The sequence below is a fragment of the Rosa rugosa genome, chromosome 2 (genome assembly GCF_958449725.1).
Source record: "Rosa rugosa chromosome 2, drRosRugo1.1, whole genome shotgun sequence".
Classification (NCBI taxonomy): domain Eukaryota; kingdom Viridiplantae; phylum Streptophyta; class Magnoliopsida; order Rosales; family Rosaceae; genus Rosa; species Rosa rugosa.
In genome coordinates, this window is record NC_084821.1 from 45,007,429 (window position 1) to 45,079,517 (window position 72,089).

General features: G+C 39.2%; 4 protein-coding genes, 1 long non-coding RNA gene and 1 pseudogene across 8 annotated transcripts; 3 read left to right on the top strand and 3 right to left on the bottom strand.

Moving 5' to 3' along the window:
• Window positions 1-17,882: 17,882 nt before the first annotated feature.
• Window positions 17,883-21,242, bottom strand: LOC133734466 (uncharacterized). Its single transcript, XM_062162115.1, has 5 exons — window positions 20,718-21,242; window positions 20,523-20,641; window positions 19,727-19,826; window positions 19,138-19,200; window positions 17,883-18,792 (listed from the first exon to the last, which is right to left on the bottom strand). The coding sequence occupies exons 3-5, from the start codon at window positions 19,811-19,813 to the stop codon at window positions 18,481-18,483; spliced, it is 462 nt and encodes a 153-aa protein (XP_062018099.1). The 5' UTR covers window positions 19,814-19,826; window positions 20,523-20,641; window positions 20,718-21,242; the 3' UTR covers window positions 17,883-18,480.
• Window positions 21,243-21,501: 259 nt separating this feature from the next.
• Window positions 21,502-23,195, top strand: LOC133734465 (7-deoxyloganetin glucosyltransferase-like; annotated as a pseudogene).
• Window positions 23,196-25,050: 1,855 nt separating this feature from the next.
• On the top strand, window positions 25,051-25,929 carry LOC133734468 (receptor-like serine/threonine-protein kinase At1g78530). Its single transcript, XM_062162117.1, has 2 exons — window positions 25,051-25,426; window positions 25,547-25,929. Exons 1-2 carry the CDS (start codon window positions 25,324-25,326, stop codon window positions 25,927-25,929), a joined length of 486 nt encoding a protein of 161 aa, XP_062018101.1. The 5' UTR covers window positions 25,051-25,323.
• Window positions 25,553-33,342, bottom strand: LOC133734467 (uncharacterized). 2 transcript variants are annotated; one of them, XR_009858315.1, is made up of 4 exons: window positions 29,435-33,342; window positions 28,513-28,614; window positions 26,947-27,038; window positions 25,553-26,081 (listed from the first exon to the last, which is right to left on the bottom strand). XR_009858315.1 is itself a non-coding variant. In XM_062162116.1 (2 exons), the coding sequence occupies exon 1, from the start codon at window positions 33,214-33,216 to the stop codon at window positions 29,470-29,472; it is 3,747 nt and encodes a 1,248-aa protein (XP_062018100.1). In that variant the 5' UTR covers window positions 33,217-33,342; the 3' UTR covers window positions 28,014-28,614; window positions 29,435-29,469. The 2 variants fall into 2 exon arrangements, 1 of the variants encoding a protein (XP_062018100.1); XM_062162116.1 differs by lacking the exons at window positions 25,553-26,081; window positions 26,947-27,038 and having other exon boundaries at window positions 28,014-28,614.
• Window positions 33,343-49,975: 16,633 nt separating this feature from the next.
• Window positions 49,976-54,941, bottom strand: LOC133733013 (uncharacterized). 2 transcript variants are annotated; one of them, XM_062160619.1, is made up of 5 exons: window positions 52,415-54,941; window positions 51,501-51,610; window positions 50,799-50,858; window positions 50,650-50,721; window positions 49,976-50,197 (listed from the first exon to the last, which is right to left on the bottom strand). In XM_062160619.1, exon 1 carries the CDS (start codon window positions 54,700-54,702, stop codon window positions 52,450-52,452), a length of 2,253 nt encoding a protein of 750 aa, XP_062016603.1. In that variant the 5' UTR covers window positions 54,703-54,941; the 3' UTR covers window positions 49,976-50,197; window positions 50,650-50,721; window positions 50,799-50,858; window positions 51,501-51,610; window positions 52,415-52,449. The 2 variants fall into 2 exon arrangements, with proteins under 2 accessions (XP_062016603.1, XP_062016604.1); XM_062160620.1 differs by lacking the exons at window positions 50,650-50,721; window positions 50,799-50,858.
• An 817-nt stretch (window positions 54,942-55,758) lies between these two features.
• LOC133734322 (uncharacterized) lies at window positions 55,759-59,493 on the top strand. Of its 2 annotated transcripts, XR_009858233.1 has the most exons (5): window positions 55,759-55,929; window positions 56,021-57,293; window positions 57,464-57,589; window positions 58,612-58,719; window positions 59,358-59,493. It is a non-coding gene; the product is annotated as an uncharacterized LOC133734322 (long non-coding RNA). The 2 variants fall into 2 exon arrangements; XR_009858232.1 differs by having other exon boundaries at window positions 58,612-59,463.
• Window positions 59,494-72,089: the final 12,596 nt, after the last annotated feature.

Sequence of the window (72,089 nt, forward strand, 5' to 3'; positions counted from 1 at the left end):
CAAGCGGAGAGCAACCCGCTACAACATCCAGAATGGTAAACTTTACCGCCAAGGATTCACTCATCCCAACCTCCGCTGCCTAACCCCAGAGGAGGGAAAGGCCGTCCTAGCGGAAATCCATGGCGGAGAATGCGGAAACCACTCAGGCGCCAGATCCTTGGCCAACCGCACAATGCGACAGGGCTACTTCTGGCCCACACTTGGTGATGACGCCAGGCGGATTTCGAGATCTTGCCACAAATGCCAACAATTTGCAGATCTCCCACATGCACCGGCAGAGCCGCTGTCAATTATCATCGGCCCATGGATTCACTCCACGTGGGGCCTCGATTTGATGGGAAAGTTCCAAACCGCCAAGGGCCAGTTCAAATACATCATCGTCGCCATCGACTACAACAGCAAGTGGATAGAGGCGGAGCCACTGACGGCAATAACTACCGCCAAGGTAATTCACTTCCTCTGGAAGAACATCTATTGCCGCTATGGTGTCCCACATACAATCATTACAGACAACGGCACACAGTTCAACAACAAGGAACTCATCTCCTTTACCGCCAACCTTGGCACCAAGTTGAGCTTTGCATCTGTCGCCCATCCTCAAACCAACGGCCAGGTCGAAGCAGCAAACAAGATAATCAAGAAGCTGCTAAAAAAGAAGCTCGACGACGCCAAGGGTTTATGGGCGGAGAAGCTGCCAGAAGTTCTATGGGCTATCCGGACAACTTCAACTTCCGCCACCGGCGAAACACCCTTTTGTATGATGTTCGGAACAGAGGCTGTCCTACCTGTTGAAGTAACTCAGCCTACCGCTAGGGTCGAAGGCTACTGCCCAGAGACCAACAGCGACGGCGTCAACCTGGACAGGACCTCCTAGAAGAAAAAAAGACACAAGGCCCATTTGCGCAACTTGCAAAACAAACAACGGGTATCGCGTTTCTACAACACCAGAGTCAAGGCCCGGAACCTCCAATTGGGGGACTGGGTAATGAAGGAAGTAATTCCACCGCCAACAAAACTCCGCCCAACTTGGGAAGGTCCATACAAAATTGTGGAAGTCGTTATCCCAGGCACCTTCTACTTAATGGACAAGGATGACGTCACGTCGACCCACCCTTGGAATACCGAACACCTTCGGTATTATTACAAATAGTCATCCGCTACCCAGGAGCATCTTGACTTAGCTAAATTTTTGTTCAATATTTAGCTAAGGGAAGCTACCCAACGGGTAGTACCCCACTTTTGTACACGCTGATCAATCAGCTATCAATGAAACGAGGAATTATTCAAACCATTGTTACCAAGTCTAGCACTGAGGGCAACTGGCAACGCCAGCAATCGTCAGCGGACCTCGTCCGCTACGTGGTGCACTTGGACCAATCTTAATTCCTTTAATGTTTCATTGATTGACGAAAGAAAAATATAAGTCAAGGTACTAGCGGTGCAAACACATCATAGCAAACACAACGTCGAAAACTTCATTCCATTTCAAAATTTTTGTTACAAGTTATTATGCCTCAGCGGCTACACAAAAAAAAAAAAAAAATCTATGGCGGTCCCAGCTGGCTTCAGGGGTTGCCCTCAGCATCTTCTGCTTCAGCAGGCGGCGGCACTATCGCTCGACTCGTTTGATCGGACCCTCGAGCTGTCGGACTGGGGGTCTCTATGGTGCCGTCCGCCCGGGTGTGCTCCGCCAGGAATCCAGCACGCGACACCTCCGACGGTGTGTGATTGGGAGTCTGCTGGGACCCTTCCGTCGGATGTGCACCGCTTTCCCCACTGCCTGAGCGGGCACCTCCCGCTGGGGCAGGCACGACCTCTTTCTCCGGCGGGGCACTCTTGGCCGGCGGCGCATCGGGCTGTGACGCTTTGATGAAGTCGATGGCGCCCTTCCGCTTCAGCATTTCTATGTTTGCCAAGGCCTCGGCCTTCGCGGACTCGGTCATCGCCTTCGCGTACTCCGCCGACTGCTTGAATGCTTCAACAGCGGCGACCGCGGCAGTTTCCCCTTCAGCCCTCAGGCGGACAACCTGGCCTTCCAGCCGCTTCAGCTCCGTCGCCCTGGCGATGGACTCCCGCTGCACAATGATAAGCTTCTTGTCCTTAGCGGTTATCCGCTCCTCCAGCAGGGCGATGTCCTCCTCCAACTTGGAGATGCGGTCATTCCTCTCCAGGTCCCGCTCGATGGCCACATTGAGCTTACCACGGACGTCGGCAAAGTCACATTCCGCCTTGACCAGCCGCCTTTCTGTATCCGCCAGCTTCTCCCTCGCCTCCGCCAGCTCCCTCTGGAGGCTTTGAATCTCCTCCCTCAGCTCCCCTTCGACCAGAGGCTGCTTAATTGCCGCCTCAAACATGTCGTGGAGGCCAGCTGAAATCTGACCAAACGCCGAGCTGTAGGGCGATTGGTCAATCGCGGTTGGGCGTGAGATCCCCGCTAGGCCGCCAAACCCTAGCCTTTCGCACAGATGGAAGAGGAACTCCCTCTCGCCATCTATCATAAACTCCGCGTAGGCGGCGAAGGAGTCCAGGTCACTGGCGGCGGGCGCCTCCCCTTCCACCACAGCAGCTTTGAGCGGGGCTTGACGGGCCTTCTTCTGCTGCCGGCCCCCGACAATCTCCACGTCCTCCCCCTCTTCCTCGTTGGGGGAGTCTATCTGCCGACGCTTCCTCTCAAGCACCCTCGTGTTCCCGCCAGCAACCCTCGTCACCCTCGGCGGCGGTTCCTCCCTTGGGGCGGTGACAGTCCCTGCCGGCTGCACCGGCTTTTCTTTCTGGGAACCACGCCTGTTGGCGGGTACCCTCTCCTTCGTAGCAGCCGCTGTTGCGGCCCCTTTTTTTCCGCCTTCTACGGGGACCCTCGCCTGAACGACGGGCAGGCCATCATCGCCGAGGTGAGAGTGGAGCGGCATCTGCAACACCACTGGAACCTCCGACTGGCTCAGCGCCAGTGTCTCGGGGTTCACCACGGTCTTCTGGGCCGCCAACCCCTCGGCGTACGTTGTCTCTAGGAAGTTATCAATCTCCGCGCAGTCCATTGCTTTTTCGAAAGCGTCGCGGCTCGATTTGTTACCTGGCGGCGTTTCTAAAAAAAAAAAAAACTAAACCAGTCATTCTGGGCTACTTATTGCAAAAAAGGAGCAGTATGGCGGAAATTTCTTACCAATGGAGCGAGTTAATTTCTGCTCGACTAGCAACTCCCAACCAATCAGAAGTCGGAAGTCCAGCAGGTTGCGGTTCCGCCAACAACCTCTGATCCGTGCCACGCGACACTCCTCCTCGCGCGTTAAGTTGTACCGCAATCCCGCTGCACAAACACATCGATTAGTAAAGGTACATTTGCAAAATACAAGCACCCGCCAGCTACATTCAGCGGAAACTGGTTACCAACCTCGAATAGGTTGGAACTCCGACTTAATCCTAAACGTCGGCCCTTCCTTGTTCGCCCCAGCCTGATACTCCCACCCATCCGTGGCGACGCAGAAGGTCCCCCGCCAGTAGGACATTGAATCCCTTAGATTCTCGATCAGCTTGGGCGCTCCCTGGCGGCGGCTCAAGTTCACTTGCCCTCTGCAACCCTGGCGCTTCACGTAGACCAACTCGTAGAAGTGAAGCACTTCCGCCACAGTAGGCCCCTCACACCCGGACAACAGCCACAGTGAGTTCATCGCCAGCATCAACCGCCACATGTTGGGGCAAATCTGACCGAAGGCAAGGCCAAACTCGCACACCAAGATTCGAAGATTGGGCACCAGCGGGAGTGTCACTCCTTGGCGGAATATCGCCTCATGCACCGCCGCAAACCCCTCTGGGAGAATCGACGCCTTTTCATCTACCGTCGGCGGGCGTAGTTTCACCGACCCCGGCAACCGGAACGTCCTCTTCATTCGAGTGACGGCGGCGGCATTCATCCGCCCTCCTGCCTCGTCAACGGCGGTGCCATCCTCGAGGAACCACGCCGACTCAGCATCCTCCCCCGCTGTTTCTTCTTCCCCAGCGGAGCCGCTGGCAGCGCTATTTCTCGCCAAACGCTCGTCGCGCCTAGCTTTGGCAGCAGCGCCCTCACCCGCCCTAGAGCTCTTTGGACGTGGACCACGACCCATAGCTACTTCCCAAGGTATGGTCTGTAGCGGCTCTACCTCTAGCGGTTCCGGCAGTGAGGTTCCTGCATGGGCAGACGGACGCAACGAGTCAATAAATATCCTATTCGCCGCGCTGAACGACACGTCAGACCCGGAATCCTCACTGCTCGAAATCTCTATGACGTTAGCCATCCCAAACCCTAAAACCCACACCAGTTAGCACAAACACAGATCTAGCCTATTCTTATATCAGTTATAGCCAAGAACATCAAGAACAATTTACCCAGAAAATGCCAAAATATGAACAAACACACTCAACCCAGATTCGACCATCTACCTCATCCCTAAACGCCAACTCCCTACCAACCACCATAACCCAACCCCCCCCCCCCCCCCCCCCAAATCTCACTTCACACCTCAGAACACGCCAAATAACAGAAACCATCCCAAACCCAAAAACAACAAAGACCCAGAAAACGGCAGATTCAATGAAACAGGGAAAAGGGAATCCAGATACCAACCTCGGTGTTGAAGCCTACGGTGTGATGGTGCGCAGCAATCGTGCGGGGGGTGAGATCGTCGTTTCTCCGGGAACGGAATCTCAAGGCTCCGGCAACCTCTTTCTTCGGTCTCAGACGAACAGAGCGAGAAGACGACGACTGAGTTTGAAGCTTTTACCAAAGTGTCAAATCTCGCTGAGTTTCCCCCCCTTTTATGTCAACATCAGCGCGTTCTCAGCCGTCCGCTCAAAAACGACATCTTACAGCAGCCGTACACGTGTCGCAGACCCCCACTTACTCTCCGGATTAACCGAGGCGTCGCCTCAGTTACGAAATCCATAATTACTATCATTTCTGGCGAGAAGACGGCTAGCCTTAGGAGACAAACCTCCGCACGCTAACCCTCTACGGGTTGAACACGTGTCAACCACCACCAGACGAAGCGTCTGATGGAAGTAACCACTGCGGATGACTTCCCCACCCGCCCGAAGTCTCCGCTGAGCGAAACCCCGCCAGCGGAACTTCTCCCTTGTCATCTTCTAGGAGACGAAGTCTCCGCTGAGCGAAACCCCGCCAGCGGAACTTCTCCCTTGTCATCTTTCAAGAGACGAAGTCTCCGCTGAGCGAAACCCCACCAGCGGAACTTCTCCCTTGTCATCTTCCAGGAGACTTCGTCTAGCGGAACTTCTCCCTCGTCATCTTCCAAGAGACGAAGTCTCCGCTGAGCGAAACACCGCCAGCGGAACTTCTCCCTTGTCATCTTCCAAGATACGAAGTCTCCGCTGAGCGAAACACCGCCAGCGAAACTTCTGCCTTGCCACCCTACAAGCGGGGCGTCTTCCGCCACACACATCTGGCGGACCCCCTTTTTCATCTTGCAAATTGCGTGCTTTGTTCAGCGCAATATCGCTCAATAAAGTACCGCCAGGCACGTCTACTGGACGCTGCTTCCTGCTGCAGTCAGTGGGGGGATATCCGCCCGCGGCGGATCCCGAGGCCACGCCTCACTCTGACAACGACCGCCACGCGGCGTTACGGTCAGACCGTCCCTACGGGACACGGGGACTTGTCAACAGTCTACGACGGCCCTGATCAGGCACGTTGACCCCCGTCACTCGGGTGCTAAGATTGGGTTCGCTACCCAACACCCTCTGCTCCGTGCAGCTCCCCCTCAACAAACAATTTGCCGACCATCCGGAGGTCTATCTTAGCCGGGGAGTGGGGGACTCCCTGGGGGGCCTAGCAGGGGCCCACCCGAAAGGGTATAAAGCGTTTGCTCACAAAATCCATGGTTGACAACGCACTGACGCTAATTATGCTCTTGCAAGTCTAGCGGAACAAAACGCTTCAAACCGCCGAGCAACTCCCCAACCAAGATTGCCCTCCTTGACTGGGGACATGGGGGACTTGTACATACATGTACATTTGCAAGCATAATTAGCTATAATGGGCCACGCTTATTGTACCGCCAAAGGTACTAATTCCAACCAAAGGAATGACATGCAGACACACCGCCAGGCGGGCTACAACCCTAGCGGCAGAGCACCTCCAGATCGCCTCCGACGAGCCGCCACGCGCCGTGCCAAGATAGCATCAGAAGCTTCTGAAACTGGGAACTGAAGCACATCAGTCCCACATCGAAAACAAGGAGGAGGTCAGCCTCTTCCTCACCTATAAAAGGTTCTCTCCTCTCTCCTCATTAATTACGCATTCAATACTTACCTACTGTTACTTTGTCAACATAAATACATTGACTAACTTAGGCATCGGAGAGTTGAAGACCGCCCAACGCGGTCTCCCTCTGACGCCCTTTGTATTTTACTTGACAGGTAGCGGAGGCTTTGAGAACATCACAAGTATCGATCCGCCCATCGGATCAGCGTTAACAAAGGTTCAGCTACCGCCGGACTTTTAGACATTAACAGTCAGTGAGTTAAGTGTCCAACAGGTCATAACTTAGTGACCATTTGTGATTTTTTACCTAAAGACATATCTATCACTTCGTGACATTGCATTTGCTTACTCTTTTTTTTTTTTTTTTAATCAAGATCACACGGTTCCTCAAAGGCTTCCTAGGCCCAGAGACTAATCCATGTCGGAGGATCATGTTAGAAAGCTTCCTCCCCCCTGACCACCAAGAATATATTGGGATTTAACTCCAATAAGCGTTGGTGAGATTCAAACTCGGGTACGGGGGTTCCACACCTAGAGGCTTTTACCAACTCGACCACCTGGAGCCTTTGCTTACTTTTACTCTCTTGTTTTGTTTGACATATCTATCACTACTGATGCATCAAGAGTTAGTGGTTTGATTAAAAATTAGGGTCCTTGACTCAAACCACCAAAATAAGCAAAAATTATCTCACTTACCCCAACAACAGATTTTTGTTCCCATATAGACAATTTCATAGCAAATGACCATTTTACCCTAAACCAAATTAAAGAATTACAACCTTACAACCACTACACTCAACATCTCTCTCTCTCTCTCTCTCTCTCTCACTGAGTTCTGATATTCAAACACCGCCGGAGTAAACACGCGTTGTTTTCTCAATGATCCACAAACCTTTCACTATCCGATTGATGACCTTGAACAGGTGTTTCAGGAACAAGTCGTCACTGTTGATGAACCAGTAGAGGAGTGACCTGGATGGAATAGGATCCTCTGCGGCGAAGTAGAAGTTTTGGAGTAGGTCAGAAATGATGTCGTCGTCCTCGTCGATGGAGAACGTCAATAGGCTGCCATATATACTCGTCCAGTTTCCGCTTCGACGACACACCGCCTGGCTCGCGTTGTGGCTGCTACTGCTGCGCGCAATCGACGATGGGGCTGTTGCCAGACATTTACAGGTGGGCCCTTGAATCTCTGACCGGGTCGAGGAGCCGCCCCAACTCGACTCGCTGGCGAGATAGGTCCAGCTCTTCATGTCTCACAGTTGGATAAGATATGTAGGTGCCCAGAGCATTTTCTGGGTGCCCAAATCAATTTTTTTTTCTTTTGTAAACTGTGGACAAAAGGAAATTAAAAAAGACAAAAAAAAAAAAAACGTTTTATTATCTCGTAATACTAGGCTATTAGGGGGCAATAAATGTCTGTTAAAGGTCTATTGGGGGCCAATAGATTTTTTTAATTGATGTAATTTTCTCGTTTTTTTCCTTAATTAAAGTTTTATTTCTCTAATTTTACGGAGATTAGTTTCCATTCCGGTGTCTAAAAGTTATGTTATGTTGGGAGGCAATAAACATCTATTGAGAGGCAATATAGGTTTATTAGCAGGGGCAATAAGCCTCTCCGGCCTCATATGAGATCTCCGACAACTTTTTTGGAGACTTCTGGCGAGATTTCATAAACCTCTATTGCCCCTCAATAAATGTCTATTGGGGGGCAATAGAGGTTTATTACCCCTCTATTTGGGGCCAATAGAGATCTATTGGGGTCAATAGAGGTCTTTTAGGAGGCGGGGGGTAATAAACCTTTCTCGTGACCTATGAGATCTCCAACAACCTCTTTGGGACCCTCCTGCGAGGTTTTCAGAAAAGTCCGGTGGGTGGCGGCCGGTGACCTGATTCTGGCGACCGGTGACCGAATCCCGGAGGTCGGTGAGGGGACTCCGGCGAAGTCTCCTATGGCTTCTCTCTCTTCCATACCCACTCTATGTAACAAAGGGGTGAGGGTAAAATAGTCTAAAAAAAAAACATAATTGGGTATTAGGGAATGTCTTATTAAAGTCTCAATGGGTAAGGGGGAATTAAAAAAACTTAATGGGGTAAGTGGGAAAAAAATCCCTATAATTAGGATAAATGGACAAAATCCTTACAAATTAGCAGTTTAATTCATCGATTATTATTTGCAGTTCCTTAATCAATATTTGATACTTGTATTTTGTTGTGTTGTCATAAAAATTAATGTATTCATTTATTCATGTTTTGTAAGGCCATCTCCAATAAGAGGGCTATATGGTAATCTATAGCCCTTTTTGTTATAATATGGGCTCCAACAAGAGAAGGGCCAAAGGGCCAAAGGTGAAGAGGGGGGTAGAGAGAGCTACATTTAGCCCTATGGGTGGCCCTTTAGCCCTTGGTGGGACCCACGGAAATCAGCCCAATTAAGGGGTGTGGTGCAATGCATGGTTTGATCCAATGACCAATAATTAATAACATTTGCAATCCAACGGTATGTAATTAAGCATAACTTAATAATATATATATATATATATATATATATATATCTATATTTTATATTTTATAAAGATGACTTTTAGTTATATAAATTAGTTTCTTTTAAGTGCATGTATTTTTTAATTTATTTATTTTGTATCATGTTAATGAAGTTTATGTAATATTTATTTATGTAATATTTTGTATCATTCAATCGGGAATCTACATATTTGCTTCCGAAATGGCACGTGGCACTTAAAACATCTATTCAAAAATGTTATCAATAATACAACATAAGGGCCTGTCCGGTAACGTTTTTAAAAATGATTTTTCAAAAACCGATTTTGAAAATGAAAACGAGAAAACAAGATTGGATTTTTGAGATCCGAAAATGTGTCCGGTAGTTTATTCCGAAAACAATTTTCAAAAACAAGAACAGCAAAAACAATGAAAATACAAAAAACAATGAAAATGTATACATATATCTCCGTGTTTTCTAAAATATGAGAATGAAAAGGTGAAAACGTCTATTTGTCGTTTTCCTGTTTTATGAGTAAAATAAAAAATCATTTTCAATTTTTATTTTCTGTATTTTTGAAAACAGACCAACGAACGCATTTTCAAGCCATTTTCATTTTATAAAATGAAAAAAATGACTTGAAAACGTTACCGAACGCCACCTAAATACCTCATCCAAATATCATCTTAAAAATTAATTTTTTCCTCAACAATTAATTTTAGTCTAAATTATAATATTATTAAAATAAAATAAAATCATACAGATTAGAAAACATAATGTAAAATCATAAAATACTTGAAAGGGCTAAAATTTAGCCCTCCCTTACTGGAGATGATTCACTTGTTCATGAATAAACAATAATATTTCTAGGGGCTAAATTATAGCCATGGACCCAATATAGCCCCTCCTTACTGGAGATGGCCTAACGTACTTTATAATGGAGTAAAGATAGTTTGATTTTCCAAATCTTTACTGGAAATGTTTAATTTTGTTCGAGCAAGTCATTTGTATCTTGTATTCTTGTTATTTGGTTTTTACCTTTCATCATGAACAAGATTGTGAAAATGTGACGACAGTTTTAGTCTTAATTACCTAGCTTGTAATAATTACTCGTCAGTCTGCACCGGCCATCATCTGGAATATGCCGTTGTAGTTCACCATCACAAAACATAAATGCACATGTGCAAAACTGCAAATAATTTCCAAATCGTCCCTGAAGATCGAGAACGTCTTCCATGCTCCAAGCATGAGATGCTCGGACTCTTTAGGCCCACTCACGTGAGTTTCACGTGTCTTCAGTTAGAATTGAAAATGAAATGGGAAAGGCTCAGCCTGTTCCCGGTTTCACTTTCTATGAAGTTAATCTGGGGCTGAGAGGAACTGTGGATATCCATTCCCTTAATCGAAGGTGCCGGAATGCTTGCGAGGAACATTTGCGTGTGCGAACCTGTAGGTATACTGCTCCCTTAATCCAAGGCTCCCAGTTAGTTCGTCCCTTCAACCAACCTGTACGTATAATGCTCCCCTTCAATATGATTCTACTTTATACAAACACCATCATCATATCTGCCATTTCCAAACTAAGTAGAAACAATTAAGTATAATTCTTGTTTTGTCCAAAAAACAAACTCTGCTACTCTTCGATAATGCCCAGGTTTGTATCCCACTGCCCAAGTCATGGAATTAACTTGACCAAGCACCGATTAGTGTTCTAGGACGAGGATCATCATCGGATATGAACCCAGAAAAGTCGTCGGCTACAACAGCCGCGTCGGCATCCGAAATCAACCAAAACACGATTGATCCAAACTTGATCCAATTCGAAAAATAATTATAGCACGACGTATACTATGACAAGATGAGTATTTTTCCTACCTCATGCAGCTCAATATGTCGCCAGAGCCGCCGAAGAATAGTCGGAGAGCCCGAAGCTTTCCGGCTTCGATTCTTCTTCCTCATCCGACGTATGGATGATCCAAGACCACCAGGTGGTCGAAGATGAAGAGAGGATGGCACCGGTTCTCCGCTGTTTCATCGCCGAACAGAGAAGTTCCGGCAGGGTCGTCTTCTTGGGTCGCCAAAACGGATCGCGTGTTCTGAGATTTTCGGGAGAGTTCTGGATCGTGCGATCTGATCTGGCCTTTATATAGTTCTCATTTAAATGATTTTTAACGGCTCTGATGAAGCGGTGGTTAATTTCAAAGGCTCAGATTGCACCACAATAATTCTTTTTATTTAAAATAAATTTCCATAATTCCTAAATTTCGGAAATTCATAATAAATAGCTCGGTGATCCAAATAATTCCCCGAAAATTTCCACGAACTCGTCGTGTCGTGTACTTAACTATTGGATCCTTAAATTGAGGATTTCACCTTGTGAAAAGTTTCAAAAAATATTTCCGAACATCTTATTAATTTCTGAGATCGTAACATAATTCCTGAATGATTTGAACTTAGCTCGATAAATTCTTCGGGAAAAATTATAGGCTAATTTGGAACTGACAATGTTAGTGCAGTGGCCAAGGCACAGTGTAGGCATGGGTTGTTCAGAGTTCGAGCTTTCTCGTTCCCTTTTGTTTTTTTGTTAATTTATTTAGGATTAAATTCATTTTAGTCCCTCGAACTTTAGGCCTAAAATCACTTTGGTCCCTGACTTTTTTTTTTTAATCAAGATGGTCCTTGCGCTTCCAATTTCCATCAGCCTAGTCCAAAATTTGACTTTGACTCTAATCGTGACGTCATACACTGAGTTGTCACCGACAAGCATGGCCCACTGTTCAGTTTTTGACTCTCAATTTGGACGAAATGTCCAAACTACCCCTTAATACTCTTTTGTTCATCTCTCTTCCTGAAACCCGAGAGCTCCTCCTCTCTCTCTCCCCCTTTCCCTCCCTCCTCCACCACGTCCTCTTCAGCCTTAGATCACGACACAATAACTCCAACCCATGTCCTCTTCCAGAAGCATGTCTCCGTCGACTACGACAGCGGCACTCACCACCTCTCCACTCATATCGGCGGCTTCAGGAAGCGAGACATCCCCAAACACCACCGCTTGTCTTCAAGTAGGTAGGCGCAGCATCAACGACGCCCAGAAGATGCACTAGGAAGCGGGAGAATGATCAGAAGAGAACAGATTGTGAAGCAAATTTTGCTGGGTTTCTGTATGAGAGAGAGTTCGAGGAAAGAGAAAGTAAATCTAGAATTCTCTCTCCTCCACCGCTGGTCTCTAAGCACCACAGTGCTCACCTCCACCACAACCATGCTCCGCGGTCTCCGACGAGTCAAACCCAGCCTCCACGTCGTCTGGCTATGCCTAGAAGCCTCTATCTCTCTCTCTCTCCCCCTCACCCTTTGCGATCCCAAAACCCTTTTTTTTTTTTCGATTTTCAGCAAAACAAGCTCCAATTTGGTGCTAATTCTCACTGCAACTTGTGATTTGAGCTGGGTTGCTTTTGATTATAGAGGTTCACTCATTCATGATTTGATTTGATTTTGAATTTTATTAGTATGATTGGTGAGTTTTGTGATTTTTTTTTTTTTGCTCATAAAATTCAGGTATGGTTTTTTGTTTTCTTATTTCATGTGATAATCTTGATGGGTTTTTGATAATCTGAGTTGGGTCTGTTGAAAGCTTGGAAATTTTTGATGGGTTTTTGGTAATCTGAGATGGGTGTGTGTTTGATTTTTGAATTGACGGGTTTAAGAAGTGACAAGGGGGAGGGTGTTTGTGATGTGGTGGAGATGCCTGCAGAGGTTGCTGTCGTGGCCGTCCACCGTTTCGAAGAACTGCAGAAATTTCAATCACAGGGTCGTCGGATTTGATGTGAATTTCTGGGTTTTTTTTTTTTTTTTTTTTTCTTCTGGTGTGGATTTCTGGTTTCTGCTGCTGGATTTTGCAGTGATTTGAAGCTGGCTCATCTGGGTTTTATCACAAGGTCGGGTTGGATTGGATGCTTTTTACGATTTTGATTTTGGGTGGCGAAGATGAAGTGAAATATGGTTTTGATGGTTTGGGTGGTGGTGGGAATGCCTCTGGAGAGTACAGAGATGGTGGGTTTGGGGAGATTGGAAGATGAGGGAGAACAGAGAGAGAGAGAGAGAGTGTAGTCGGAGACTGGTTTTGATGGTGAAGAGGATTGAGAGCAGGAAGTGAGGTAGGAGAGGAGGATTGGGTTGCGCTCATGGTGGCGGTTGAGCGGATGTGGTTGCGCTTATGGTGGCGGTTGAGCGGAGCTGCAAAGAGATCTGGGTTTTTAGGGTTAGAGAGAGGGTTGTGGGATTTAGGAGAGGAGAGAGGAGAAGAGGGTAGTTTGGACATTTCGTCCAAACTAAGAGTCACAAACTGAACAGTGGGCCATGCTTGTCGGTGCCAACTCAGCGTATGACGTCACGATTAGAGTCAAAGTCAAATTTTGGACTAGGCTGATGGAAATTGGAAGTGCAGGGACCATCTTGATTAAAAAAAAAAGTCAGGGACCAAAGTGATTTTAGGCCTAAAGTTCGAGGGACTAAACTGAATTTAATCCATTTATTTATTTATTTTTTGTTCCATTTTTTTTTACCTCAAATTTTGTTGGTTGCCCAAAAGATTTGTTGGTTACTGTTTTAAACAGAACATGACATAAAAATAAATTGAAAAATGAATTGTTAATTAATTTTTTAAACGGATGTTGACATTGTTCATTATTTTTGTTCTAACCAACAAGGTCGAAGAAATTGAATTTATTAAAATCGACCGTTGGATGTTATCAATTATCATAACAAGAACAAATGGTAATGTTCAAAATTTCAACTATTTTCATCATCATTTGGGTCTTGATCTACTAGGTCAGCCCTAAAACCTAAATACCACATAAAACTAATATGCTCATAACCGCTCATTCGCAACTTCTGTTTTCAATCTGTCAGCTCTCACACTCTCTTGTGTATGAGCTATATCAACCAATATAAAAATTTTGAGAAGTTTATCTCCTCATGGTTAAGCTCCCCTTAGGGTTGACCACTTTGTTTGATGTCGAAACGACGACGGATCGGATTAATTTCTTCACACAGTACCTATTAATACGCTATAAATATATGGGTAATGTCAAATTATCGATTTCAATTTTCAATTTTTTGCATCGCACAAAATCCTTATATGCCTACTAATGCGGTTTAACTTGTTTATTAGTTGTATTAAAAAATATACCTTCCATGAGGAACAATATGGAGGAAATAGACTTTATCAAAATCGACCGTTGGATGTCATTATGATAAGAATATATAATTATGGTCAAAATTTCAGCTATTTTCGAAGTTGTTTGGGTCTCGATCTACTAGGTCAACCCTAAACCCTAAATACCATATAAAACTAATATACTCATAACCGATCACTCACAACTTCTTTTTTCGATCTGTCAGCTCTCATACTCTTGTGGCTATGACCTATATCAAGTAATGTAAAAATTTCAGAAGGTTTATCTACTTTTTGTTAAGCTCCCCTTAGGGAGTTATAAGTGTATAAGTGGTTGACCGCTTTATTTGACATCTAAATGATGGCGGATCGGGTTATTTTTTTTTACACAATATCTATTAATACCCTATAAATAGATGGGTAATGTCAAATTTATCGATTCCCAGTTTCGATTGTTTAGATCGAACGAAATCCTTACATGCTACTAATGCGGTTTAACTTGTTTATTAGTTGTATTGAAAAATATACCTTCCATGAGGAACAATATAGAGGAAATAGACTTTATCAAAATAGACCGTTGGATGTCATCATGATAAGGATATATAATTATGGTCAAAATTTCAGCTATTTTCGAAGTTGTTTGAGTCTCGATCTATTAGGTCAATCCTAAACTCTAAATACCATATAAGACTAATATGCTCATAACCGCTCACTCGCAACTTCGTTTTTCCATCTGTCATCTCTCACACTCTCGTGGCTATGACCTATATCAACTAATATAAAAATTTCAGAAAGTTTATCTACTCGTGGTTAAGCTCCCCTTAGGGAGTTATAAGTGCATAAGTGGTTGACCACTTTATTTGACATCTAAATGATGGCGGATTGGGTCAATTTTTTTACACAATACCTATTAATACGTTATAAATAGATGGGTAATGTCAAATTTATTGATTTCTAGTTTCGATTGTTTAGATTGCACAAAATCCGTATATGCCTACTAATGCGGTTTAACTAGTTTATTAGTTGTATTAAAAAACATACCTTCCATGAGGAACAATATGAAGGAAATAGACTTTATCAAAATCGACCGTTAGATGTCATTATGATAATAAGATATAATTATGGTCAAAATTTTAGCTATTTTCGAAGTTGTTTGGGCTATTTTAGATATAATAAGATAGTTAATTATTTTAGATATAATAAGATAGTTAATTATTGAAAACTATACCTTCTATGAGCAACAATGAGAAGGAAATAAACTTTATCAAAATTGACCGTTGGATGTTGTCATAATTAGAATAAATAGTTATGATCAAAATTTAAGCTATTTTCGTCGTCGTTTAGGTCTCGATCTACTAGGTCAACCCTAAACCCTAAATACCACATAAAACTAAGATGCTTATAACTGCTCAATCGCAACTTTTTTTTTCGATTTGTCAGCTCTCATACTCTCATGGGTATGAGGTATATCAAATAATGTAAAATTTTTGAAAAGTTTATCTCCTAGTGGTGTAGCTCCCCTTAGGGAAGTATATGTGCATATAAGGTTGACCACTTTATTTGATATCAAAATGATGGCAGATCGGGTAAATTTTTTTACAAAATACCTACTAATACGATATAAATAGATATTGTTTTATAAATTTAACTGCGGTTGACCAAGTAGATCATAGTCGAAACTATGATTAAATTTGCCGAATTTTTTACAACATCTATAAAACAATGTAATCCACTCATCTAATGGTGGGTTTCTCTAAATTAAGTTTCCAACGCATTGGCGCTTTTGAGAAGACCACTTCTTTCTATATGTAATGAACAAGTTATATAACACTAATAGGCACATTACAATAGACTACATCAAAATCGGCCGTTGGATGTTATCATGATAAGAAGATATAATTATGGTCAAAATTTCAGCTATTTTCGTCGTCCTTTGGTTCTCGATCTACTAGGTCAACCATAAACCAAAACACTACATAAAACTAATATGCACATAACCATGCTAATTCGCAACTTTTTTTTTTTCTCGATTTGTCAGCTCTTACACCATTCAATCCGCTTGGACAACTATAATTACTTTTATAAATATATATTTATATATCAAATTTCTCAAAGAGTAACCCCTTCGAGAAAAATGAAAATGAGGCAACCGACCGTTGGATACGAGTATTGGAATAATTTATGTATGTTATAAAAAATTTAGCCAATTTTGTCATCGTTTCGATTTCGATCCACTTAATCAACCGAAGTAACATATATAACCTCTTGATTGACGATGACATAACGACCATGAAACGTGCTAATTTTTTCACACGATGTCTATAAATATGTCGTGAATACATGTGAATGATTAAAAACAAAACAAAATTTCTATTTCTATTTTGCGGACCGTAAGAAATATCAATATGCCTACTAATCTTGTATAACTAGTAGGTCGCATTTAAAGTGATGAGGACCTTTAAAAAGCGATAACATGGTGGAAAATGAATTTGAAGAAACAGATTGTTTGATGGGAATATTGAATTTTTTTTATGGTTGTTTTTAAAAATTCAGCCAATTTCACATTCGTTTTCATTTCGATTTGCTTGGTCAATTGTATTTACCTTTATAAACATAAATTTATATATCAAATTTCTCAAAGAACAACTTTATCGAGGAAAATGAAAATGGGGGAACTGACCATTGGATAATAGTATTGGAATATTATATGTATGTTGTAACAAATTTAGCCAATTTCATCATAGTTTTGACTTCGATCCACTTAGTCAACCGAAATAACATATATAACCTGTTGGTTGAATGATGACATAACGACCACAGATACAAGGCTTGAGACACTATAATAAAGTATACTACACGATGAGTTTGTGGAAATTTTCGGAGGTTTTTTGGCACACCAGAGATATTTTCTACAATTTTCAAAAATCTGAAGCTAGTTAAATTAGTTTAACAAAAAGAAAATTTTAGATGGTGCGATCTGGACCTTTGATCTCAGCACCTCTTAATCAGGACCATCCATTAATTATCATTTGGGGCCTATAAATAGCCCAAGTCAGATCAGAGTCATCGGACGATCCAGCCTTCGACCCGTCTCCTCAACGCGAATACCCGTGAAGACGACTCGATTTTGGAGCTCCGCCTTCAGGCCGCTTCACAGCGGCGCACCGGTGCCGTTAGATTTATCTCTTCGCCGCGTTATGCCTCTAGTCTCGATTTTTCCAATCTTTGGGTGAGGGAGGACAATCGAAATCCGAAGTTTCGGTGGCACCGAGTCGCCGACGGTTTCTCCAAGTTTCCGGCAAGTAGGGTCACTTTTCGCAGTGCATGAGGTATGAAATTTAGCTTTCTCAACGAACTCTACGTCTTGGTGAAATTGGTTTTCAATTTTATTGTAGTTTTTGGACGAGTTGGTGTGTGTGTGTGTGTGTTGGGTTTTTAATTTTACTGCTCATGGTAGCTATTCTAAGTTCTGTCGGTTCGTTTCCAACTTTGGCTGTTGCCAGAAACAGGTGATGGTGAGATTTGATGCATGTTTGCCGGTGATGGATGGTAGAAGAGTTGCCGCTTCATTTGGCTGTGGTTGCGAGTTGCGACGACCCCCTTCAAAGCAAGTGTGGTCATAGCTGAAAGTGAGGTGGAGGATGGTGGTCGGGGATTGGGTCAGGTTTGGCCCTGGGTTTGCGGTATATTAAACTAGAATGAGATCGATCGAGGTCAAGGATTCTTTTTAAGTTCCCAGCTGCATCGCATGGGTTTGATTTATAGTGAAAGATCAAATTTTGATTTGGATTTCTAATACTTGGTAGATTTGGGCCATGAACCGGAATGAAAGTTCTTGTTCTCGATCTTGATCTAATTAAATTGGGGACCCTGGGTTTTTGTTAGTTATGAATCTGGGGAGTGAATGAATCTGTGGATGATAATCACGCAGAGTAACAACTACTGGTGTTCACTACAAGAAAAAACATATTTAACAACATGCAATTCACGTTGTCAATAACTTTTGACAACGTTTGCCGCATGTTGTAGATGCCAAAGTCATTAAAAGTCCCCGAGTCCTTAACATCGAGCTTTGAACGTTGTCGAAAAGAGGCGAAGCATGTTGTTGTAATTATTCAACAATGAGCTATGCACGTTGTCATAAATTTTCGATAACGTTTCAAGCGCATGTTGTAAGTTTTAACAACATTCTCTGCACGTTGTCATAAATTTTAGACAGCATACACGGTACGTTGTCATATTAATGGATACGTTGTTATAAAATTTCAGTACATACTATTGCACCCAATTTGCTGGGTTATGCTTTCCTGTACCTCTAAACATTCACCATTACTTAAACTCATTCACATGCCAATATTAGTACACACTAACCATGTATGAAAAATTTACATTTCATTAGGAGTGCCACATTCTCTTATACATATGTTCTTTACAAAACAAGCATGACAAAGTACTGGATTCTTTGTTCATCAGCATTGACAAAACATGCATGGTACTCCCTCACCTACATAAATTCTCTAGTAAAGCAAAATGTACCTGCTACTTCAACTACTAAGGGAGCATTTTAATGGAGCTTTTGGGCCATGCAAGAGTACTTCCTACAGCTTCACCAAGTTGTTTGGCATCCATGGTTGCTCTATACACTTCCATAGTCTGATACTCATCAAACACCACGTCAACCCAAACCTTCCAACAATCTCGTCCAAGAGGCACACAATGAACTTTTGTACTTGGATTTGTTGAAGAGATCTTCCCTTCAGCCACCACTTCATCTTCTTCATAATTGTTCCAATTCAAAAGTGCACATCTTCTATTTTCAAGATCATTGCTTGGAGCATTGATTGGTCTACTTGATTGTTGTGACTAAAAATATAAGAAATTAAGAGAGAGAAATATTGGTTTAAACATCTAACTGTAATATTGCTCACACAGTTTCTGGAAGTAATAGCTATTGTATCAGTAGATTAAGAGGATAAAACTTAAAACTGAACATGTACCGTACAGTACCTAGTTGCTTACCAAGAGCAATTCTATTTTATTCTTCAAAGCATAGCCCTACTCTAAAATGATAATTAGACTGTAATGACTAATGATTGTTGTCCAGGAACCTCAAAGCAGAAATTCCTCTCTTGTTATAGCATGACAATAGGTGAATTTTGTTTCACCTAAAATTCATAAATCTTACCAATTATAGCAGAGATTACATACCTGAGAAGTAGTTGCATGTGCATTTATCATTTTCTCTAAGTTTATGTTCTGTTGAGAAGGTCCCTGAATTTAGTTCAAGACACATTAGATTATGCTTCTTCATTCCCAATGGATTTGTTAAGCACAAGCTGAACCAGAAACTGCATATCAGATCTATCTTAATTCGTAGTTCACAACATGACCACAGGTCCACAAGTAAAGTAATACCTATAGTCATATGCAGTAAGTCTTGCAACTGAACAACTCATCGCATACCAGAACTCGTTTTTTTTTATTTTAACTCAAAAACACAGTAGTTTCACATTTCCAACTTGAAGATGATATCCCATAAAAAAAAAAAGGAAAAAAAAAAACTTGAAGATGGTATGAAGGCATATCGAATACCAGACTATTCCGCCCACTCATGTTTAATACATAATTTTGTATACCACGTACCAACTACTATCAGATCAATAACTTGATCCCCTAAACAATATAAGTCATATTTTAATAGTAAACTACAATAATCAAAATAAACATAAGATAAGAGCACTGGCACCTGACAAAAATAATGATGTCAAAGAAAATTTCAACATGACAGATGACAAACCTTATTTTCTTGGTCACGATCAAGCTTCAAGAATATAATATCGTGATATTTCTGTGACAATTCTATATATTTTGGAGCTATAATCATTCAAGGACCACACCTGCGGATGAAGATCAAAGGAAGGAATGACAAATCAAGAGTAACTAATCTTAAGATATTAAGATATACCAAGAAGCATGAGCCGGGTGAGAAACCAAAACAGATTTAGTCATTATAGCAAAGTGGTGCAGGTAATGCAATTGCAGCCTAGGTCCAAGTTATGGTTTCGGTTAGCTAAATTCATGTCCAGTTTCAACTTCATGTTTAATTCTTCTGGCTTTTAAGAATCAATGAAAGATTAAAATGCTACTTTGTTAAAGCCACCGTGTTCTTCCCCCTCTTGACCCTACAAGCAGAAATTGCAGTCCTCACTAAACAATGAATTGAATCGAAAGGAGAAGCTAAAGGCAAATTCTCACACTAAACTTAGCCTATTCCAATTTGCCTCATATATTTTCGAAACTAAACAATTTGCAGAACTATAAATGTCAAAATTCCGTGCTATTCTACTCTACCTATTTTCTCAAAATGCAGAAAACTAGTCATAGATTGCAGCTAACTAAACTTTCTTAATCAATTGCAGATACAATAAGAGAAGCCCATTCAATTCCACAAAGCCATATACTCAATTGCCCATTCAATTCCACAAAGCCATATACTCAATTTCCCATTCAATTGAGTATATGGCTATGTGGAATTTCCGAAAATTTTCGAACCAAACACTACCATGAACGAACAATAAGTCAAAAAAAAGTACCTGTAATCAGAATCGGAGAAGCATTGCAGGAATCGAAGGGAGCTGATCTTGAGAAAGAGCTTGAGCTTGAGCTTCAGAAGGGAACCAAAGACAGAGAAGCTGAGCTGAGCTGAGAGACGCTGCGAGTGAGAGAGAGAGATCTGAGCTTTTGAGAGAATTTGAAATTGAAAACTGAGAATGAAGAGCGATTGGTACCTGGAGACGAGTTGATGGCGGGAGGGAAGGACTGCTTGAAGTCTGAAACGACTAGGTGGCTCCGAGCCCGTCGAACATTATGAAGGTCACCGTCGACTGAGGCGAGAGCTTTTGGTGGCGGGAAATGAGTTTTGGCTTCGACTAGGGCGTTTAGTGGCTTTGTAAAAGGTAGGTCAACCAAATTTCAAATTTCTCCTAAAATTTAGAATAAAACGGACAGCTCCCCTCACCAATTTTTTTTTTTTTTTATCTCAAAGTTTTGACAGCGTTCGCCACATATTGTCATTCTGAAAAATTTTCAACAACGTGCACACCTGCTTGTTGATAACTTAATTGACAACTTGCAGATAACAACACGCAAAGTAGATTGTTGATAACCAAATTAACAACGTGCAAATGACGCGTGTGGTATTAAATGATTTACTACAACGCACATTATTTGCTCGTTGTCGAATACTGTAAGTAACAACGAACATTTAGAGCATGTTGTTATTGTGATGTTGTGGTAGACTACTTTTCTTGTAGTGGTTGATGCTGATGGTGGCTAGTGTTGAAAGAGAGAGTATGGAATAACAGGTCACCCGGTCAACATTTTCAACCGTTAGATTTCAGACTTGATATCCAACCGTCCATAATAAGCTGACGTGCCCAAGCATGGCAAGCTCGGAGCATGGAAGAATTTTCACTGAAGATCCAGTTGGGTCTTATTTATAATCCTCCACATGAAAAATAATCAGTCCAGCGCAGCAAAGTCACTATCACCCTTGCAAGTAACCAGCATCTGTTGAAGGCAAAGATATATCCGCCTAGTCTTAGCAAACACAACAATATAATATGGCTTTCAGTAATCGTACCAAGCCTCATGCTGTTTGTATACCAGGTCCGGCTCAAAGCCACATCAAGGCTATTCTTAAATTAGCCAAAGCCCTCCATCACAGAGGCTTTCACATAACCTTTGTCAACACAGAGTTCAACCACAGGAGATTTCTTAAATCTCAAGGACCCAACTCCCTCAATGGCTTACCTGATTTTCGCTTTAAAGCTATCCCGGATGGCATTCCAGAATCAGGTGAAGATGCCACCCAAGAGGTCACTTTGGTTTGTGAATCCATCAGAAATCATCTTTTGGCTCCATTTCGTGACCTCCTGATAAAACTCAACAGTACTAGTAGTCCCGTGACCTGCATTGTTTCGGATGGTTTTTAGTCCTGCTTTACCACCACGGCTTCAGAAGAACTTGGAATCCCTATTGTATTGTTCTACACTATTTCTGCTTGCAGCTTCTTGGGATTCAGGAAATTCCGAACTTTGCTTGAGAAAGGACTCGTACCACTCAAAGGTACTAAAACAACTATTGAAGCGCATTTGTTTAAATTTTTTGGTTATAAACTAGCTAGTAGTTTGATTGTAAACATGTAACAAAATTTTTGGGTGCTGTAGATGAGACCTGTTTGACAAATGGGTTTCTGGACAACGTTATAGAATGGATTCCAGGAAAGAAAGATATGCATTTAAGGGATCTCCCATCCTTTTGTCGAACTACAGATCCAAATGACATCTTGTTCAACACAGTCATGGAAGCAGCTGAAAAAGCAAATAAAGCTTCAGCCGTTGTTCTTCACACATTTGATGCTTTGGAAAAAGACGTTTTGGAAGCCCTCTCCTCATCTATTTCTCCACCCATTTATGCAATTGGTCCTCTCCAATTGCTTCTCAATCAAATACCAGAAGACCCTTTAAAGCTTATGGGATACAATCTTTGGAAAGAAGAAACAGACTGTCTCCAATGGCTAAACTCCAAGGCACCAAACTCTGTTGTCTATGTTAATTTTGGCAGCATTGCGGTTTTGACACCCGAACAGCTGCTTGAGTTTGGTTGGGGACTTGCAAATACCAAGCTTCCCTTCTTCTGGGTCATTAGGCCTGACTTGGTCATTGGAAAGTCGGCAATCTTGCCACCAGAGTTTGAAGCTGAAACCAAAGACAGAGGTTTAATAGCAAGTTGGTGCCCCCAAGAACAAGTCCTAAACCATCCATCAGTTGGAGGGTTTCTAACACACAGTGGTTGGAATTCAAGCATCGAGAGTGTTACAGCTGGAGTGCCGATGGTGTGTTGGCCATTCTTTGCAGACCAGCATACAAACAGTTACTACACTTGCAATGAATGGGGAATTGGCATGGAGATCAATAACAAAGTCAAGAGAGACAATGTGGAGAAGATTGTCAAGGAGTTAATGGAGGGAGACAAGGGCAAGAAGATGAAAAACAAAGTCTTGGAGTGGAAGAAACTAGCAGAAGAAGCCACTGCTCCACATGGTTCTTCATCAAAAAACTTGAAGGATTTAGTGAATCAAGTCCTATTAAAAAAAGGCACTTAGTTCTGCTGCATGTTGTTTTGTTTGTTTAATCAACTGAAAAGGTGTAATTGGCCTGTTCTTATATCTCAATAACAGCTTTTGTAGCTTGATTTCAATTATATCATTTGTTTTGTTATATATCGTTCATGGTTTTGTTTAACCTTAAGTTAAAGGGAAAAACTCACAAACAGTACCTGAACTTCAAGCCACTAATAACTTTCGTACCTCAAGTTCAAAAAATATCAGATTGGTACCTGAACTTCTGACCCCAACCCAATATCAGTATCTGGGAACAGTAAAATCGTTAACGGAGTTAATTTTTGAAGGGTAAATCTGTTATTTCACTGTTCATCATCTCCAAAACTCTTCCCTCTCTCTCTGCAAACCCAGATCTTTCATTATCTTCTTCATACCTCACACACACAAACCCAAATCGACCAAAGGAGAGGTGAGAGGTGAGAGGAGTTGGTGGTGGATGGGACGGTGGCTATTGAAGAAGTGAAAGGTTGGTTGATAGTGGTGATGAGGTATGAAGAAGAAGAAGAAGAAATCTAGTATTGCAGAGAGAGGGGAGAGTTTTGGAGATGATGAATAGTGAAATGACAGATTTGCCCTTCAAAAATTAACCCCGTTAACGATTTTATTGTTCCTAGATACTAATATTTGGTCGGGGTAAGAAGTTCAGGTACCAATCTGATATTTTTTGAACTTGAGGTACGAAAGTTATTAGTGGCCGATAAGTCAGGTACTGTTTGTGAGATTTTCCCTAAGTTAAAATAGTAATGATATAAAGTTATAAACTCAGAGATCGTACCAAACTTTAAGATTTGGTTGCGCATCATGTCAGATATTAATGATTATTTCAATTGTACGAGCCTACAAAGCTACATTCTTTCAATAATGGAGTTGCCCCAGGTCCCAGAGGTAGGATTGGTTGGTCAAAAAATTGAAGAATGTCCTTTTATCTGGTCCCTAAGATTGAATTCATTAGCCACAAGAAAGGGAAATCGTGTAAGCACAGTAGCTTCACAAATGCTTATTTGCACTCCACAGATAATGCAACCACCAACATTACAACCACTCTGAAAGAAGCTTCTCACACTACTCTATGCACTCATACATGAAAACAATTCATTCATCCAAGATTCCATTAACAGAATAAGCTTATTCCTCCTAGGGATCAAATCTCAAACTGGTGCTGTCAACCAAGCCAGTGGAATGCAATGACTTGAGTATAAACTCAGAAGCAAAACTGCAGACCACATATCTAATTATCTGGAGGACCCATGTGCTTAAGAGACACAGTGGCATTGATTGTAAGCTTAGTGTAGGTCTCAAGTTGATCATTGAAATTGATAAAGAAAGATTCGTACTGACCACAGATTATCAAAAAGTTGAGCCCCAAATCTTTATCGAAACCATCAACTTTATAAGATATAGTAATGTGGATAATCCAACACTAATGGATTCATGAATTTAAACTTTTCTTCTGTATGTTTTATATGATTGAATAATTCACAAAACAGAAAACTCACATATAACTGCCCGGCATATAATATCTATATTCAGGTGAAACCTAATTATTTATGCTCCCAACATAAACTACCCGGAAAATTATAACACATGAACCCTACTTGATGGAGATCAAATTTGTATCACATAAAAGCACTACGTATTATTAAAAAAAAAATTAAAAAATTAAAACCTTTACCACTATTTATTGAATATAGGACTAATACTCCCCTTCCAACAAAAGAAAAGGGCTAATACTGCTTGCAAATTTATCATGTCAGCAGTTGAAATAGGACTAGTTGTAAATATAATGCAGAAGACCAGTTGTAATTTTGTTTTTACTTACTTGGAACTTGGGGTTTTGGCTCAGTGTATATAAGAAAACTTTCAGATGGCATAGATGTTGCCATAAAGATTTTCAGTGTAGAATTAGAAGGGGCATTCCACAGTTTGATATTCACTATTCAGTGTGAAATGCTAGCAAATCTGCGTCGCCGAAATCTTATCAAAGTCATCAGTTGCTGCAGTCAAATTGATTTCAAAGCCATCGTATTGAATTACATTCCTAATGGGCTAGGGAGCCTCGAAAAGTGGTTGCACCATGCGGACTTTTCTTTGAACAATTTGTAGAGGTTGAATATAATGATGGATATGAATCACCTTCATCAGGGTTATGAATCACCTGATGTACATTATGATTTAATTTGAAGCCAAGCAACATACTACTAGATGATGATATGGTTGCAAATGTTTCTGATTTTGGCATTGCAAAACTCTTAGGCGGAAGAGATTCTATGACTCAAACCATGACCCTTGCGACAATTGGATATATGGCTCCAGGTGACGTACTATTCCTATTTTATCTTTCAATTTTCTATTATGCATGTGATCCTTAATAATGGAAGTCTTATTTATTTATTTTTTTTTATTATTTTTTTGTGTGCAATTTTTCTTGTGCAGAGTATGGAATGGAAGGAATGGTTACTACAAGAGGGGATGTGTACAGTTTTGGTATTGTGCTTCTGGAAACATTCACAAAAAGGAAGCCAACAGATGAGATGTTTGACGGGGAAGTGAGTTTAAAGAAACGGGTGGCAAATTCACTATTTGCAGATGTAATAGTTGAAGTTGTTGATGGAAGTTACTTGGGATTGAAGAAGATGAGCTTTTGTCAGCAAGAGAGAGTACTTACCAACCATTATGAGATTTGCTCTTGCTTGTTGTGTAGAATCACCGGAAGTATGCAAGAGGCTCTAGCCACCCTGAACAAAATCAAGATCAAGTTTTTGATGGATGCTGCAGGAGGTCTCCTGTTGAACCATCGTCTTATTGCTGCCCTTTGATTGATGGGTATATTCTTTGATTCAGTCCTTTGTTGATGTAATAGTATAAATGTTGGACTCTGCGACTTGAGGTTATTAGTTGGTAACGTTGTGTTCAACAATAACTTGGTAATTCCATCCGGCATGCAATTCCCACTTTGTTTATGCATGTTCTGCAGCATTGAACATTGTTTTGCTTTGAGACTGCTAGCTGCTTGAAATCAACCAAAAATTAATACTTAGAGTAACTTCTGCTATCTTCTATTTCTGGACTCTTCATATCATTCAAGAGTCAAGATTCCAACAACAATCCAATTAGACTAAAAGCCTCAATCCAAAGTTGATCAAATAGTAAGGTTTTGTTCTGCTTCTGCATCATGGTTTTAAAATGGTTAGAGAAAAAGACATGCGATTCTAGTAAACCTGGCCTTGAAAATTATGTGTTTATTTACAGGGAAAAGAATCTGGAAGAAATATCAAACAGCACAAAAAAACATAATCACAAGTTCACGTCTATACTAAAAGTGACATCAAACAGCCAAAAAAAAAAAAAGGAAACTAGAACAAAGGCAGATATATCAAAGCCAAGAGTTGTTCTGGAAATGGTTCTTTGTGCATGTACCAGAAAGATATTCTGATTTGCCTTTGATATTGAAGACTGCGACAAGCAATAATTTGAAAAGATAGAAAAATGCACTTTCCTCATAAATGAATGTGATAAATTTATCAAACCCATAGTGTCCCATATATGTATGGATTGAGATGCCATTACACTTTGCAAGCTAGTAGCTTTGTGCTATAATTCAATATCAACCGACTTAAGAGTCATGTTTTCATGGCCAGAAGTGAACGTACAGCAAGATTACACATAGCGAATGAGATTGTTTATAGGAGACTAGAGACAATGGACAAAAAAAAGAGAGTAAAGAATAAGCCAAGTTCTTAGGTCGATAACAAAACCACATTCTTTGCAAGTTTACAGTGAGAATGCAAGTACAAGATCCACCAAGGTTCAAGTGAATTTGAAGGACTAGTTACCAAGAGATTCTGGCTGCCTTCTAAGCAATGGAACATCTACAAAAGAGAAAAGTTCCTCAAACTTGCAGAGTTCTACTCTTGGCTCCCCTTCCCTGCATCAAAGGAAAACACAGCATAAAAACTCGGTTAAACTTTCAAGAGAAGGTGGATACCATGTTGAATGGGAGGAAATAAAACAGAATTTAAATCTAAAAGGAAGCACGATCGAGTCCATACCAGGTATATTAATATGTATGCTAGCAAATACTGTGACTTGAGGAATAACATAAGTGGTGAAGAGTTGATCTGATTTTGTCCGCCAACCATTTGAATTTGTACTCACAAGAGGAATGTAAGTATAGACAGCTAGCATGACCTCAGACATAGTCACTAGGTTTCATTGTTGTTCAATGGAACTTCAGACTATTCATTTTACAGTATACAGGGTTCTGTGATAAGAGCTTCCTATGCCTTTATTAATTTATTTTACTACACTAGCTAAGAACTCAAGCTTTGCATGAAGTCGGAAATGTTTTGTAATGACGAGCCATCGTTATAGTTACAATGTTCATAGGGCCAAATCATGAATTTCAACCCACGGTAACACTTCATTTAAGCTGAAAGGAGAGAAGGCATTTGCAGTCTAGAAGTAACAGAATGAACTTCTAAAGGGAACTTTTTCTAAAACTTTCAAGTCTCAAGAACAGCAACTTTAGATGACTTTGAAATATTATGTCTCGGAACATCCAAAAGAATTGTAATGGGAAACAGTTTATGGGTATGTAACACCATCTGATTATGGTGATGTTATTAAATGCTAGATTCCAATTGACACCAGCAATCAGTCAACGGAAAAATGCAGGGTCGGAGGTTTTTTGCTTGCCAAAATTAAAACCAAATGTATGTGGAAGAGCAAAAGGGGCACTGCAACAAGCACTAATATCAAAGAACAGACCTTCATTACAAGGGTTTGCCTTACGGTTGTCTGACTATGTAACAATAAGAACTGAACCTTTCTTCAACACTAGCACTGCAACAAGCAGCAATAACTAAAGTTTTCTTTTGGGTCAGGAGTGATACCAAGGGACTGAAGAAATGATTGTACGTACAAAATTATGTATCCATATATCCTTTTTGATTAGTCCATAGTTCTTGGAGACTCAGAACACTATGCAGGTTGATAGCTTTGTTCTGAACTTACAAGATCAATGGACTCATGAATACTGTTTTCATCATAGAGATGTGTGTGCATCGAGTTAAAGATGTTACATGTGATTGTTTGCTGGACAAAATAGACCATTTAAGAAAAAAACATTTTTGTCAGCAAACACATTGTTAGTTTGCATTTGTTAGTTCAAGGCTGTGCTCAACAAGTAGTTACCATTTACCAAGATTTTTTTTTTGATTTTGTCAAGGGGAACCCAAAGGCTTCCTAGGCCCAAGATAAACCCCTTCGGCGCATGTGAAATGCTCCAACTGTGCATTGCAGCACAGTGCCTCGCCACTTTGACAGCTTCGGGGTTCGAACCTAGGTTGGGGAGCACACCCAACTAGGCAAGAACCACTATGCCACTTGCAGTGGTTTACCATTTACCAAGATATTCCAACTGCATTCTGCTTCAATCCATAAAATATCTACAGATAACCTAGTTCCTGATTTGACAGAGTTTGACTCTCCCTTCCATTTCCCTGCATAGCACATAAAATTAAACATTAGAAAGCTAATTATGAGAGGAGTGCAACATGTATGCGAGAACTACAATGACAGGTTGTAAATAATTATGACATGCTACTTTAAATACTGAGTTATTACATGCATGGACAGTTGAATCGTAATGATGAGAAGGACTGCAACAATTACAAAGTTTATGAATTCAGGTGTCTTTAAATACTCGCAAAGTTTCATCATTAGCTATAACATGTAAGGATGAGTTTCCATATTCTCATAAAAAAATAAAAAATTAAGGATGAGTTTCCAGACTATTTCTATTTACAGTGTAAATGGCTTTCTGATAAGACGGATCATATATTTTAGACTCATATCAAGTGTGAGTTTTTGTTAATGTACTAACTTAGAGCATAATCATAGCACTACTTATAATAAAAGAAAAAAAAATAAAAAAATAAACCTTTACCACTATTATTGAAAATAGGACTAATATATACATGTCATTATCAGCAACTCAAATTTATCACATTAACCATTTCATTCCTGTTAAAATGATTCATTTGCAATAACATATAACACACACACACACACACACACACATATGAAAGAAATAGAGTTTGTATTTCCACCTACTCATTCATAAGAAGCCAGATTCATAAAGCAAAGATTAATAAAAATGAAAAATAAAAAGACAACACACATGTAGCATATAATACAAGAAATCATATGGATGAAAGGTTCTTCTGTGAAAAACTTTGCAAATATAAGGATACGGAAAGCAGAACAGTAAAGTATACAAGGAAGCTCATGCAATCAAAATTAACAAGTTTTTAGATATACCAAATCAGAGGATGCTTTGTTTCGTTTGCTTTACCCTAGAACTTGGTCCAAGGATAATTTTCTTTCAACATGCTAACTATACTCTCAAGCCTGCTGGCCCTAGCTTTAAGCACTGAAACCCGTTTCTCAATTGGAGAGCTGCTGCTAGCACATTCATTGTCAACGATGCTTGCCATCTCATTATCTGAACTTCTTGCATTACTCCTCATCACAGTTTTCAGGTTTCTTTCGGCCTTGAATCTTCCAATCAAAACTTCATTCAACATGTCCTCTGTCACCAATCTCTCTGAGTTTATAGTGTCAACAGAACTTTCTGCAATTGAAGATGCCAGATCTTGACCTTGACCTGATAATTTCTCACTGTCATCACACGTTCTAGTTTCACCATTTTTATGTTTCTTAGAATTTTCAAAAGTTTCTGATTTACTTGGTCCATCTTCGTCTATCAGACCTCTAGCTTCCAACCTCTCTGACTTCATAGTATCAACAGAACTTGCTCCAATTGAAGATGCCAGACTTTGAACTTGACCTGCTAACTTCTTACGCTGACCACATGTTCTCGTATTTACATTTTTCTGTTTCTTACAATATTTCCAAATTTCTGATAAAGTTAGTCCATCTTCGTCCACTGAACATCCAGCTTCCATTACGCTACATTTGGGAGGAAATCCCAGCGGAACAAGGAAATCATCACCTTCATCTGAGTACTTTGGAACAGAAACAGAAGGAAGAGTGAAATCATTATTCTTCTTCCGTTTCTTAGAACCCTCTACAGCTTTCTCTGGGGCAGAGCCAGGATCTACAGGGGCAGGTTTAGCCCTAGGTAGGGATCCTCCCATGCATTTTGATTTTTCTAATTTTGGCATGGTGGACTTTTTGAGACCCGACACTGATTCCTTCCACCACTTCAAGTATCTTGTGCTAATATCTGCCTTTGAAAGCCTGGATGGAACATACAACCTTGCATTCTGAATTTCCTTGATGTAATGATTCCAGGCTATATCAGAACTTTGATTGGATCGAGCCACAATGCATGGAATGTCTTGATCGAAACCAAATTGCATTGCTACTCTATGCGGAAGGTACTGCTCAATGGTACTGAATCCAGCTAACTCACTAACCCTCAAGCATCTGAAAAATGAATGCAACTCATCATCCAAACCCCAACAATCTGATACATGCATTTCCTCTACAGGATAGTACTTAGGCAACTGCCAGTTTTCAATGGTCAAGGCATAAGGACGCCACTTGAAACCATCTCCGGCAGATTCTAAAACCTTCCTCAAGTTTTCAACTTCCACGCCACTTACTTTGTCCCATCGAGCCAATCTTGGCTGCGCAAAATTGATCATTCTGGGATTTGGACTCAGCTCTACAAATCTTTCCCACGCCCAAAGTTGAACAAACTGAAATGGTGACTTGATGCTGAGTTTTATAGCATCACAACCTGTCCTTAACTTACTTGTATCCACAATTGCGCATTTCAACAAACTCAAGTCCTTATAAATGCTAGCAAGAACAGCAGGTGCAAATGCAATTCGGGTTCCCCTAGCTAAACGAATTGCAATTGGGAATACATGCTTTTGTATTGTACTACGAGCATCCGGAAATACATACCTTGATAACCAAAATGCAAGGAATGCTTCGTGCTCCAATAAAGTCCCACTGTTCATGAATTTCTTCAACCATAAGCTAGTAGAAGGTCTATGCGACGCACCCCTGTTTATCTCTGTTCGCTCTTGATTAAGTTTCTCTTCTATTTCCTTGAGCTCTCTGCTTTCAAGAGGGCTGAAAATCGACTCTCCAAGAACGGAATAGCCGCCCATCACCATAACATCCTCCAATGTGATTGTTGCTTCACCCCAAGGAAAAATGAATGTATTAGTCTCAGAACACCACTTTTCTGCAAATCCATATACCAAATCGTTTTTTCTTCTTATTTCATAGGTCGAATTGAAGATGGCTTCATATATGCCAGCTGTCTTCCACGTAGATTGGTGGACTGGAGCCAATTGATCAACCCAAGCATTCCAATCATCTTTTTGACCCTTAACTCTCCATCCAGGGATATCAACCTCTAATGGCCATTTTCTTGGCTCAAAATCAGAAGGAAGGGGGGAGAAAGATTCAGTAGGGAACTTAAAAGGGGGTTTTTCGGTGGAGGAAGGCACAACTGGTTTCAGATAGTAGGCTTTTTTGGGAAATGGGTCTCCACCAGTTGGTGAAACCATAAGCTCTTCTTTTTCTTCAACCATGATGTCTGGGGCACTCTGCCTAAAGCATAAGCTCTCCTTTCTCTTCCTCTTTTTAGAACGTTCTAAATTTTTCTTAAGAGGATATTCAGGATGTACTGGGGATTGTTTAGCCCTTACTAGTGATCCTTCCATCCTCTTTGCTTTCTTCTTTTGGGGCATAGCGGCCTCACTTGTGTCTTTGAGACCTGACACTGATTCATTCCACCACTTCAAGTATCTTGCACTAACATTCGGCTCAGAAAGTGTGGATGGAATGTAGAATCCTACAATCTCAGGTTTGTCACTGCAATGCTTCCTGGATACTTTGGATTGAGCAATCTTACATGGAATGTCTTGATCATATCCAAATTGCATAGCTACTCGATGTGGAAAGTATTGTTTCCTAGTATTGAATCCAACTAACTTCGTCACCCTCAAGAACATGGAAAATTGCAGGAACTCATCATCCAAACCAGGACCAACCCACATTTCCTTTTCCGAGTAGTATTTAGGAAAATTCCAGTTCTCAATGGCCATGGCATAAGGGCGCCACATGAAGGCATCTCCAGCTGAGTCTAAAACACTTCTTAAATTTTCAATACTCAGACCATTTGCTTTATGCCATCGAGCCAATCTCGGCTCACCATATTTGATGACATTGAATATTGGCCTAAGTTCCAAAAATCTTTCCCAAGCCCAAACCTGAACTAATTGAAACGGTGACTTGAGTTTCACGTTCAAGACACAATCACCGGTATTTAATTCATTTGAGGCCACAATTGTATTATTGAACAAACTCAAATCATTATAAATATCAGCAAGAACAGGCTGTGCAAGTGCAATTCTAGTCCCCCTAGCTAAATGAATTGCAAGGGGAAAAACACGCTTTTGTATTAAACTATCACCATCGAAAAAAACATACCTTGACAACCAAAAGGCAAGAAATGCTTCATGCTCCAATTCACTCTGACTGTTCACAAACTTCTGCAGCCATTTGCTTGCCTTCGCTCTCTTAACTTCTTTCCTTACCTTAATCAACCTCTCTTCCACTTCCTTTAGTTCAATGCTTTCAAGTGGACTGAAAATAGAGTCCCCGGAAACCGAAAAGCCTCCCAAAACCATGACATCCTCCAATGTAATGGTTGCTTCACCCCAAGGAAAGATGAAGGTATTGGTCTCAGAACACCATTTCTCCGCAAACCCGAAAACCAAATCAGTCTTTCTTCTTATTTGGTACTTAGAATTAAAGATTGCATCATAAATACCAGCTCTTTTCCATGTAGATTGGTGAAGAGGAGCCAAGCGATCAACCCAAGAATTCCAATCTTCTTGACCTTGTCGCCAACCGTGGAATTCAACCTCCAAAGGCCACTTTTTTGGGTCGAAACGAAAAGGGCACTGAGGGAGCTTGAAAGGAGGTTCACGATCAATGGAGGAAATAGGGACAATGGGTTTCAGAAAGTAGGCTTTTTTGTGAAATGGGTCTCCTCCGCCAGTTGGTGAAACCAGAAGCGCATCTTCTTGCTCTTGAATTGGACTCTCCTCCATCAATGGAGGCCGAGATTAAACACAAGACAGGAGCTTTTGGGGGGTTCACTACTTCCTAAAAATCTGTAAAGAGAGAATCTTTAGGTGGGAAGTTGAACACACAGAAGTTGTGTACTTATGTTTTCGAAGTTTCCATTGTTGGGGAATTAATAAAAGCAATTATGTAGCGAAAACGGAGTTACACGAAAATAAGACCTAAGAAGCGAAGAAAGTTAGAAGCCCAATGTATCCCAAAATTGGAAGCAGAAGTATTTTTGTCACTTGTGTTTGGGTTGGGTAACTTGCTTGGTTGAATTTCATACTCTTGAGTTGTTATACAATTCAGAAAAAAGAAAAAAGAAGAAAAAAAAAAAACAGTTGTTATACAATTCTAATTTCAGTGTCAGACTCGTGTTCTCAAAGTCGTTAGAAACATTTATGTGACTAATTGTTGAATTTCAATCCAGTAATAGAGAAAAAAAAATACAAAAACTACAAGAGTGATAGCGGTAAATTTTCATTTTATACTGTTGCATTTTACTTTTTTCTATTTAAATAGTGACTTAGTGGGTGATTATTGATTTCTTAATTATCATGACCTCAACATGTGACTTAGTGATTGAGCGTCTAGATTGGGAGTCCCCTAACCCGCATACGATCCACGAAGTTGTTGTTTGTAGCCAGCGGACGGAAGTACTTATGCAATCAAAAACCCCCAACCCTAACTTTCGTTTAGAAAACCTTTTATAAGGGAGAAACTCTCCCCCTCAATCAAATCTTTTCTTAATAATTAAATAAGAAAAATATGGAAAGGTTTAAAACTGTTTTTGAATGTACAATCGAAACTTTCCTAACCAAGATCTCAAATTGATATGCATGTTGAAAACCTCTTTAATGCATAAAAGATTATTGAATCAAATTAACTGATATGCATGTCAATCAAAAAGCATGCATCAAAATGATATGGAATCAATACATATTAAACTCAAGATCAGTGACTCGATTTGGCCTAATCTTTTCTTCAAGATCCGATCCTGTGATCTTTCTCTTTGTTTCCTTGACGCTCCGGTTTCCTTGTGGCAAAGGGAAATCATGTATTGAATGGTGAAAAGCCCAAAATACTTACAATCTCCCCCTTTGGGCATTCCCATTCAACACATGATTTTTCAATCTTTTTGTCCTGCATGTTAGTTGACACAGATAAACACTAGTCACTTAACAAGCGGTGCTACTTGGATTAAGGAATCAGTTTCCATCCTTTTCCAGATCCAAGTTGCTAAAATAAAATTACTTAATAACCAAAAGCATCCAAAAAATATCTGTGCTTATGCACTTACAACCCAACAACAACAAAAATATTGTTCGATAGAAGTTAAACTTCAGAAAGCATAAATAACAGAAAAATTAAAAGAGTTTTACTTCTCCCCCTTTGAATGGGAAGGCACGTCGAAGTCCTCAATAAGCTTGGTGACGGTGTCCAGAAATTCCTCTTCATCCATGGAATCTGAGCTCTCCTCTGGTGCAACAGGCTCCTGCATGGCATTGGATGGACCGGGAGCGTCAAACCCGGGAGGGTGACGCTGCATGTTGCGGATTTCCTTGAGGACCTCCCGGAGAGTATGGTTGGTGCGAACAAGGAGAGAATGCATGTCATCCATGTCAGTTGTGAGACAAGCGATTCGCCAATCAGCCACGAGAATAGCATCTCGAAGAGAGGAGTAGCGAGAGGGATCAGGGGATGGAGATCGACGAGGAGGAGGAGGAGGAGTACGACTTCGTTCACGGTGCATGCCAGGATGGAGAATCCCGGCCCTCACAGCAGCCTGACGACCGTCCTCTGGAGGAGGAAGTCGCCGGTGTTCACCAAGGCGAGTGGTTGTCTTGGTGCGAACCATGGTGATAGAATCAGTTTGTGAAAGAACCTACACACGGAGACAACCAAGAGTAAAATCCGAGGGAGACAAGAGAGGCTATATATAATGAAGAGTTAGGTTTAGGGAAAACCAAAGAACACACCGATTGGGATAGCGTCTCAAATGGAGAGAGAAGTTATGACAAGTTATTTTTCCTAGATATACGCATGCAAAGAACGTCTCCCCCTCAACTTAGGCATAATCATTATGGAAATTAAAAGCAGTCAGATGGCCATCAAGGAAGGAACCGAAGAGACAAAAATATTCGTAAAATCTGCAAAAATATTCGTAAAATTGCATCTCTCTATCTACTGTAGTGAAAGGAACATAGTTCAGAGCACGAAGCATGATGTATTCTATCAACAAAGGAAGTTGGTACTCATATTCAGACCTTAGGGAGTAAATCTGTGAAAAAGAGTGAGTATAACCAGTATGTGGGGCGTAGACACAAGTTTAGTAATAGAGAGAAGGAGTGAATTAAGAGAACTAAACATGTGAACGAAACTCATGATATCTCCGTAGAAGGAGTAGGAAACATTGTTCCTAAGCACGTATTTTATTTGAGTCATGGACCTTTTTTATTTGATGACAATTAGAACTCATGTAACAAGACTCTTCTCAGCAACTCCCAGAACAGATGTTCTTAGGGTACTAAACATAACAAGGATGTTCCATGGAGAGAGTCTCGAGTAGTTGTCTGCATTATTTTATTTTACGTGCAACAATCACTCACCGACTCTTTTCTTGCAAACCTTAGAAAGTTCACCACAACTAAGGCCTGATTACTCAGAGAGATGGGATATTGTCACACGCCGAATTCTGAATTTAAGTAATTCATATTCGAAGCATGAACCTCAAATACCCTGTTTATAATCTCAGAATTTTTTTCTCAAAATCAACTGTACATTACACCTCTCGATAATTACATAAACCAAATCCTCAAGCTACTTATTACAATACACTCTCACCAAAACAAATTATAAAGCTCAAGAGAGCACAATTCTCCTCACAAAACAAATGCTATAAATCTAATACTAATACTCTAAACCGCACGATCACTGCCCTGATTCTCCTGACCTGTAAGACTACCCGCTACACATTTTGAATAGTGTACCGGGAGTTGCAACAACACAAAACCCGGTAAGGTTTTGACAGCCCGTATGAGTAAACAAGAAAGAACTGTTGATTTATTCAATTATATTCACTATAACTCAAGTAAACAATCAACACACTCACAAGGTAACTCCAAAAATCACAGAAACATATAAGTATATTCTCGATGCTTTCTTTTAAAACTCCACATTTGACTGATCACAACCAACAAATATTGCAACATTAATATGTGAAATAACATTAAAGCAAAGCATGCTTGATTCTCTTTTCACTAACACCTTCACATATTAGCAATATATCACAGATAGATATTTGATCAGGATAATATAAGCACACTTCTCTTTTTAGTGAATTTTCGGATTAACTGGTAACAAATCACAAATCCGCGTACTAGGGTATGTCTACTATACCCAAAATACGGGTAAGCCAGGTTGACTGGTAACAAATCATAAATCCACGTACTAGGGTATGTCTACTATACCCAAAGCACGGGTAAGCCGTAGCATACAGAGGACAAATCCAAAGTATGTATACTCAAGGAGAACACCTCTTTCCTAAGAGTATAATAGTGCACTATCTATAGGGACTAGGGCCCAGGCTTAACGTCTCATAACACCAAAACACATTTACCAGTAATTCATTTAAGCACGGGGTTGTAGGAATCACCCGGCTTCACAACTGTACTTCTCAGACATAATCAAATTCACAAAATACAATCTTTATGATTTATAGATCGTATATATGTATATGTACACCCACATAAAGAGACATATTATTTCAAGATAAATCTTTATTTCTTAAAATAATTTCCACATAATCACATTTGGGCATATAAAAGAGCTTTCACACCACATGATCAACATTTCATTATTCAACAATTAAAATGCGAGATTAATAGCTTGAATAATATCCAATCCATTCTCAATCATTTCATCACACCAATCACACATCAACCAATATATATATTCCACGTAAATATATATATACGTAATCATCCGCTCAGGGATGACCACTAATACCAACTATAGTTCAAGCATAAAAACCGCGAAATTCATTTGTACAATAAAATCATTTTACTTACCTATGGACCGTAGTTGATCAAGTCCATATGATTTAAAACAAATATTTATTCCACAAATATTTTCACACAATTGCGATAAAAATAAAGTAATTAAATTTATTCGGTTCGTAATATGAACCACGTGAGGTTTACTCACCTCTAATCCAGCTGCGTCTTCTAAAAAGCCAAATATATCAATCCGAATCGTCCACCAAATCAATCCATCGATTACCTAATCCAATAATGATCTTAACTTAGCCAACAACACATAAACGTACTTAAACGATGATCCAACGGTCGGATTGAAATTAAACGATAATCCAACGGTCGGATCGAAATTATATGATGATCCAACGGTCGGATCCTCACGGATCGCCCTTAGGATCATCCTCCAATATTATCACGAAGATCCAACGGTCCAATCTTCCTGAATTGCCCTTACTAATATCTCCATAATTTTATATGAAAATCCGACGGTCAGATTCTCACGAATCGCCTTCCGAATTACTGTTTTACAATTATACGAAGATCCAACGGTCGGATCTTCGCCCGTGACCTCACAAAGTCATCGGTACAGTCATACGATCAACATATCTAAATTTGAAGCAAAACCAATGGTCTGATCTTCGCAGATCGTAAACCGAAGATAAAACGTAAAAACCGTAAATAGTAACGTAAAAACGTAAATCCACTATTTATCAACTTTTTCTAACATGACCATGTTATATATCAAAACGCTCGTATGGATGCATAGATCATCGCCTAGATAATGAAAACTCGAAATATGGTCTGACGCGCCGCCACAAGCGGTGGTCAGTGGGCGGTCAACGCGGCGGTCAACTCCGGGTCAACCACCTCCGATGGCAAAGCGACCAACTACAAACTTGTTCAAAATGAAAGGGTGATCGACTTCCATACCTGGAGCTAAGTCTGGTTTGGCCTAGATCGTCCTAGATCAAGCTTGGAAGTTGGATTAATCCTGTGCGTCCGATCAGATTTCAGATTAAATCAGGGACGTCGAAAAAGTCAAACCTTGATCTAGTGTTCTACACTCAAAATCGTGATGAAAGACTTACATGGGGATGATCAGGGGGAGGAGGAGATCACGAAAATGGGAAGGATCGGCCGAGGGGACGCCGGAAAATGGGTTTGCCGGTCGGGTCACCGATCGGAGGCTGGGTGGCTTCGATCCGGGGATAGGGACAGCGGCGGGGCAAGGCGACACCGGAGGGAGGCTTTGCGTGCGACGGCGAGCTCGGGGAAGGCCGGGTCGTGGCCGGAGGATGCCGGAGGAGAGAGATGGATCCGGGTCGGGTCAAGCGGTTCGGCCGCGTGGGAGAGGAGAGAGAACGGAGAATCCGGGGGACCAATTTGCAATTTTGAGAAACTTTCGTCCTTCCGAAATAATTCGGATTCTTCACCTATTTATAGGAAAATCCCAATTTTCAAATATTCATAACTTATTCATACAAACTCCGAATATTACGTTCCACATATGCACGAGATCGTATCGATGAGCTCTACAACTTTCATGAAGGAAGTTTTCCCAAATTCCGTATGTATCAAAAGTCAATTTCCACGAGCCCCTAAATAACGTTCGATTTCGAAAATAAAATCGTTCGAACTAATTCCACAACTTTTCCAAGCTTCGTACTCGCTCCTACTATCGTGAAATCATTTCTAAAAATCCATGGAATTTAATTTGGATTTTTCGGGGTATTACAGATATGGTTATCCATTCTCGTTTCTTACAAATCCTAGAAAGTTCACCACAACTAGGACCTGATTACTTTGAGAAGAGGGAATGAGTTATTTGATCATTTAAGTAGTTCGCCTATTTCACCGAATCTCTTTTGAAAGTAAACAAGGAGCATGCCACCACATATGTTATAAGTGAAAGTGCATATGTCGATTTACTGAATAAGATACTAAACATGAGCACACAATTTTTTGTCCATAATAAGGCATGGCAACAGAGGATACATAGCAGAAAATATGCAAGTTTCACTAGTGACTGTAATCAATGGATACTAAGATCACAATTTTCTCAATCAACAGTGGACAGCCATTCCTGTGCCTTAATGCTTAGAACATATCCCTAGTGCATTTCTCAACATCTCAAACCTAGCAGTGTCAAGAGGCTTAGTAAACAAATCAGCAAGTTGATTTTCAATGGGCACAAAGCTTAACTCAAGTATGTTTTGTTCAACCAAATCCCTAATAAAATGATATCGAAGATCAATGTGCTTTGTTCGAGAGTGTTGAACAGGATTCTTGGTGATGTTGATAGCACTAGTGTTGTCACAAAAGATAGACAACTTACCTTGAGGGATGCCATAATCATGAAGCATTTGTTTCATCCACAGCATTTGCGTGCAACAACTCCCAGCTGCAACATACTCAGCTTCTGCAGTAGATAGAGAGATGCAATTTTGTTTCTTGCTATGCCAGGCAACCAGATTGTTGCCAATGAAGAAACATCCCCCTGAAGTACTTTTTCTATCCTTAAGTTTCCTCCCCAGTCAGCGTCAGAATATCCTGCAATTTCCACGTTAGTATCGAAGGTATAGAAAATTCCACAGTTAACTGTACCGGATATATAGCGAATGATTCTCTTGATAGCTTCCAAGTGTGATTCTTTAGGGTTAGCTTGAAAGCGAGTGCACACTCCTACACTGTAAGATATGTCGGGTCTGCTGGCAGTGAGATAGAGCAGACTGCCTATCATACTACGATACAGTGTATGATCAACTGATTTCCCATCCTGGTCTTCGCTCAGCTTAGTAGTGGTACTCATGGGATTGCTCACTGTCTTCTTAGATTCAAGACCAAATTTCTTGATCAGATTTTCAACGTATTTTGTTTGAGAGAGAAACGAACCTGTGTCCATCTGCGTTACTTGCAGTCCAAGAAAGAAAGTTAGTTCACCACACATGCTCATTTCAAACTCACTTTCCATGACAGATTGGAACTCTTTGACAAAATATCTGGAAGTGGAACCAAAAACAATGTCATCAACATACACTTGGGCAATGATAATGTCATTTTTGGTTCGTTTTACAAACAATGTTTTATCAATAGACCCTCTAGCATACCCTTTTCCTACAAGATGTTTTATCAATGTTTTACAAATGAAAATCTTCTTGTACATCTAGGTCTGATATGACCTATCTTACCACAGTGATGACAAGTAGGAATAAAAGTTCTAGAGTTTATGTACCTGTTCTGACCAGTGTGAGACTCTTGGTCAAATTTTACCTGGAAGTTTTGATTTGGTTGACCTTCCTTCACATTTTTGACAGAATCATCAGTGGAGACTTCTTTCTTTTCTACAGGTGGTCTTGATGCTCTTACGAACTTTGTACCTTTGGAATTCTCTCCAGTGTATCCTAACCCACAAGTGTCATGAGGAGCTTTTCCTGATCCGAGTAATTTGGACATGGCAATAGAGCTGACATCGAACTTGGTGAACCTTTCTTGAGTCAGTTTTAACTCCTCTTGCAATGCCTCGTTTTTAGCCAACAGTTCCAAGTTCAATGCTTGTTGTCCTTTAACATCCAGTTCCAGCAATTTTATCTTGTTGAGATACTCATTCCTTTCAGTCTTCCAAGTCACTATTCCTTGGTCACCTTGTAAATCTACTGCTTCACTTACATGTTTGCCTTTCTCCAGTTTCCATGCAGATTGTGAGGATTCCAATAATTGCTCCATTTTTTCTTTTTCGGTTCTCAGAAAATCAACTTCTTTTTCCAAACTCAAGTTTCTTAGCAAGGTAGCCTTTGAAGCTTTGTAGAGTTGTCTGCAGCAGACATTTGTTTCATCATCAGAGAAAAACTCGTCACTATCTGAATCGGGTAGAAGTGATGATACAAGAGCCACGTTTTCAATTTCTTGAGACTCATCATCACTCCAGGTCGAAAGTAGAGACTTGTTGTTGCTATTTTCATGTTTCCTATTTCGACATTCAGTAGAGATGTGACCGTAGCCACCACATTCATAGCACTTAGGTTTTCCTGAGTGATTTCCTTTGAAGTTTCCTTTTCCACTCTTGTTGGTGTAGTCACTGTTGTTCCCACTGCCAGTATAAGTATTCTTTCTAGGAGCATTTGAATTTCTAGAAGAGTTCTTGCTTTTGAGAAATCTTTTGAATTCCTTTGTCAGTAGAGCAAGATCTTGTGTTTCATCTTCCTCTTCTGTTCCTTTCACTGCCTTGAAAGCTACACCCTTGTTTTTCTTCTCAGGTTTTAACCTCATCTCATAGGTTTTAAGATTTCCAATGAGCTCATCGAGTGGATACTCGTCAATGTCAAAAGAGTCCTCTATGCTAGTGACTTTTGAATGAAATTTTTCTGGCAGGGCCCTGAGTATCTTTTTAACTATCTTATCTTCATCAAAAGGTGCTCCCAGACTACGACACTGACCGGAGATTTTAAGAATTCTACCATGAAAATCATCCACGGTTTCATCATCTCCCATAGTCATGGTTTCGAATTCAAATATCAGTGCTTGCAGTTTTTTTGCACGTACCTTCTTATTTCCTTCATACGTAATCTGTAGAAGATCCCATGCTTGCTTGGCAGTGTCACAGTGACTGATTCTCAATTTTTCTCGTTCAGATAGGGCTGTGAAAATACTGTTCTTAGCCTTGAAATCTGCTTGCAAATCACAAACTTCTTCCTCAGTCCAATCCTTCCTTGGTTTGGGAGTGGTAGTGGAGGAGCTTTCTCCTTTTGCTTTTACCATAGGTATAGTCCAACCATTTTCTACAATATTCCACACATGTTCATCTTGAGCATAGAGATATGATTTCATGTAGATTTTCCACTGAGTATATTTTTCACATCCACCCTCGAATCATGGAGGACTATTTATAGATCCGCCAGCAGCCCTATCACGTGAATGTTCCATCTTTCCTGGGATCACTAGAAAGTTCTAGAACCTGCTCTGATGCCAAATGAAAATACCAGATAGAACAAATATTAGAAAGAACTTTACGTATAGGAATTTATTCAAAAGAAATGTGATTCATTACACGGAGATTTGCTAACGCAGTGTAAACCTCTCCATTGAGGAAACTTCACTGCGTGGCTTTTGACGTAGCCAACACGAAAAGGCAATCCAATATGAATCACTAGGGTTTACAGAATACAAGTAGTGTTGTTCTTAACAAACATTATCACTTAGCAACACATGCTAACTTGTTTTACAACTGTTCTAACTCCTAATACAACATTCTAGATAATCAATCTTCAACCTTTCTTGCTCTCAATTAAATCACGATCTTGAGAATAAGTATGAATGATTTTGCAATGGAATACATGAAACACATAAAGAGGGTTTTTCAGAAAAACACTATGAGCAAGACTAGTGGTTCAATTTAGAACGATTTTATTCAATCAAAAACCCCCAACCCTAACTTTCGTTTAGAAAACCTTTTATAAGGGAGAAACTCTCCCCCTCAATCAAATCTTGTCTTAATAATTAAATAAGAAAAATATGGAAAGGTTTTAAACTATTTTTGAATGTACAATCGAAACTTTCCTAACCAAGATCTCAAATTGATATGCATGTTGAAAACCTCTTTAATGCATAAAAGATTTAACAAATTACATATAAGTTATTGACAAAAGATGACTTAACAAATACATCCATTAAAGATTGAATTAAACATATAAGGACTAAATCTTACAAATAAGGACAATGTGCTCTCCACTTGCCACATGTCATGAGTTAATTTACTTTTTTACCCTTAACTACTTCTTTTGACTTCTAATCTCTTTACAATGATTAAATCTTACAAATAAGGACAATCTGCTCTCTACTTGCCACATGTCATGATTTAATTTATTTTTTTATTTTTAACTACTTCTTTTGACTTTTAATCCCTTTATGTAACTTTTTTTTCTGAGAATAATCAATTTATGTTACTTTTTTTTATGAGAATAATTCATTTATGTTACTTTTTTTTTTCTCTGAGAACAATCCGTTTATGTTACTTTTTTTTTTTGTAAGAACAATCCATTTATTTACTTTTTTTTTTTCTGAGAATAATTCCTTTATGTTATTACTTTTTTTTTTCTTTTTTTTTTCTGAGAACAATCTGTTTATGTTACTCTCTTTTTTTTTCTTGAGAATAATCTCTTTACGTTACTTCACAAAACCTCACTCTCCTACTACTCTCATCTCATCGCCTAATCCTGCTACTGCACTCGTCCAATCCTGCTACTGCACTCGTCCAATCTTGCTACTGCACTCATACTCGTCCAGTTCTGCTACTGTACTGCACTCGTCCAATCCTGCTACTACACTCGCTGCACTCATACTCGTCTAGTTCTGCTACTGCACTCGTCTAATCCTGCTACTGCACTCATACTCGTCCAGTTCTGCTACTGCACTTGTACTCGTGTTTAGAGATGATTTAAAGCATACATCGATACTGGGTAAAGAAAATGACATATTTAAACATCAAATGCAAGCCACAATAAATTGAATCACTAGCATAAGTAGAATACCAGAGGAATGTAATTCAGATGGAATATAAAGATACAATAAGTTCATGTCCTCTTCCTGAATTCAATAAGAATCTCAAAAACATTTATAACCTCCTAATCACAGTAATAAATTGCCACAAGGCACGACCATGATCAACATCAGACACCTCCAATAACTCGATCTTGACCACAGGCAAGTTGAACTATCAACTGTACAGTGAAAATGACTAAAAATGAAGAGTAACACATAAACATCTAACACCTCATACTTAAAACAATAAGCTGCTAAGTGAGTCTAAATAAGCAACACCCCACTTGGTGCATTGTTTTGCCATTGCTCTCTCAATTCTCCTGGATCTAATAATCCTCTATCCTTCTTTCAGGCAATACAATGATGGAGCTACCAATTAGAAAACGAAGCCCAATCCTGAGTTTCGTTCTTCTTTCCATCCTCATCTCTCTCCTCCAACAGCTTCCCAGCCTCCACATTGTCCTACTGAGCCTTCTTCTGCGCCTCGGCGGCCTTAAGCGCCTGCAATTTTGCATGATTGTAATACGCCACACCTATAAACGCAATCAGATACCCAATCAGATTGATTGGCGTCACAGTATCCTTGATCATCGACCACGAAAACGCAATCAAGAGCCAATCTTTCACAACCCCGGAACTCCATTACAATTCCATCACCACATGGAACCGCGACGGAATCTTTCTCCGCCGTCTTTTCCAGAAATCACCGGAGTCGCAAGGTGGTGGAGATCGAAAGACGATTCTGAGTCAGCAATGAAGTTCGAAACCTGCACCAATGTTTTGGATCTCGGCTAGCCTAGTTCTGGCATGCACGGCGTCTTTCTCAGTGGACTTGGCATTTTTCGCCGCCGCTCTTCCCTTTCTCAGTGATCAAAACCCAGATTGAATAAACACAATGAAAAGCAGAGAAACCCAAACCCACTTTTCCGGAACCGAGAAAGCCGGTGATAATGGTCGCCGGAACACTGGTATCGATACCCAAGGTCGGATTCTCGTCGAGATTGTAGCCTAAAGCAGAGACCATGCTTCTGGAATACCCAGATTGAGGGTTTAGAACTTTAGATTGGTTTACGATTTTGGCGTTAGATCGGTTTACGGTTTTGGATATTGGATAGTGGCAGTGTCGTAAATTGTGGTGAAATTAGAGTATTTTGGTCATTTTCCATTAAAACTGGGAATCAGGCTTGCATCATTTGACTTTTGGGCCAGGGCTCATGTCCTTATTTGTATAAATCTTTTAGTAAGTGGGTTTTCTGTGTTTACATCTTTGGTCATGTGCTACTATGTAATTTTCTATAAAAGATTATTGAATCAAATTAACTGATATGCATGTCAATCAAAAAGCATCAAAATGATATGGAATCAATACATATTAAACTCAAGATCAGTAACTCGATTTGGCCTAATCTTTTCTTCAAGATCCGATCCTGTGATCTTTCTCTTTGTTTCCTTGACGCTCCGGTTTCCTTGTGGCAAAGGGAAATCATGTATTGAATGGTGAAAAGCCCAAAATACTTACAACTCTCCTCCATCAATGGAGGCCGAGATTAAACACAAGACAGGAGCTTTTAGGGGGTTTCACTACTTCCTAAAAATCTGTAAAGAGAGAATCTTGAGGTGGGAAGTTGAACAGACAGAAGTTGTGTACTTATGTTTTCGGAAGTTTCCATGGTTGGGGAATTAATAAAAGCAATTATGAAGCGAAAACGGAGTTACACGAAAATAAGACCTAAGAAGCTTAGAAAGTTTGGGCTTGTTTCCCAAAATTGGAAGCAGAAGTATTTTTGTCACTTGTGTTTGGGTAACTTGCTGGGTTGAATTTCATACTCTTGAGTTGTTATACGATTCAAATAAAAAGAAAAAGAAAAAAAACAGATGTTATACAATTCTAATTTCAGTGTCAGACTCATGTTCTCAAAGTCGTTATACTCATTGTTGAATTTCAATCTAGTAATAGAGAAAAAAAAAATACAAAAACTAGAGTGATAGCGGTAAATTTTCATTTTATACTGTTGCATTTTACTTTTTTCTATTTAAATAGTGACTTAGTGGGTGATCATTGATTTCTTAATTATCATGACCATAACATGTGACTTAGTGATTGAGCGTCTAGATTGGGAGTCCCCTAACCCGCATACAATCCACGAAGTCGTTGTTTGTAGCCAGCGGACGGAAGTACTTTTGCAAGATCTCCTGACTAGGGATTAGTCCATGGTTGAAAGCTTTAGAATACCGCAGGACTCGGTCAAGAAAAAAAAAATGATTACGAGATTAAGCGAGACGCGAGGATAACAAAACCCTTTTGTACTTGATAGTTGATGATTGTAATACATATTTAGAGATTATAAACGTTTAAGAGACGATACTTACTCGCACAATGGATATTGAAGGAAGAAAGATCAAGTATCTGTCGTCGTCACTGATAGTCAAGTCAAAATAGAATAGGTTTTTAACATTTTTACCTGCAGTTGAATCACTACCCTCTTTTCTAGTTTCAACATTCTTATGCTTCTTCCTTTTTCTGAAATATTCTGATATAGTTAAGTCATCTTTGTCCATAGAATCTCCAACTTCCATCCTACAACATTTGGGAGGAAATCCGGGAGGAACAAGGGAATCATTACTTTCACTCCTTTCATTTGAAATCAGAAACGGAATGGCATTAATTTCTCGTTTCCCATTGAAATAGGCATCATCACAAGTTCGTAACTTAAGCTGATGAAATGTAGGAAACTGAAATGAAGACATTGTAATGGCTATAACGACTATAATATCTGCATAATGTGTATTTTAATATTTAGACTCTATCTCCATATATGGTTTTTTTTTCCTTTTTTCGCAGTGAAGCATACCTCTATGGTACATTTGGAAATCTTAAGAAAATATCCATCGTCCCTCTTGCCAAAAGTTGCCTCCCTCCACTTCACTCTCCCATGCTGTGTTAATAGACTCAATTAGAACAAAGACAACAAGTATTAGAAGTTGCTGTTGAATTATGTCATCTACATATCAATGATTATGTCTGTCATCTAGTCACTAATGATTATGTCTGCCTCATTCTTCTAGCTGTGTAGGATGTGGCTGCCATGCTGCCATCTTTTCCTTGTTTTAGGGGTTGTAATTAATGATTGTGTCAGCTTAGTTTATGAGAGTTGACAGCTACAATTTGCCCGTGAGCTTCTCCCTCATCATTCCTCTCTCCTTATAGTCAGTCTCTCTCTTGTATATTTAAATATCAATTTGAATGAATAAAAAAAACTCAATCATTTATTTTCAATAGCAAGGTTACGTATCCTACAAATATGTGCAAAAGATCACTTCTACTGGCAATTCCAATGCCTATATCCAGCCTCATTATTGAACTCCATATATAAAGCATAACATTCAACATCATTTATTCTGACTATGTGCTGTCAGAAATGAGGGTAAATAGCTTTTTAGACTCTATCAATTGAACACGATTGTGACAAACTTGCTGCATGGATTTTGCTATTTGAGTCGATCTTTCTACCAATTGAATTTCAGAAGCCACTCTATCAGTTATATCCATTAGAGATGGTTAATTGTTACCGTACTCTCTTGTAATATCGATTTTCTATCCCACCTTAAGAGAGTTCTGTTTCCAAGTTCTAGGAGATATCAGGGAGTAAATAACTGTAGTTGAATACTTATGTATAGTACTGGCCGGATTTGGGGAGATATCAAGATTCTCGTACAGATCCATGTGAAAGAGAAAAATGTTAACTAAAATGCTAAGTGCTCAAAATCTGAATAAGCAGCATTCCAGTCACCAACTTCCATGGTATTTGGCTGCTCATCATTCATTAGCTCCTCCACAATAGAATTGGCCCAGTCTGCCATTTTCTCAGCTACTCATTACATCATCATCTTCACGTACTGCTCAAGATTTTCTTCTCCTAGTTGAGGTTGAGCTTCAAATTCAGCTTCAATCCACTTTTCTAGTTCAGCCGCGCGCTCCTTGATCAGCCTCAAATTGTTGGAGTCCCCTATTCTCATCCACTTGCAACGCAACTGGTTCAGCTTCTAATGGTGTTGGTCCTGCTTCTTGTACAGATTTTAAACTTCTAATAGTGCTGGCTGCTATAACTGTTGGTCATAACCATTCTTCTACTTGAGCAAAGTCGAATGATGGTGTTGATACGTTATCAGCGCATGGCAAAAGACATTGCCGCTTCACTTGCAGCTCCTCAAGCAACAATATATACAGGATCAATGTTCAAATTTTCAATTCCATCATCAGAGTCTCCGAGCATCTCCTCTTCTTCTTGCCTTTTTCTTTTCTTTTCCGGTTGTTCATCGTTTTCCTAAGTAAACAAATAATATAGTCTTTCTTGTTTACTTGTGCACGAGTTGCGACTCATCAAGTTCGTACTCGTACACGATCCAGCGACCATGATGCCCGAAGCCCTTGTTCTTAAAGGTATAGGTTTTCTTGAAACCAAGAAGAGTAGTTGTTGGCTGCTGATTCTGATCAAGAAGATACATCTCTTTCGCTGCGTTCTGGCCTTTCCAAGTACCACCACTCCCAACGGTTCGCCTCATACGCCAGCCTCTTGCAGTCTTCTTCTTCTTCTTTTGAGTGAAGAAGTAGCGATCCTGGTTCTTCCTCAAGTTGTTTGCCCTTCTTTCTTCGAATCATTCTCACATCTTCCAAGGGTCTTGGTCACAGTAAAGATCCAACTCGCAGATAAGGTCGTCTTTCCCGGGCACCTCCTTTCCGTTCAGCTTGGGTTTAGGGCAAAACCTTTGGCCTGGAAGAAGCAACTGACCGTCATAGCCACCACCGTCCATGAATCCTCGATTCTTTTTGTGCTTCTGCGTTTTCTTTAAGAATCTAGAAACCTACATAAAAAATCAGCATGGAAAATTCGAAGACAGATAGACATAGGTAGGATTATCACAGGGATTGCCATATTAAGGCAAAAAAGGCTAGAAAGACAAAATAAGGCAAGAAAAACAAGCATCGTTTGCTAAAGATCAACGGGCCGAGGCTCTGAACTACAATCAGGAACTATTTTCTATACGTTCCTGATTGTAATTCAGAGCCTCCGCCTTTGGATCCATAGCAGCAAGAGTCCCCACCGGCTTGCCTCTATAGTAAACGAACGACTTAGTCGTGACCTAAAGTTTTGAAAGAAACTGCCCTAAGCGTGAACACTGCGCAGGGGAATTTTAGAAACACACGCATGACCAGGATGGATTTATAGAAAGTTATAGCAAGGAAAGCACAACCGAATTAGTAGGCTAGGGTTTAGGGTCTGTGGGCCCCCCTCCTATTTTTTTTTTTTTTTCTTTGCTTGATGATTAAGTAATAGAATTTTTAAGCGAAAGATCAAGTAATAAGAAGCTGCTCTGCATTAGAAGACATATATCAGTTCAGAACTAAAATTGAGATGTACCTAGCTACATGAGATCTGTATTACTATTAACTTTTTATGACGATGTGTAATTTTACAGCATACCTAGCTAGGTGCCATTACTTTCCATCACTAGGTGTATAGTTTTAAGTATTTTCAAGCTAGCTGTTCCTTTTAAGACCCCATTAATCAGTTGCAGTAATAATGTCCCATTTCTCCATTCCTTGCAGATCCTTCTTCTTTCTCTATTTCTTTTCACACCTCTAAATTTATGATGATCGCGGCAAGGAGCAGCCACTGATTTGAACTATAATATTGTTGTGCACGTCAGCCACCATGAGTAGTACTTGTGACTGCTTATGTAAACTATAAGAATGATCGAGGGAGTGTGCCATTGTCTGTTCTCTGCTGCATCTCGACACTTAGTAATTTGCCTATTAATCTTCTTACGTGCTGTATAACTTTGGCGCTAGCTAGGCATGGAACTTCTCATTTACAGTGCTGATTGTGTTCATATTTTGCGCTTTATTCTTTCTGCGACACTTTTTGACATAGCAGATAATTGAAGACTGGGACAAGCTATAATTTTAAGAGACAGATAAATGCAGTTCCCTCATAAATTCAAGAATGGGCTCGACATGTATGAATTTTTTTATGTTAGAACACTTCACAGGCTGGTAGCTTTGTGCTATTCAATATCAACTGACTTTAAAGTTATGTTTTCATGGCCAGATATGAACGTGCAGCAACGTTACTCACGGTGAAAGAGATTGTTTGGAGGAGACCGGAGACAATGGATAAAACTAAAATAAATAAATAAAATTTAAAAAGTTCGTGGTCGATAACAAAAGCACATTGTTTGAAAGTTGATGGTGAGATTGTAAGTACAAGATCCACCTAGGTTCAAGTGAATTAGAAGTACTAGTTACCAATGGCTGCCTCATCAGCAATAGAGTATCTACAGAAGACAGAAGTTCCTGATAGTTGAAGAGTTCTACTCTTGGCCTCCCCTTCCTCTGCATCAGAGGAAAAAACAGCATAATAAAGGAGTTGAACTTTCAAGAAAAAGGTGCATATCATGTAGAATGGCAGAAATAAGACAACTTAAATCTGAAAGGAAGCACGATTGATTCTAAACCAGGTATGTTGATATGTATACTAGCAAATAAGATAGGAATAACATAAGTGGTAAAAAGATGATCTAATTTTGTCCACCGACCAATTGAATTTGTAATGATAAAAGATTAAAAGGAATGCAAGTATAAACAGCATGACTGCAGGTGTTGATAAAATAATTTATTTATCAAACTTCATACTACAGTCACATTACGGTATACAGAGTTCGCTGACAAGTACTAATAGATCTTCCTATGGCTTTATTTATTAATTTATGTAGTTTACAGTTTTCACTACACTAGCCAAAAACTCAAGCTTTGCATGAAGTCAGAAATGTTTTGTAATGACAAACCTTTGTCGTTATATTTGCAAAGTTTACAGGACCAAATCATGCACATCAACCCATGGTAAAACTCCATTTAAGCTGAAAGGAGAGAAGGTATTGGCAATCTAGAAGTAACAGAAATGAACTTCTGGGGTTATCTGACTAAAGGAACTTACTCTCAAGTCTCAAGTACAGTAACTTTAAGACAACTCCTGAAATATTATGGCTCGTACCATCTGAAAGAAGTGAGATAACATTGAGAAATGGTTTACAGGTATCTAACACCATCTGGTTATGGTGCTGTTGTTCAGTGTTAGAGTTAAATTGACACCAGCTATTGGTCAACATAAAAATGCAGGGTTGGAGGTTTCTGATCTTAGGTCGCCAAAATCACAATAAATTTTTGTGGAAGAGCAAAACGGACACTGGAACAAACAATAATATAAAAGAACACAGCTTACTTTAAGGGTTTGACTAACTCGTTGACTGAATGTGAAACAATAAAGAAATTTCTTCAACACTAACAATGCAACAAGCAGCAATATCTAAAGTTTTCTTTTGTGTCAGGAGTAATACCAAGTGACCGAAGAAATGAATGTACACATTTAGTATCCATTGCATTAGTCCATAGACCTTGTTGGCTCAAAAAAACTGTGCAGGTTGATAGCATTGTTCTGAACTTACAAGATATGGACTCAAGAATATCTTAATCATCAGAAGAGACCTGTGTGCTGCAAGTTAAAGATGGTAATGTGATTGTTTTATGGACATAAGAGACCATTAAAAATGCAACTTCTTTGGTCGCTTACACATTGTTAACGTTAATATTCATATGCACATGCAGGTTCGAGGTTTTGATCAGCAGGTTGAGTAGTTACCATTTACAAAGAGATTCCAACTGCATTCTGCTTCAATCCATTAAAATATCTACAAAAGACCAAGTTTCTGCCTTGCCTTGAGAAAGTTAGACTCTTGCACGCCTTTTTCCCTGGATAGCAAATAAAATAAACCATTAAACAGAGGGTCAATACCATGTTGAAAAGCAGATATAAAATGGAACTGCAATCCAACACTAAATAAGGCAGAACTCTAACAATTTGATTTGATTTGTCTAATAGCAAATAGATAGGAAGAAAAGCAATTGTGATAAAGTATGACACGCAACTTTTAACATTGATTTTAGACATGGCTGGTTTGGATTGTAATGACGAGAAGCCTTCAACAGTAGAAATTGAATGATCTCATGTGTCTTCATATACTCGGAAGGTTTCATCATTAGTAACAAATTATTTATCATATTTTCAAACTACATTCTATTTATAGTATAAATGGATTTCTGACGAGATGGATCATATTATCAACACTTGAATCAAGTATGAGTTTTCTTTTGTCAGTCTACTAACTTCTTAGAGCATAATCATAGCATATGTAGATAAAAGAAAAAGAAACAAAAAGGACTAAAACTGCTTACCCACGAACATCAGAACATGTGATATGTCAACTGTTTCATTCCTCTTAAAAAGTGGTTGTTAAACATATATTAAAAATGAAACAAATTATGCATTTTAACCTAATCATTCAGAAAAAATCAGATTCAAAAAGCAAGCTGATAAAAAAAAATACAAAAAAAAAAAAAAAAAAAAAGCTAGAACGCACATAGCATGGACATTGGATGGATGACAGGATTTACTTAAGTAAACAGTTGTAATATAAAAACAAAGGAAGCCAGAAATTAGGGTACTTTTCATGAACAAGGAAGCAAAAGTAATTAGATTAACAAATTTTAGAATACCAAATCAGAGGAGTGCTTTGTTTCATTAGCTTTATCTATAAATCGTTCCCAGAAGAATTGGCTCTTAAGACGCCCACTATACTTTCAAGCCTGCTGACTCTATTCTTAAGAGCTGAAACCCAATTCTCCAACAGAATGCTTGCCGTGTCACTATCTGAACTTGTTGCATTACTCCCAATTACATTTGTCAGGTTTCTCTTGGCCTTGCATCTTCCAATCGAAACTTCATTCAACATATCCTCTGTCTCCAATCTCTCTGACTTAATAGTATCAACAGAACTTTCTGCAGTTGAAGATGCCAGATTTTGAACTTGACCTGATAACTTCTCACTATCACCACATGTTCTAATTTCAACATTTTTGTGTTTCGTATAATTTTTAAAAAGTTCTGACAAAGTTAGTCGATCTTCATCCAGTGGACCGGCAGTTTTCAATCCCTCTGACTTCATAGTATCAACAGAAGTTTCTGCAGGTGAAGATGCCAGATTTTGAACTTGATCTGATAACTTCTCACTGTCACCACATGTTCTGGTTTCAACTTTTTTGTGATTCATATAACATCCAAATATATCTGATAAAGTTAGTCTATCTTCATCCATTGAACCTCCATCTTCTATCCTACATCTGGGAGGAAATCCTGGAGGAACAAGGGAATCAGTACCTTGATTCCTTGGTTCTGAAGGCAGGTCTATTTTTTCTGAAAACTTCGAATAAGAAACTGAAGGAATGGTGAAACCATTAGTCTTCCTACCTCTCTTACAACCCTCTACAACTTTCTTTGGGGCAGAACCATGATGTATGGGGACATGTTTAGCTCTCGGAAGTGATCCTTCCATGCACTTTGCTTTCTTTAATTTTGGCATAGTAGGCTCGCTTTTGTTTTTGAGAACTGACACGGATTCCTTCCACCACTTCAAGTATCTTGTGCTAATATCTGCCTTTGACATCCTGGATGGAATATACAATTTCACATTCTTCATTTCCTCAATGCAATCTTTCCAGGATCCATCAGAATTTACTTCTACACATGGTTCATCAGAACTGTGACCAGACCGAGCAACAGAAGATGGAAAGTCTTGATCATATCCAAATTGCCTTGCCACACGATGCGGAAGGTATTGCTCTCTAGTATCCAATCCAGCTAACTCAGTGGCCCTCAAGCACATGACAAATGACAATAATTCATCCTCCAGACCCGGGCCAACCCATTTTTCCTTCTCCGTATAGAATTTAGGGAAGTTCCAGTTCTCAATTGGCATGGCATAAGGGCGCCACACGAAAGATTCTCCGGCTGATTCTAAAACTGTCCTCACATTTACAACTTTTAGACCATCTACTCTGTTCCATAGGGCCAATCTTGGCTCAGCATAACTAATAACATTGGGTACTGGCCTAAATTCCAGAAATCTTTCCCATGCCCAAACCTGTACTAAATGAAATGGTGACTTGAGTTTGAGTTTTGAAACACCATTCCTGCCCTTTAATTCATTTGAAGATACAATAGCCCTTTTCAGCACACTCAAATCTCTATAAATGCAGGCAAGAACAGCCGGTGCAAGCGCAATTCGGGTACCTCTAGCTAAAAGAATTGCAATGGGAAATACACGTTTGTGTATTACATTACAAGCCTCAGGAAAAACATACCTGGACAACCAAAAGGCAAGGAATGCTTGGTGCTCCAATTCACTCCCACTCTTCCTGAACTTCTTCAACCATAAGCTTTCAGTAGCATTCTTGGATGTACTCTTGTAAAGTTCACTACGCTCTTTCTCAAGCTTCTCTTGTATTTCTTTCAGTTCAATGCTGCTATCAAGTGAACTGAAAACAGAGTCTCCCAAAACCGAAAAGCCTCCCAAAATCAAGATATCCTCCAACGTGATGCTAGCTTCACCCCAAGGGAAAACGAAAGTGTTGGTCTCACAACACCATTTCTCTGAAAGACCATATACCGAGTTGGTTTTCCTTTTGATTTCAAAAGTCGAATTGATGACGGCTTCATGAATACCAGCTCTCTTCCAGGTAGATTGGTGGAGAGAAGCCATGTGATCAACCCAAGTTCTCCAGTCGTTTTGTTCGAGACGCCATCCACGGAAACTGACCTTCAAATGCCATTCTTTTGGTGGGAGGGAAGAGAAACACTGAGGGAGCTCAAAAGGAGGTTCAAGATCAATGGAGGAAATAGGGGCAGTGGGTTTCAGAAAGTAGGCTTTTTTCAGAAATGGGTCTCCATCATTTGGTGAAACCATGACATCTCTTTCTTCAATAATGGCGTCCGCTGGACTCCCCATCACAGAAGTCTTGGGTTCAAAGATAGTAGAGTACTAAAGTATTTTCTCCTTGTTGCCAAAGAGAGAGGGTTTTGGCCTTTTGGAGTTCAGGGGGTGATGCTGAACAGAGTTTTTCTTTCCATGGATGAGATGAATAAGCGGAAGAGGAAGGAACAAGAAAAGCACAGAGTAATCTAAGAAAAAAAAATTAAAGAGGAGGAAGACGATTAGACTGTTCAGTGAGAGCACTTTGCTTTAGCGTACAGCTATAGGCAAAATATACACTTGGGAGTCGGGACAGTTGAGTGTGTCCTAGGTATTTTTGCCTCCGCAATTATTTCCTAGGTGTCTTTCGGTCTTTCCCATCACGTCTGGTTTGTAGTTTTGTACTTCCTAGCTGCCTGATATTTCGTTTTCAATTTTATGGTTTCCCACCATAAAAATCAACAAAGACTTGGTACAACTCCTAAAGCCTTCTAGGCTTTGTTGACAAAACCTGTCCTTAAAGCCGTAAAGAAAAGATTCTCGTTACAGAAATTCTATTATGACAGTACCATCCAAAATTATTCTTGAATATAAAGTTTATACTTTCAAATTTACAATTCCTCTTTTTTTCTTTTAGAATAAAATTCGCACTCCTTATTTTAAAAATCACAAAACTTTTTCTATATACACATCACTTCGTAACCGCTCACATTCTCTCCTCTCTCATTTTACTCTCTAATTTCTCTATGCTATAGTTTTCTCTAATAAATTTTTTATTATAAAATACAAGGGTCAAAACCCTACCCTATGCCCTATGGACTCCCTCACTCCCATTTCTCTATGTCTCTCTGCCACCACCGCACTACCCCATCTTTTTCTCTTTCTTTGTTTTCTTTTTCTTTTTTTAATTATACTTTATACTATATAATATCTTTTTCTCTAATAAAATACAAAACCTACCCTATACACTCTGTCTCTCTGCCCCCCACATCCCTTTCTCTTTCTTTGTTCTTTTTTTCTTTTTAATAATTTAAATATACTTTATATACTCCCATTTCTTTCCACTTAGCCGCAAGCCCGCAACCATTCTTCTTCATCTCTCCATATTCTCCACTTCCTCCTCTTTCTTCTTCACTTCATCGTAGCAGCTAGTGAAAAGAATAGTTTCGGCAAAAGTCTCTCTCTCTCAAGTCCCAAACCTCCAAACTCAGCAAACTTTTTCTTTAAATTGGTTGCAACGTTTACTCAATTTCAGATTTTCAGGTATTATTCTATGCTCCAGTGTTTATCAATTATTATTCAAAGTGATTTCTAACAACTTGCTCATTCATCGGTTTTCAATTTTCAATATTAGGTGAAATTAGATTTGCAAGTCAGTCTCGATCAGAATTGAAAAGCTGTTGTTTGAATCTTGAAACTGCTTTGAGAAGTGGTGAGGGTTCTGATATTGATGTGAAATATTTGCTTATGGAGTTACAAATTTTGCAGGAGATGTTGTCAAATGAGGCATATGAAACAGATAGGCCTTGGACATCCATTTGAATTATGGAGCTTGCAAAGAAAATAGATATGTTTCCAAGTATTATGGTTGCCTACATGATTTTATTGACTATACCGGTGACGGTAGCATCCGCTGAAAGAAGTTTTTCAGAATTAAAATTATTAAAATCTTATATGCGGACTACATGACTCAAGATAGGCTGAATGGACGAAGTGGTGTTAACACAGTGGTTAGAGCACCCACTACCTACGTACGAACTACCTATATACGAAGTCATAAGTTCGAGTCACTATGGGGGCAGGAGTGAAATCCTTTGATCCTCTTTTGAAAAAAAGATTAAAAAAAAAAAAAAGATAGGCTGAATGGATTAGCTATTTTAACCATTGAAAGAAATATGTTGGCAAATGTTGACTATGAAAAGATAATTGATGATTTTGCTTCAAGGAATGCAAGAAGACATCATTTTAGACGATTTGTAAACTTTTTTATAAGGGGTTTTGGTTTTATCACTTTATGTCCCCGTTATATAATGTTTCTTTATGTAATAGCCCATAAAAAAAAATAAGGAAATGATGGAAAATGTCACATTAGAGTGTGATATGATAAAAATGTCACCTAGTTTCCCACTTGATAAAATGGTCCATCATGAATTGTCGGTAATATTAATTTAGTCCTTATTAAAAATGAGGTGATGTTAAAAAAGGTCACTTTTAAATTTTTTTGATTCCAATTCTGCCCTTTAAGCTATAAAATCTTTATTTCTAATTCCTCCTGATATTTCCTCTCTGTTAATCTCATTGCATTATCTTCTTCACTTTCCTCAGGTTGAACCAGATGTTGGAGATAAAATTCCTCATAGAAAAAAATTCACGGTCTTTTTCACTCTCACTCTCTTGAGATCTCAAACAATTTTGATCGGTTTCTTCCGCCATGATCTGCTGAAACACGTCGCCGTCGGCGAGAATGGAAGGAATCTAACGTCTCCGGCGACGATGCCTTCGCCGCGATCTGCAACAAGTACGACCGATACGGCATCGACAAGTAGAAGGACTCTAATGTCTCCGGCGACGATGCCTTCGCTCGCCTCTACTCTGCCGTCGAGTTCGACATTGAAGCTGCTCTTCAGGTTCAGTATCTTTCTCTGTTTCTTTCTGATTCAAATTGTGTGTTTCAGAGCGATGAAATCTCTTTGAGAGTTCAGAATTTCGAATCTCTTTGAAATTGACTAGAATTTAAGTTATGATTTGGTCCTATTTTTCAAATTGAGACTGAATTTTGAGTAATTTTGATCTGCAGAAAGCGGAGCTTGCTTCAAAAAAGAAAAGTAGGGCATTTGCAGTTGCTTTGAATGCCGTGATTCGCCGGACCAAGGCTCGATTGCTTAAAGAGGTTCCCAAGTTGCAGAGATTGGCTGTAAAGAAGGTTGGCCTCCACTGTTTGAATCAATTCTATTATCGTGCTTCTTAGTAATTGTGCATTTTCATAAAACTGTTTGAGAAATTGATGTTTAGTGTGCTACATTCTAAAACTGAAAATTGAAAGATGATTGCACTCGGATACGGTGTTTTAGTGCTCGATAGTAAATTGAAGTGGAAGAACATGTGTAGTTGAGTTGTCAATTTTGCCTGTTTAGTATAGAATTCTTGATTGCTTGGGGTTTGTGCAGTGAGGTTTATAAATGCTACTATTTGCTCACAGGTTAAAGGGCTTTCATCTGAAGAGTTTGCTGCTCGTAATGAGTTGGTTGTAAGGCTTGTTTACAGAAAAAAGACATAACTGGAAGAAACCACAGTTTTGCTTGGGAAAAAAAAAAGCCTATGTAGAATTGAATTGATTGACAACAGGTCAATCAGTTTCCCCTCTTAAAAATGATGCCTCTTGGAAACAATCTTGTAAATTGAAATGTAAAGGCCGTCTTCAATGGATTTTTGTGTCATTCTTTACTTCCCATTCAGTTTTGAGCATTTCTATGTGTTGAGATTAAGGTTTGTGTAGTTTAGTTGAAATGAAGTTGGAAGCAAGCAGATTTTTGAGCTTGTGTGTTTGGTCTCTGAGGTTTTTGTCTTGTTGGGTTTTGCGGTTGTTCTTGAATTTTGTGCTGGTGAAGTTGTGTGTGTGTTTTTTGTTGCAGTGAGTATCGTTTCCCTTCATATTGTTAAATAAGGGACCTCACTTATTCTGAGCAAAAATTATTGAACCAGGAAGGAATGAAGAATCAAAACTGGACTCCTGTAATTAATAATGGAAGATTTGAACCATCTATATGGTGTAAAATCTTGTAAATACTGTAGAAAATGCTTGAAGGTATAAGTAGAGCCTTGTTCATCAACCCAATGGGTTGTGGATGGCTGGTTGGTGGGAGCAACCTCTCTGTTTGTTTATGTTTATTAGAATTGGTTTATCTTTATGTTAAATTTGGTTGTTCTTCCACATTTTTTCTACAGATTCATAGAAGAAAGGTACGGGCATGGCAAATGATATGTATTTTGTCACATTTCGTCTGTCAAGATATAGTTTCAGAAGTTGCACGTTGCTTGCACACATCCCTCTCTGTAAGTAAAGTTTGTATCATGCCATATCACCTTGGTTGTCTCCTATAATTAATGACTGCAATACAATCTATTGTCCTTAAGATTTTGAATCTACCATTAAGATCACTTTTCAAGAATTGCTGAGAAATGTCATTCTTGTTTTGCTTTCTGGATATTCTTTGAGATTTTAAGTCTACCATCCCTGATTCTTAATTTTTGTCTCTCTTTTGGTCATTCATGCTCAGTCTAAAGATTGACATTAAAATGAAATACCTATCAAAACACTAATTATGAAAATAAAATAAGCATGACAATGGATGATAATTGGGAGTCCCAATCTTTGACCTTAGTCCTCTCTGAAAAATGTTTTTGGTGATGTAAACTAGGTTATAGTCCGATGTTTTTCTTTCCTGGGGCAAGTTGACCATGTTTCTACAATCCCTTGTTTTGGACTACTGTGTAATTTGAATATGTAGTCTAACAGTTTTTAGGTAACTACACATCGGTCTTGGACCATTATCCAATGCGGTTTTCTAAATTAGTCACAGATGAGAAGGCTGTCCCCTTAACAGATTCTAGATTTCAAGAAACTGTGGAATATCACTTTTGTTGTAAACTAGTTGTCAAGGTTTAATTATTTGCTTGTTTATTTATTGCAGAGGAACAACTTACCTGCAGTTCGTCAATATTTGGAAACATTTGCAATTAATATATACTTAAAAGTTTCCATTACTGGTAAGAATTTGCCTTTAGTGGTTTCATGGTGCAACAACTATCTCTTTCATAATATCTGTGAATTGGGTTTGGGTTTTGGTTTTGTTTTTTTTTTTTTTTGGGGGGGGGGGGGGGTGTTGTTGTTGTTGTTTGTTTATAGTTTTACTCATATAGAGGCCTTGGACGAATTGTAGGACCAAATAGTATTGCAGATAGGAGAACCTGATGTAATGTTTATTTTAATACCATGTAAAGATCTTGGACGAATTGTAGGACCAGATAGGAGACCATGTAAAGATTTTGGTCTCTTTTAAGCTATTTTTGGTTAAAATGACATTTTTTTTTCCCGGAGTTCTTAGCAACTTGATATCTGATGAGTAGATGAGCTTTCATTTTAACATCTGTAAAATTTAGTTACTGATCATTTTATGGAATTCATGCTTTTGCAGTGGCTAATTATATGATGAGTCACAAGTTAATAGCCAAGTCACTGTTAATCACATGTCACTAACTAAGTAACTGACCATGTCACATTACATGTCACTGACAGTCACAAGTTAATAGCCAAGTCACTGTTAATCACATGTCACTAACTAAGTAACTGACCATGTCACTGACCAAGTAACTGTCAGTAGCCAAGTCACAAGTTAATAGCCAAGTCACTGTTAATCACATGTCACTAACTAAGTAACTGACCATGTCACTGACCAAGTAACTGTCAGCAGCCAAGTCACAAGTTGATAGCCAAGTCACTGTTAATCACATGTCACTAACTAAGTAACTGACCATGTCACAAGTTAATAGCCAAGTCACTGTTAATCACATGTCACTAACTAAGTAACTGACCATGTCACTGACCAAGTAACTGTCAGTAGCCAAGTCACAAGTTAATAGCCAAGTCACTGTTAATCACATGTCACTAACTAAGTAACTGACCATGTCACATTACATGTCACTAACCAAGTAACAAGTTAATAGCCAAGTCACTGTTAATCACATGTCACTAACTAAGTAACTGACCATGTCACATTACATGTCACTAACCAAGTCACAAGTTAATAGCCAAGCCACTGTTAATCACATGTCACTAAGTAACTGACCATGTCACTAACCAAGTAACTATCAGTAGCCAAGTCACTGACATTAACTTGAGGTTAACAATGATTTGGCAAGAAATCCTCTGTATGGGGACCAAGAATAAGAAATCATTGCCTTCAAATGAATGGTTCATAAACCTTAATGAGAATGACTATAGTGCATAGAGCACATGTAGTATAGACCATTATAAAACTTACATCATTGTACAAATCTTTCAACAAAGCTTCAAGCATAAAAAAAAGTGAGATTGCACGGGACGAATATAATCTAGATGCCCGAGAAGAGTAAAAAGACATCGATCTATGCATCTTGTAGTTCCAAACTTTAATCTTGTAATCGTCCCCTGCAAAAACCCAACACAGATCAATTAAAACCTGAACTGTACCATCTTGTAACAATGCTTTCTTGTTTGCTGTGGAGCCTCTAAAAGAATTGCATTGGTAGGGTACTAGGGCATTAATGATGACTAATTTAATAGTATGATTATGACATGATTCGTAAGTCACTGTATCTATGGCTCTTCAACTGTCCTAGTTCATATAAGGCCAGCTTGACACCTCGCTTTGGGGCCATTGACTCAATTCAACACACGCAAGTCCATTGACTCAATTCAACACACGCAAGTCCATTGACGCAATTCCATTATATTATGTAGTTCAGTGCCATTTGATAGTTGATACGGTGTAGTGCCATGTTCATTGAAACACACTGGTAAAGCTAACTCGAATCATGTTCAATACTTCAAAATAAAATCTCCATACATACCAAGAGATAGATAGATCTTAAAACGAGGCTTGAATGGTTTTCCCACAAGATTATGTGGCTTCCTATTTCAACAATTTTGATAATATGAAGCACCACATCGAAACTCTGAGATAGGCCACTCATATAAAACAAAGGGATAAAGAATTCTCAAGGGTGAAACAAGAACTACGTATCTAACTATGCACTAAAGATTGCAAGCCCATTGGCAAATAGGTGGTACCACATGCTACTAAAACTGTTGATTAACCAAATCAGCGAAATACTTCAGTGACATGTTCGATAGTATGAATATCAACACAATAGGAATGAGCTGCTCGGGGCGAAGTTCCGGTGCGGACCTCGTCGATGACGATGGGCTCTCGGTTGACGAAGATGGCGCGTGGAACTCCGAAGCAAGTCCCAGAAATCGGCACGCTACCAGAGAGAGGGATATTCGGATAAGGTTTCAGACGGGCTTAGTTAACGGGAGGGAGGGAGGGAGAACTGCCCGTGGCAGTTTTTGTAATTAAGTTTAACTCTAGTGGTAGGTAGTTATTAGGTGACCTTAATTATCATAGGAATATTTGTGGTATCTGGATTATCATTAGGTACTTTAAAATGACCTCTTTTATCATTGTCCCTAAGAAAATTTAGAGTATGACATTTGAAAGAATTATTACATGTCTATTTAGGCTAGTTGGGCACACACAAAAAATTTCGCTCTGAGCATCAAAAAGCTCAGGACCGGCCCTGGACTTGAATTTACTCAACTTCTGAAATTGTTTCTTTAATAAAATAGAAAATTACTCATAAGTGGCCTTATGAGGGAAAAAACTAATTTGTGATTTTATGACTAAAAAAATATTCAAATATGCACTTATATATAATGAACCCTTGATAAAATTAGGCTTTTGTATTGAAAAAGGTGCTTACCATTGATGGGAGATCTAAAAATTAAATGGCTCAGATTATGTGATTATACTGTATGGTGGGTCTAACTATCATACTCAGCTCTTAGAGAGCTTAGATAATGTAATGTTTGGGATGCGAGTAAAAAATGGGACAGCACGACCTGATGAACTCAATGAAATATGTGATTTCATTTTCATCTTGATTTGAAGTAGTCCATGGGATTCGAAAGGTACCATTACAAACACCTTTGAGTATCTCTAACATACCACAGATCAACGATAAAACGAGCTACAGAGAGTTACTAACACCAATCATTTTATCTTACAAAATGTACAACATCTAGACAGCTACCAGATGTGAAAGGCAACACTCCACTCATCAACCAAGTGAAGAAGCAAATTGCCATCCCATATCTTTATTACAGCCCCAAATTAAGTGAGACGCGAGGGTAACAAGACCCCTATGTGCTTGATAGTTGATGACTGTAATACATATTTAGGAATCATAAACGTTTAAAAGATGATATTTACTCACATAATAAGTTAGATACTAATTATGTGTGGCCAAGATATTTAGGTAGAAGAAAAGACCATATGTGGCTATAGCAACAAGGAAGAGTATATCATGTGCAACTATCAGTTTGTAAGTTGGTTTGTTCCGAAATCCATAATCTAATGTTATCCCTTATAACCAGGCAAAGATCCCATTCCCAAAACAAGAGCAAAAGCACACAGTCTGGTGGAAACATCTGGAGATCTTTGCTTCAAATTAACTTCAACTCAGGCCTGCATTTCTAAAAAGAAAATTGCATAAAACTTTGATGTTTGACTTAGTTTTCGCATGTATTCTTTTGCAGAAGTTAGAGACAGCATTTGATTTATCAATTACTGTTACAAATATTCTGCAAAGCCAAATAGGGTAACTATAAATAGTTTCTAATAAAACATTATCTTCCTTTTAGAACAATATTTTGACATCTTTGACATCTAACAAAAGGTAATAAAACACAAAAACAGAATGTATACATAATAGTTCAAGCAATAAGGTAATCCAAACTGCACAGAAGGCAAGCAAGGAATCCTCATAGAAGGTATGATAAGTACTTTGAGTCTCTATAAAAAATTTGCACATGCTATTCACTGAACAAAAAATCATGCATCATACTATGAATGCTGAAGATTTAAAAAAGTTAACATTAAGAATAATATTTAGAAAGAAAAATCAGATAAAGTCATAAAGTCATAAACAGTTTTTGGTTATTAGTACTTACGGAGCTCGTCACAGAATCAATGGTGTTGGCAGATTGACTAGGGAAAAAATTGACAGAGAATATCTCTTATATTTGATACCACAGTGAAAACTTGAACTGCTTCAAGAATCTTTAGGGAGAAAAATTGAAACAGAGAAGCATGAAATGCACAACATGGAAGCAAAACTTGAGTAATGAATTATGAAAGGACCCAGTTGATAACCTGGCTTTAAGGAGATGAGAAAGATAAATTCGACAAAGTGCATGCAACAAACTGTTCTAGGTGATTACACCTGCCTGGACGGTTATATAGCTGGCGATCATGGCGAAATATGCTCGAGCTTTGGAACATGGAAACATGCAAGCGATATGCAAAGACAAATTCTGTAAAGAGATCAATTTGTCATCTATGTTTGTTCAGTTTCTCATTATGAAAGCTTGCGTAAGGAAATGCACTAGCACAAAGCTCAACCTTTCAAACTGTGTTTTGGCCACCAGTTGGCCTTCATGCACATGAAGAACATAAGCTGACCAGAAGCCTTAACTTGATAAGACAAGCATTGGGAACATAGTTAAATTCAACAACGCATTGTTCGCCAAACAATAGAATAGGATTTTCATAGTTTGAGAGTCAAATTGAGTTTGATTGCCTTCTTAGAAAAAAGAAAGAAAAAAAATCAGGATTTGTAGTTCACCCGATGAGTTCTATAACTTTCTGCACATGATTAGTGCACCTTATGAAATCCAAAACCTATGGAAATCCTAAAGTTTTCATTTTCACCTCGTCTTCACCCCAATTGTGATTGAGAAATCATTACTTTAGACTTTCATAATAGGAAGAGTTCATTTTCTAAATAATCATCTCTGCCATAAAAAAATATATAAAAAAAATAAATAAGATCTTAATTATTACCAAAAATGTTGTTTGATTATAGATTTAAGACTAATGATCTATGATTGGAATAAAATGTTGTAGCAATGATTTTTAGAGGGTAACTTAAAAGAAATTAAAGTGAGGATTCATAAATCATTATTGGAGTAACAAGCCGGTTCACCGAATTCTTAAGAGAGAACTTTTGTAGAATCCCCTATATTATCTATGAAATGACCCAAGATATTCAATATGTCTATACCTTTCTAATCAATATAACCTATCTTGACTGCTTTTGGTTTGCATATAGAAAGTGGTGAGCAGTTCTGAGGCATGTGAAGCACACGACGAATACCAAACAATGGTGGTGGTTCTAAATAGCATACTAATATACAGTTGAGGATTTACAATGGTATAAGACTAATCAGTCGATTACCTTAGGTATTAGCATTGACAATATCTTCCAAACAGGAAGCACTGGAAATCTAGGACAAAACTAAACTTTTATTATCTGCATAGAATTCTTCTTTTCTAAAGACATTTTCTTAACTTTGGATGAATCCCAGAATGTTGTGCCTAGTCCATATTGAAGAGTTGACATAACAGCTAAGAAATAGTCGAACTGCATGCTTCACCTGGATTGGATATGAAGTTGTTCACGTCAGATGCAGAGTGCTTATTAGTTAAGCTTATTCTAAATGATTTAGGGAAGGGCAAAAAAAATTACCAATGCAACAAACAGTAGTGTCAAAGCATAGAGCTAAAGCTCTAAGGGATTGTTTTAGGGGAGTGGCAAACACCTTTATTATTGTGTGGGTTCTTTGTATATGTAACAGAAAGCGTTTCACATTTAAAACACATAAGATAGGAAGATATCAAGAGATTAGAAAATACATTTCTTCAAATAAGAATGGATAAAATTGGTCCATCCCATACTGTACGTCCTATTGGATTATTTAAGAGTCTTCAATATTCAAATTTGCAAGATTTTCTTTTTTATTGAACAAATTTGTATGATATGTAAACAAGGCAGGTGCAAAGACTGAACTTTCACAATCAAGGGTTCAAATTTTAAAATGAAATTCCTTAGTTTTATTTTAAAAGTGGCAGTTATGTTTAACCCACTCATTCAGCAGCAAGACCAGAATCCAGATTCAAAGAGTAAGTAAGAAAACAAAAATCAAGACAAATATTGAATAATATATATATATATAAGATATAAGACATAAGATACAGTAAGTGATTTTTTTTAATAAAAAAATTAGGCAAACATCAGGAAAGTTTATCACCCATAAAAACAAAAGTATAGTAAGAATAATTAAAGTTTTAGAAATACCAAATTAGAGGAGTGCTATCTTTCCTTAGCTGTTCCCACACCTGCTCCACCAGTGTTTGTTTGAAACATGTCAGCCAAACTTTCAAGCTTGCTAACCCTAGCTTTAAGCTCTGAAACCTGTTTCATAACAGAACCTTCTTCCACGGTTGAAGATGCCAAATCTTGAACTTCACCTGACAACTTCACGCAGTCACCATCTCTTCTAGTTTCAATATTTTTATGCTTCTTACAATATTTCAAAATGTCTGATTCTTTAAAGCTTCTTACAAGATTTTTAAGCTCTGAAACCTGTCTCTCAACCCTGCTAGCCCATTCATTGCCAATAGTTCTTACCATGTCATTATCTAGACTTCTTGCATTACTCACAATTACATATTTAATGTTCCTCTTGGCCTTTCTTCCCCAAACCAAGGTCGGACTTAGCATAACCTCTTTCTCCAATCTTTCTGACTTCATAATATCATCAACAGAACTTCCATCAGCAATTGAATCATCAACCCCTTTTCTAGTTTCAACGTTTTTTTGCTTCCCTTTTTCCAAAATTTCTGGACTCGTCGGTTCATCTTTGTCCATAGTGTCTCCAACTTCCATCATATTACCTGTGGGAGGATATCTGGGAGGAAATCCGGGAGGAACAAGGGAATCATTACCTACATTATGTACTTTGGAAATCTTTACTACTTTTGCATAACTCTTTGGACAAGAAACAGAAGGAATGGTGAAACCAGTAAACCTGTTTCTTTCATTTGAACCCTCAGCAACTTTCGTTCGCCGGAAACCAGGATGCCTGAGGGCAGGTTTACCCGTCAGTAGTGATCGCTCAGTAGTCTTTGCTTTCTTCTTCGGTGGCATCCTAGGCTTAGTTATGTGTTTGAGACCTGATACTGTTTCCTCCCACCATTTCATGTATCTTGTGCTCACATCTGCCTCAGACAGCCTAGATGGAATATACAATTTTACATCCTTAATTTCCTTCATGTGATCTTTCCAGGATATATGAGGAATGAAAATACCAGAACCATCATTGGATTGAGCAATGACACACGGAATATCTTGATCATATCCAAATTGCCTAGCCACCCTATGCGGAAGGTATCGCTCATTTCGACCAAATCCAACCAAATCAGTCACCCTCAAGCATAGAGCAAATGAAAGGAACTCCTCATCCAAACCAGGACCAACGCACCTATCTTTTTCTGAACAGTAACTAGGAAGCTTACAGTTTTCAATGGCAATGGCATAAGGGCGCCACATGAAACATTCTCCAGCAGAGTCTAAAACAATCCTCAAATTTCCGAAATCCTGACCATCTATTCCATCCCATCTAGCCAATCTTGGCTCAGCATAGCTCATAACATTGGGCTTTGGCCTAAGTTCCAAAAACCTTTCCCATGCCCAAACCTGAACTAAATGAAATGGTGACTCTAGCTTTAATTCATTACTGGCATTTGAAGCTACAATAGTCCTTTTAAGCAGACTCAAATCTCCATAAATGTGAGCAAGAACAGCCGGTGCAAGCGCAATCCGAATGCCCCTATCTAAATGAATTGCAATGGAGAAAACAGCCTTGTTTACTGAATCACGACTGCCGTGGAAAACATACCTGGACAACCAAAAGACGAGAAATGCTAGGTGCTCTAGTTTACTCCCGCTCTTCATGAATTTCTTCATCCATAACTTTGCGCTGGCCACCTTAGTCCCACGCCTACGCCCACTGTAATCGTAAAGTCCTTTTCGCTCTTTCTCAAGTTTCTCTTCTATTTCTTTCAGCTCTCTGCTTTCAATAGGACTCAAAATAGAGTCTCCCAAAACAGAGAAGCCTCCCAAAACCATAACATCCTCCAATGTGATTGTGGTTTCACCCCATGGAAAAATGAAGGTGTTGGTCTCACAACACCATTTCTCTGCAAACCCACAAACCAAGTCGTTGTTTCTTCTTATTTGGTAGGTCGAGTTGAAGATGGGTTCGTAAATGCCGGCTTTCTTCCACGTGGATTGGTGAGTAGAAGCCAAGTGGTGAGCCCAAGTCTGCAAGTCTTGGTGCTCGCGACGCCATCCACGGAATGTAAACTTCAATGGCCACTTTTTTGGGTCTAATGGTGAGGTGGGGATATGGGAGGTGAAAGACTCGAAAAGGGTGGAAGGCGAGATGGGTTTGAGGAAGTGGGCTGTTTTGTGAAATGGGTGTCCACCGGTTGGTGAAATCATGAGGTCTTCTTTCTCTTCAACCATGGTTTCAGTCAAGTATAACACGATTGAGGTATGACTTAATTCTCTAATATATTCATCTGATTTACATACGTTTATATAGAAGTTTACAGAATTTTTACAGCTATATAAAACCCTTACTCAAAACTGCTTTCATGTGCTACACTAATGATGTCTACCATAATCATTCCGATCTAGATCTGCACATTCCATGTTGGCATGCCATGATGATCTTCCATGTTCTGTGATTCCTAGCACATTCATAACAACTCACGCTGACACTCCCCCTCAAGTTGGCGCATAAACATCAACCATGCCCAACTTGCTTAGTGAGTCATAAAACGCCTTCCTGGAAACTCCTTTGGTAAGTATATCTGCAAGTTGTTCTTCAGTTGGAACAAAAGGAAAGCTAATAATTTTGGCATCTAGCTTCTCCTTTATAAAGTGACGATCAACCTCCACATGCTTAGTACGATCATGTTGTACTGGGTTCTGTGATATATCAATGGCTGCCTTGTTGTCACAATACAACTGCATAGTACTTTTTAGTTTGAAACCCAAATCACTTAACAGATTTCTCAGCCACAACAGTTCACACACTCCGTGAGCCATACCTCTATACTCAGCTTCAGCACTAGATCTTGCCACAACTTTCTGTTTCTTACTCTTCCACGTAACCAAATTACCTCCCACAAAGGTAAAGTAACCTGATGTTGACCTCCTGTCTGTAATATTTCCAGCCCAATCTGCATCTGTAAAGCCACAAACTTCAAGGATGTTGTTGTGTTTAGAAAACAATATTCCCCTTCCTGGAGCTGACTTCAGGTACTTTAAAATTCTCATAACAGCATCCATGTGACTCTCACTTGGGTTATGCATGAACTGACTCACCACACTCACTGCATATGCCACATCTGGTCTAGTATGAGCCAAATAAATCAAGCGCCCAACTAACCTCTGATAGCGAGCTCGATCAGTAAGTACCTGATCTGGATACTCAGCTAAACAATGATTCTGCTCAATAGGAGTATCAAAAGGTCTACAATCCAACAAACCTGTTTCTGTTAGCAAGTCAAGAACGTACTTCCTCTGGCACAGGTAGATCCCTTCTCTCCCCCTGGCTACCTCAATTCCTAAGAAGTACTTAAGTTCACCCAAATCCTTCATCTCGAACTCAGAGGTTAGCTGTCTTTGCAGTCTATCTATCTCAACAGTATCATTGCCGGTGATTACCATATCATCCACATAAATAATTAGAGCTGTTACCTTCCCTTGTTGATGCTTGAGGAACAAGGTGATACGCTCAAAGCAAGCGCATAATTTAACCCTGAAAACATCGTTAGTAGTATAAGCAAATAGGGATCGTTCTATTCCGGGGATTGAGGGTACACCTGTCATTGTCAAAAACAAATAAAGAATTAAAATAATAAAGTAAAAAGTATTATGTACAAAAATAAAATAAAGAATAAAAATATATACAAGTTAATATAAAAAGGGGGGGTTTTGAGATTATAGAATTGGAATTAAAATTAAATGAAATAAAGAAAGTGTAAAAACACATATACAAGGGTGGAACACAAGAAACAAAGATCAAAACTACAATCATATGAATGAAATCCAATTACAATTCCTATAGTTGATTATCTATGTCCTGAGAAATAAGTTGACCATGTGAAACATTCGAAGCAAATGATTTCCCATATTTTACTTTCCTTGAATATTTAATCTAAGTGAAAGCACCTAAATTAAACCTATTGAACATGCAATCATAGTCTAGAAAACTAGCTAATCAAGAACACATTCAATGCATGAAGAACAAAGAAAGGATGTCAACCAAAGTGCACAACCTAGTATGAAAAAGTCCATCTATTTGCAATCCTCCTTAATTGATTTCGACTTTTGTCCAAAGCCTTTACTACTTAAATCTAGCACCAATTACATGCATATATCCTAAGTTGGCCATCAAAGAACACATACATATAAAAGTTTTCCATAATCCAAGATCAATTAAGCAATCTCACATAAGCAACATAAAAATCAACATAAAGAAATCACAATTTTTATTCAAACATAGAAATTGGGCTTAAACTTTGCCCTTAATGTTATTGTTAACTAGAAACAAATTCCTACGAAATTAAATAAGGAAAAAGAATGAATTACACCGTGAGTTGGAGATGGAGATGGAGTGCTTGAAACGTTGAAATCTTGAATCTTGGAAGCAAGCCTTCAAGGTGGACGATGGAGGATATGATATTCCCGGCTCCTTCTTCTTCTTCTTCTTCTTACTTGAAAACGCAGAATTTTGCAACTAGAGAATGGAGAGAAAAATGGAATGGAAATGGAGAGACAAAGAAGATGAAATGGATGAAGGAATCTATTTAGAGTGAGAGGAGAAGGTGTTTATATAGGGAAGAAAAAGAAGAGTGAAATGATAAATGGAAGAAAAATAATGATAGTGGTTTGTAAAATATGGAAAAGATGGAGTAATGATGAAATGAAAGCAAGGCATGAATGTGCAGAAGTATGGAAGTGATGATGATCTATTGGAGCAGAAAAATATATCCAAGGAAAAAGAGAAAAGCATCTAGCTTTCTTCATGTGGGTAGGAAACATGAACATGTGATGTTGAGCTGTTTTTTTTTAGATCAGTTTCTGCCCCTTTATTCCTTCAATTATTTCTCCAACAAGCATTCCCAATTTCACTATGACCTCTTCATAAAAAATGTTCCATTATGAGTGTAGATCACCCTGGTAAAATTTCAGATTTTTATTCCATGTGGTTGGGCCGAAAATGCTGCTGGACCTCTTACAGGTCCAGTTTTCCAGTTTTGCTTCTGTAGAAAATTGGGCTGATTGTTTGAAGGCCTTCCACTCAACAAAAGTTCTTGCACTCTTCATAAGAAATGATCCTTGGGCTGTCTAGAATGGATCTGGAAAGTTTCAGCTCATTTGAAGTTCATTTGGTCCGGCGGCCGCTCCTTCTTCCTTGCTTGGCTTGGTTTCTCCTAGCCGGAGTAGGAAAATGTGTAAAATTGACATTTTAGTACATTTCCATTTTTCTCCACCATTTATAGGTAAGTGTGGACCTAATGCTCATTTCACCATCATTTACTCCAATGTACCTAAGAAAATAGAAATTGAGTTAAAAATCGATTCGTTAAGGAATTAACTAAGCAAAATGTGAGGAATTAACTATTAAAATACCACATTAAAATGCTCCTATCAAATTCCCCCACACTTAGCTTTTGCTAGTCCCTTAGCAAAATCAAAAACTAACAAACCAAAAAGACTATGACACAAAACAAAGAAACCAACGAAAAAAATGACTAAGTATGGAAACAAAAACACAAAGACTCAAAGAAACCAAAAACGTAAAACACAAAGCAAAACACAAAGAAAAAAAAAAACGTCACACATAAAAGAGTAAATTCAAAGACAAAGACCAAGATGTTGACATCACAAAGACCTCTATTGCCCTTTAACATATTGTCTCAGAAATCTCTTACTTTCACAACACCAAGATTAGCACTCAACCAAGAATCAATGTTAAGCATTCGAGAGTTAATTAAAACATATGATCCACACATACACAAGTAGGACTTGGTTGTAATAATGGTGATTGGGGTTTAGCTTAGCATGCTTCAGACAAGTATGATTCATATCCTCACAAGGTATATCCACTTTTTCTTCTCTCAGATCAAGGCAATGCTTAAAAGCTTATAATCACTCATTTATATGTGAGAGAACATATTTTAAGGCAGTCAAATAGCTCACATATATAAGAAACGAAAAGCACTTTGTGAATATAATTTTTTTTTTTCAAAAGATCTCATGAAGGATATCAACTACTTGCACGAATGGACCCAAGCCATAGGTTCAACTCTTGTAACTCATCTCCACATCAAAGGCTGTCCCATCTTAAGGATCAAGAAGGTCCTCTCAAAGGTTGTAATGGGGCTAAGGCTCAAGGTTTAAAGAAATGAAAGGTAAAGATTATCAAAGTGTCCTAAAAACCTAGTAGAGCTCATATGAATGTAGAGATCTCGAAATATTTCACCAAGGCATTGCAAAAACGTCACTTCTCCATAGAGGTAATATAAGAGGGCCAAATGTCTTCATGTTGGGCCCAATCTTCAATATAAACTTCCCTTGAACTCTAGTGAAATGGACAAAGGCCAAATTTTTCTGTAGTGGGCCTTCAATTCAAAGCAAACTCCAAAATCACTAAGTATGGGGGATGAAAGTCCATAAACATATAT

Excerpts from the sequence above, each read along its gene's own strand:
- LOC133734466 (XM_062162115.1), bottom strand. The coding sequence starts at position 19,813 with ATGATTATAGCTCCAAAATATATAGAATTGTCACAGAAATATCACGAT. Across the intron at positions 19,201-19,726 it reads ATCGTGACCAAGAAAATAAG|GGACCTTCTCAACAGAACAT; the intron begins GTTTGTCATCTG and ends AACTAAATTCAG. Across the intron at positions 18,793-19,137 it reads CACATGCAACTACTTCTCAG|TCACAACAATCAAGTAGACC; the intron begins GTATGTAATCTC and ends TTATATTTTTAG.
- LOC133734468 (XM_062162117.1), top strand. The coding sequence starts at position 25,324 with ATGGTTGCAAATGTTTCTGATTTTGGCATTGCAAAACTCTTAGGCGGA. Across the intron at positions 25,427-25,546 it reads AATTGGATATATGGCTCCAG|AGTATGGAATGGAAGGAATG; the intron begins GTGACGTACTAT and ends TTTCTTGTGCAG.
- LOC133734467 (XM_062162116.1), bottom strand. The coding sequence starts at position 33,216 with ATGGAGGAGAGTCCAATTCAAGAGCAAGAAGATGCGCTTCTGGTTTCA.
- LOC133733013 (XM_062160620.1), bottom strand. The coding sequence starts at position 54,702 with ATGGGGAGTCCAGCGGACGCCATTATTGAAGAAAGAGATGTCATGGTT.